This window comes from Henckelia pumila, chromosome 2 (assembly GCF_033568475.1).
Source record: "Henckelia pumila isolate YLH828 chromosome 2, ASM3356847v2, whole genome shotgun sequence".
NCBI classification, from domain to species: Eukaryota; Viridiplantae; Streptophyta; class Magnoliopsida; order Lamiales; family Gesneriaceae; genus Henckelia; species Henckelia pumila.
In genome coordinates, this window is record NC_133121.1 from 22,347,706 (window position 1) to 22,419,794 (window position 72,089).

The 72,089-nt window shown below is 32.6% G+C and overlaps 6 protein-coding genes and 1 pseudogene across 9 annotated transcripts; 3 read left to right on the forward strand and 4 right to left on the reverse strand.

Annotated features, from left to right (window-relative positions):
* The first annotated feature begins 19,506 nt into the window (after nucleotides 1–19,506).
* On the forward strand, nucleotides 19,507–22,115 carry LOC140881026 (uncharacterized; annotated as a pseudogene).
* Nucleotides 22,116–22,164: 49 nt separating this feature from the next.
* LOC140881027 (uncharacterized) lies at nucleotides 22,165–24,792 on the reverse strand. The gene is made up of 3 exons (XM_073285979.1): nucleotides 24,592–24,792; nucleotides 24,251–24,391; nucleotides 22,165–22,537 (listed from the first exon to the last, which is right to left on the reverse strand). Exons 1-3 carry the CDS (start codon nucleotides 24,775–24,777, stop codon nucleotides 22,394–22,396), a joined length of 471 nt encoding a protein of 156 aa, XP_073142080.1. The 5' UTR covers nucleotides 24,778–24,792; the 3' UTR covers nucleotides 22,165–22,393.
* Nucleotides 24,793–29,364: 4,572 nt separating this feature from the next.
* Nucleotides 29,365–31,765, forward strand: LOC140882888 (protein OCTOPUS-like). The gene has a single exon (XM_073289127.1). The coding sequence runs from the start codon at nucleotides 29,434–29,436 to the stop codon at nucleotides 31,072–31,074; it is 1,641 nt and encodes a 546-aa protein (XP_073145228.1). The 5' UTR covers nucleotides 29,365–29,433; the 3' UTR covers nucleotides 31,075–31,765.
* A 152-nt stretch (nucleotides 31,766–31,917) lies between these two features.
* Nucleotides 31,918–35,635, reverse strand: LOC140882886 (protein NRT1/ PTR FAMILY 8.1-like). 3 transcript variants are annotated; one of them, XM_073289124.1, is made up of 6 exons: nucleotides 35,525–35,635; nucleotides 34,614–34,728; nucleotides 34,086–34,221; nucleotides 33,767–33,984; nucleotides 33,082–33,635; nucleotides 31,918–32,840 (listed from the first exon to the last, which is right to left on the reverse strand). In XM_073289124.1, exons 3-6 carry the CDS (start codon nucleotides 34,189–34,191, stop codon nucleotides 32,006–32,008), a joined length of 1,713 nt encoding a protein of 570 aa, XP_073145225.1. In that variant the 5' UTR covers nucleotides 34,192–34,221; nucleotides 34,614–34,728; nucleotides 35,525–35,635; the 3' UTR covers nucleotides 31,918–32,005. The 3 variants fall into 3 exon arrangements, with proteins under 3 accessions (XP_073145225.1, XP_073145227.1, XP_073145226.1); XM_073289126.1 differs by having other exon boundaries at nucleotides 34,614–34,677; nucleotides 35,525–35,628; XM_073289125.1 differs by lacking the exon at nucleotides 34,614–34,728 and having other exon boundaries at nucleotides 35,525–35,629.
* A 5,285-nt stretch (nucleotides 35,636–40,920) lies between these two features.
* On the reverse strand, nucleotides 40,921–47,006 carry LOC140880744 (uncharacterized). Of its 2 annotated transcripts, none has more exons than XM_073285446.1 (9): nucleotides 46,533–46,695; nucleotides 46,135–46,339; nucleotides 45,956–46,046; nucleotides 45,169–45,314; nucleotides 44,520–44,763; nucleotides 43,042–43,146; nucleotides 42,746–42,928; nucleotides 42,253–42,454; nucleotides 40,921–41,609 (listed from the first exon to the last, which is right to left on the reverse strand). In XM_073285446.1, exons 1-9 carry the CDS (start codon nucleotides 46,540–46,542, stop codon nucleotides 41,116–41,118), a joined length of 1,680 nt encoding a protein of 559 aa, XP_073141547.1. In that variant the 5' UTR covers nucleotides 46,543–46,695; the 3' UTR covers nucleotides 40,921–41,115. The 2 variants fall into 2 exon arrangements, with proteins under 2 accessions (XP_073141547.1, XP_073141546.1); XM_073285445.1 differs by lacking the exon at nucleotides 46,533–46,695 and adding an exon at nucleotides 46,713–47,006 and having other exon boundaries at nucleotides 40,922–41,609.
* A 780-nt stretch (nucleotides 47,007–47,786) lies between these two features.
* On the reverse strand, nucleotides 47,787–50,460 carry LOC140880745 (pentatricopeptide repeat-containing protein At2g30100, chloroplastic). The gene is made up of 2 exons (XM_073285447.1): nucleotides 49,452–50,460; nucleotides 47,787–48,719 (listed from the first exon to the last, which is right to left on the reverse strand). The coding sequence occupies exons 1-2, from the start codon at nucleotides 50,178–50,180 to the stop codon at nucleotides 47,946–47,948; spliced, it is 1,503 nt and encodes a 500-aa protein (XP_073141548.1). The 5' UTR covers nucleotides 50,181–50,460; the 3' UTR covers nucleotides 47,787–47,945.
* An 8,655-nt stretch (nucleotides 50,461–59,115) lies between these two features.
* Nucleotides 59,116–62,001, forward strand: LOC140877356 (uncharacterized). Its single transcript, XM_073280892.1, has 4 exons — nucleotides 59,116–59,470; nucleotides 60,179–60,250; nucleotides 60,571–60,845; nucleotides 61,399–62,001. The coding sequence occupies exons 1-4, from the start codon at nucleotides 59,116–59,118 to the stop codon at nucleotides 61,999–62,001; spliced, it is 1,305 nt and encodes a 434-aa protein (XP_073136993.1).
* Nucleotides 62,002–72,089: the final 10,088 nt, after the last annotated feature.

Consider the following 72,089-nt stretch of genomic DNA (forward strand, 5'->3'; position numbering starts at 1 on the left):
TAGTGATTTCAATACTAAAGATACAATAAATATCATGTACAATGATATTTATAACAATTATATCGTGAGATTTTGCTATTTTATCGCATTATTTTGTATTCAATTTATCGTGAGATTTTGATATATTTAATTTATGTATTGTGTCGTAAAATTTGGTGTACAAAAGTTATTGTACATGTAGTATTGCTCATATTTATATTATTTGAAAAGTCAGTTCATGAAACATTATAAATTTGATATGAAATGTTTTAGAATTTTTATCGTTTTTTAATTATTATATTTTAATTTTTAAATATTTAATTTATATTATTTTATTATATTATCGAATCAAGTAGGCAGTAGCCCAAGGTCGAAAAGATTTCTGGCTACGTCCTTGATTGTTACGTTATTTCTTATGTATGCTTGTTGAGTTTTAGACTCACTGTGTTTGAATGGTGCAAGTGAGGAAGATGCAGTTAATGATTTTGAGGTTGGATTGGTGTACAAAAGTTGTTGTACATGTAGTATTGCTCATATTTATATTATTTGAAAAGTCGGTTCATGAAACATTATAAATTTGATATGAAATGTTTTAGAATTTTTATCGTTTTTGAATTATTATATTTTAATTTTTAAATATTTAATTTATATTATTTTATTATATTTTCGAATCAAGTAGGCAGTAGCCCAAGGTCGAAAAGATTTCTGTCTACGTCCCTGATTGTTACGTTATTTCTAATGTATGCTTGTTGAGTTTTACACTCACTATGTTTAAATGATGCAAGTGAGGAAGATGCAGTTAATGATTTTGAGGTTGGAAGAGACGCGGAGTAACCGAGAAGACGAGGGAGTTGCATGTCAAGACTGTTATGAACCACGTTTTAGTAATGATTTTATTTTTTCCAAACAAGTTTTCTTATTAATGGTGTTTTTAAATGGTTGTTATACATTGCAGTTATTTTTGTTTCCTTTTGAGTTTCCATATTGATAATTTGGAACGCACCATGTTTTAGTATGCAAAGTTGACACATTTGCTTTTTTGCACAAAAAATTTATTTTCACATTTTATTTTTCTTTACGTCTGTTACATCGTGAAGAACGTCACAAAGAAATTATTAAAGGAAATTTTATGGTTGGAATTTGGGTCCAATGTTAACGGAGTATTAGCTAATAAACGACTAGAGATAAATAATGGATTTATAACATAATAAAAAAAATGATAATAAACTTGTAATTTTATTGAGAACTAATAATGTGAAAGATTACAAGTTTAACTAGCCAACTCAAAAAAGTCTCAAACACACAACAAAAAAATACCAGGAAAGAACCATAAAATTTACCTACATAATGAAACACTTCATTTCGTACAAGAATAATGAAGCAATATCCAAGTCTGGTAACAAAGCATTAATCTCCGATTTATGCAGAGAATCCCTAATTGACACGTCAGCTCGTCCAGAAACTTCTGTGCGGGTATATATCTAAAGGGAGAATTACAATTTTGGTCCTATAATTTGCATATTTTCCATTTTTGGTCCTGTTAAAAATAATTTTGTAATTTTAGTCCTGTAAGTTGCATTCTTTTTTCATTTTTGGTCCTATTAACAATAATTCGCATTTTTAGTCATGTAACTTTCATTAATTTTTCACTTTAAGTCCTATTAATATTGAATTTACAATTTTAGTCATGTAACTTGCATTTGTTTTCATTTTTAGTCCTTTTTGCATTGAATTTTCTTTTTTTTTGTCTTGTAACTTCTATATATTTTTTCTTAGTCATATTATCGATGAATTTATATTTTTAATTCCATATATTTCATACTTTTTTTATATTTTTATTTATAATATATTGTGATTTACATATTTTAAGGCTTTTAAAATTTAAATGAATTAAATAACAAAAATTCAACTAAAATTATTCAAAACAATTTTATACTAAATATCATCTTATAAAATACATAATATAAATAAACGTATTAATATAATGTGAATCGTGTTTTTTTGGGTTTAGTTTTGATATATAATATGAAATCAAAATTTTTTAATTTAAATTTTATATCCGACCAAAATTTGATTTTCGTTTTGTATTTTGTTTTTTGAGTTTGGATTTATGGTCTTTTTTGTTTTAACCAAACCTTAAGTACTCACGTAATCTATGCTTATCACAAACAATTCTTGGTAGAAATATAAATAAAAAATGAAAAAAATTACAAATTACATGGTATAAAAATAAAAATTCGCCTTTAATATGACTAAAAATAAAAATTAAGTGTTAACAAGACCATTGAATTCCCCTTTAATATGATTAAAAATAAAATAAAATTATATGGTTTGATTTCATATTATATACATAAAAAATAAATCAAAAAAATGATTCATATTAAATTAATATTTTTATTTATATTTTGTATTTTATAAGATGATATTTAGAGTAAAAAATTTTTGAATAATTTTTAGTTCAATTTTTTTTGATTCATTTAAATTTTAAAAGTTTTAAAATATGTAAATCATAATATATTATGAATAAAAATCTAAAAAAATATAAAATTTATTGAATTAAAAATATAAATTCATCGATAATATAACTAAAAATAAAAATATATGAAAGTTACAAGATTAAAAAAATGAAAATTATATGTAAACTGGACTAAAAATGAAAAAGAATGCAAGTTACATGACTAAAATTGTAAATTCGGTGTTAATAAGACTTAAAATGAAAATTCATGAAAGTTACAGGACTAAAAATGTGAATTCAATGTTAATAGGACCAAAAATGAAAAATAATGCAAGTTACAGGACTAAAATTGCAAATTTACTTTTAACGGGACCAAAAATAAAAAATGTACAAATTATTACAGGACTAAAATTGCAAATTTACTTTTAATAGGACCAAAAATAAAAAATGTACAAATTAGAGGACTAAACGTGTACTTTTCCTATATATAAATTACGAAGTAGAATTCTTCCGACACGTCTGCACAATTACTGAGGGTCGATTGTGAACGTAAGAAGGAATCTAGCGAATCTATTGTGTTCTTAATCGCCTCGCACGGTGAGTTTCTTTCTTGAAACTTAATCAGTTTTTATGATATCTGGATTTTGTTTTTCAGTTTGCAACGAGACGAATTTGTATGGTGTAACCTATCGATTTATCGCATCAAAACGTGTATTTTATGGTTTGTTGCTTCATTTCGTATGTAATTTACTGGAATTTTAGGGATTGAATTATGATCCGTGGAATCTGTATTCCTTGATAACGATGGTTTTCTCGGATTTGATGTATTTTTTTTCCCGGGATTTTCTGTGTCACTAGGAGATTATGGCCATTATTTTCTCTCTTTCGTGCTTTGAAGAGTTGTGAAATTTTCTTCTTGGAGATTGGTACTCCAGGATGAGCTCCGAAGATGACATTCCAAAGAATGAAAGTTCATGTGCATGTCGGTGACGGTCGGTATGAGACAGTACGCATATCGACTTTGGCTAGTGTGTGTTATAACAAAAATTATATTCTGGTACACAACTATTTACATGATCATGGACCCAATGAATGTGCTCTAATGATTACCACAATTGTATGAATCTCATCACCCAAAAGAACAGAAGACCATGTTTTTTATGCTTTATTCACGTCTTACGCATGTCCAATATTTTATCATTGTTACCAGGGACAGAGCCACCCCAAAGGCTGGGGTGGGCTCCAGCCCTCGCTAAATTTTTTTAAATGCTCTTAATATATGTGTGTATTTTGATGTAGCCAAGTTTAATTTTTAGTGTGAGTTGGGATAATATTTTTTGTCATTGAATTATTTCTTTAGTCCATTATAATTGAAACATTTTTCCCATCTTTCTTGGGCTTCATCCTTCCCTCCACTCCTTCATTTTGCACTGATTCAATTAATTATTTGAAACTCTTGTTCAAATTAGGTAACTTTTATATCAAATTCATTAATTTAAAGTTTCATTAATATATAAATTGAACAAAATAATTGCTATTGTGCCTTGAAAATTTTCTATGTGCTCATTTAATACATGACATAAAGTACGAATAAGTTTTTTTTTTTATAGATATCAAGTAATATGACAATATGGATATGAACTCGAGAGTTTTTTATTCTAATAATGATGATGAATTTTTGTCATAAATAATTTTAATTTTAAATATTTTTTACATTAGAGGTAATAATTCAGTTTTTTTATTAGATTGCATTATATAGCTATTTGTTGTTGGTTACAGAAAAATGATAAGTTTGCACCTCAATAAGTTTTGAGTATAGTAAAACTGAAATTTTTTTCGATTATGATGTACACTTTCTCGTGATCAGATAATGGATCAATTAAGTTATTTAATGTTGAGAATGTATAAATTTTGTATAGAAATTATTCCTAGTGATTTCAATGCTAAAGATACAATAAATATAATGTACAATGATATTTACAACAATTATATCGTGAGATTTTGCTATTTTATCGCATTATTTTGTATTCAATTTATCGTGAGATTTTGATATATTTAATTTATGTACTGTTTCGTAAAATTTGGTGTACAAAAGTTGTTGTACATGTAGTATTGCTCATATTTATATTATTTGAAAAGTCAGTTCATGAAACATTATAAATTTGATATGAAATGTTTTAGAATTTTTATCGTTTTTGAATTATATATTTTAATTTTTAAATATTTAATTTATATTATTTTATTATATTTTCGAATCAAGTAGGCAGTAGCCCAAGGTTGAAAAGATTTCTGGCTACGTCCCTGATTGTTACGTTATTTCTTATGTATGCTTGTTGAGTTTTAGACTCACTGTGTTTGAATGGTGCAAGTGAGGAAGATGCAGTTAATGATTTTGAGGTTGGATTGGTGTACAAAAGTTGTTGTACATGTAGTATTGCTCATATTTATATTATTTGAAAAGTCGGTTCATGAAACATTATAAATTTGATATGAAATGTTTTAGAATTTTTATCGTTTTTGAATTATTATATTTTAATTTTTAAATATTTAATTTATATTATTTTATTATATTTTCGAATCAAGTAGGCAGCAGCCCAAGGTCGAAATGATTTCTGGCTACGTCCCTGATTGTTACGTTATTTCTTATGTATGCTTGTTGAGTTTTAGACTCACTATGTTTGAATGATGCAAGTGAGGAGGATGCAGTTAATGATTTTGAGGTTGGACAAGACGCGGAGTAACCGAGGAGACGAGGGAGTTGCATGTCAAGACTGTTATGAACCACGTTTTAGTAATGATTTTATTTTTTCCAAACAAGTTTTCTTATTAATGGTGTTTTGAAATGGTTGTTATACATTGCAGTTATTTTTGTTTCCTTTTGAGTTTCCATGTTGATAATTTGGAACGCACTATGTTTTAGTATGCAAAGCACATTTTATTTTTCTTTACGTCTGTTACATCGTGAAGAACGTCACAAAGAAATTATTAAAGGAAATTTTATGATTGGAATTTGGGTCCAATGTTAACGGAGTATTAGCTAATAAACGACTAGAGATAAATAATGGATTTATAACATAATAAAAAAAATGATAATAAACTTGTAATTTTATTGAGAACTAATAATGTGAAAGATTACAAGTTTAACTACCCAACTCAAAAAAGTCCCAAACACACAACAAAAAAATACCGGGAAAGAACCATCAAATTTACCTACAGAATGAGACACTTCATTCCGTACAAGAATAATGAAGCAATATCCAAGTCTGGTAACAAAGCATTAATCTCCGATTTATGCAGAGAATCCCTAATTGACACGTCAGCTCGTCCAGAAACTTCTGTGCGGGTATATATCTAAAGGGAGAATTACAATTTTGGTCCTATAATTTGCATATTTTCCATTTTTGGTCCTGTTAAAAATAATTTTGTAATTTTAGTCCTGTAAGTTGCATTCTTTTTTCATTTTTGGTCCTATTAACATTAATTCGCATTTTTAGTCATGTAACTTTCATTAATTTTTCACTTTAAGTCCTATTAATATTGAATTTATAATTTTAGTCATGTAACTTGCATTTTTTTTCATTTTTAGTCCTTTTTGCATTGAATTTTCATTTTTTTTGTCTTGTAACTTCTATATATTTTTTATTAGTCATATTATCGATGAATTTATATTTTTAATTCCATATATTTCATACTTTTTTTATATTTTTATTTATAATATATTATGATTTACATATTTTAAGTCTTTTAAAATTTAAATGAATTAAATAACAAAAATTCAACTAAAATTATTCAAAACAATTTTATACTAAATATCATCTTATAAAATACATAATATAAATAAACGTATTAATATAATGTGAATCATGTTTTTTTGGGTTTAGTTTTGATATATAATATGAAATCAAAATTTTTTAATTTAAATTTTATATCCGACCAAAATTCGATTTTCGTTTTGTATTTTGTTTCTTGAGTTTGGATTTATGGTCTTTTTTGTTTTAACCAAACCTTAAGTACTCACGTAATTTATGCTTGTCACAAACAATTCTTGGTAGAAATATAAATAAAAAATAAAAAAAATTACAAATTACATGGTATAAAAATAAAAATTCGCCTTTAATATGACTAAAAATAAAAATTAAGTGTTAACAAGACCATTGAATTCCCCTTTAATATGATTAAAAATAAAATAAAATTATATGATTTGATTTCATATTATATACATAAAAAATAAATCGAAAAAATGATTCATATTAAATTAATATTTTTATTTATATTTTGTATTTTATAAGATGATATTTAGAGTAAAAAAATTTTGAATAATTTTTAGTTCAATTTTTTTTGATTCATTTAAATTTTAAAAGTTTTAAAATATGTAAATCATAATATATTATGAATAAAAATATATAACAAAGTGAAATTTATTGAATTAAAAATATAAATTCATCGATAATATAACTAAAAATAAAAATATATGGAATTTACAAGATTAAAAAAATGAAAATTATATGTAAACTGGACTAAAAATAAAAAAGAATGCAAGTTACATGACTAAAATTGTAAATTCGGTGTTAACAAGACTTAAAATGAAAATTCATGAAAGTTACAGGACTAAAAATGCGAAATCAATGTTAATAGGACCAAAAATGAAAAATAATGCAAGTTACAGGACTAAAATTGCGAATTTACTTTTAACAGGACCAAAAATAGAAAATGTGCAAATTATTACAGGACTAAAATTGCAAATTTACTTTTAATAGGACCAAAAATAAAAAATGTACAAATTAGAGGACCAAACGTGTACTTTTCCTATATATAAATTACGAAGTGGAATTCTTCCGACACGTCTGCACAATTACTGAGGGTCGATTGTGAACGTAAGAAGGAATCTAGCGAATCTATTGTGTTCTTAATCGCCTCGCACGGTGAGTTTCTTTCTTGAAACCTAATTAGTTTTTATGATATCTGGATTTTGTTTTTCAGTTTGCAACCAGACGAATTTGTATGGTGTAAGCTATCGATTTATCGCATCAGAACGTGTATTTTATGGTTTGTTGCTTCATTTCGTATGTAATTTACTGGAATTTGCGGGATTGAATTATGATCCGTGGAATCTGTATTCCTTGATAACGATGGTTTTCTCGGATTCGATGTATTTTTTTTCCCGGGTTTTTCTGTGTCACTAGGAGATTATGGCCATTATTTTCTCTCTTTCGTGCTTTGAAGAGTTGTGAAATTTTCTTCTTGGAGATTGGTACCCCAGATGAGCTCCGAAGATGGCATTCCAAAGAATGAAAGTTAATGTGCATATCGGTGACGATCGGTATGAGACAGTACGCATATCGACTTTGGCTAGTGTGTGTTATAACAAAAATTATATTCTGGTACACAACTATTTACATGATCATGGACCCAATGAATGTGCTCTAATGATTACCACAATTGTATGAATCTCATCACCCAAAAGAACAGAAGACCATGTTTTTTATGCTTTATTCACGTCTTACGCATGTCCAATATTTTATCATTGTTACCAGGGACAGAGCCACCCCAAAGGCTTGGGTGGGCTCCAGCCCTCGCTAAATTTTTTTAATTGCTCTTAATATATGTGTTTATTTTGATGTAGCCAAGTTTAATTTTTAGTGTGAGTTGGGATAATATTTTTTGTCATTGAATTATTTCTTTAGTCCATTATAATTGAAATATTTTTCCCATCTTTCTTGGGCTTCATCCTTCCCTCCACTCCTTCATTTTGCACTGATTCAATTAATTATTTGAAACTCTTGTTCAAATTAGGTAACTTTTATATCAAATTCATTAATTTAAGGGTTAATTACCAATCACTCCCTAAACCACTTTATAACTTATTTATAAATCCCTACATAAATAAAACTTACTTTAAACTCCCTGGAGAGAGAAACTTTTGTTTCTAAATACCAATTTTACTCTTATCTCTTAAAATTTTAAAAAAATGAGAGAATGGATAATAAAAACAAAACTAATCCAAATAGTATATATATAAAAATTCAAATTAAAATCAAAGAACATAAACCATATCATATACATGCTTATGTTGATACATGAGCAAGTATGTGTTTAGGAAGCAAGCATATACTTCCAAATCATTATTGAAAGAAATATGATAAAGGATTAAAAGTTCGAATAGGAGATGGATCAATAATCATGCTTAATATAGTAGCAGAAAAATTAAAAATAGAAATAGAAGAAACAAAATTTGTAATACCCATTATATATCAAATAGAATCAGGAATGAACATTATAATAGGAAATAACTTTTTAAGAGAATATCTTCCCTTTACACAATTTGAAGATCACATAACTTTAAACAAAGGATCATCAATGATTTACATTCCCAAAATACGAACAGTATTTCGCGTAGGAAATGAAGGATTTACAAAGAATTTTCATAAACGAAATACAAATCCAATAAAACTAAAAATAGAAAATATTTTAACGATTAATCCTGAAAAATAAATCATGAGGAAATTTCATGATATTTGTTCTGAAAATCCTCAGGACAAAATTAAGAAAAGAAAACAATTCATTGCTTCAATAAAACTCAAAAACCCTAATATCACAATCCGTGAAGCACCAAGAAGATGTAACATGGATGATGTAAAAATATTTGAAAAAGAAGTTCAAGAATTATTAAAACTTAAGATAATCATCCCTAGTAAAAGTCCACACTCTTCACCAGCCTTTTATGTCAGTAAGAAAGATACTGATAAGAAAAGAATGGTAATTGATTATCGAAAGATGAATAAAGCAACAATTATGGATGGATATTATATCCCAAATAAGAATGATTTACTATTTTATATAGGAGAAATGAAATATTTTTCCAGTTTAGATTGTAAATCAGGATTCTGGCAAATTCAACTAGAACCACAAACACAATTACTTACAGCATTCAGTTGTCCAAAAGGACAGTATCAATGGACTGTATTACCTTTCGGACTTAAACAAGCACCAGGTATCTTTCAAAGATATATGGATGAATCTTTTAAATCATATATAGATTTTTGTTGTGTTTATATAGATGACATAATAATTTATTCAAAAACACTAGATCAACATTATAAAGATCTCATGATAGTATTAGATATTTGTCATAAATATGGAATTATACTTTCTGAAAAGAAAGCACAATTATTCAAAACAAAAATAAATTATTTAGGATTACAAATAGAAGATGGAAAACATTGTTTACAACCGCATATACTTAAGAAGATTCATGATTTTCCTAGTGAAATCAAGGATAAAAATCAATTAAGAAGATTTTTAGGATTATTAAATTATTCTGGAAATTACATTAAGAAACTTGCAGAAATCAGAAAACCTCTTCAGGTAAAACTTAAACAGGACTATAAGTGGAAATGGTCGAAAGAAGATACTAATTACATAGACACTATTAAAAAGAAAATAATTAGTAATCTTCCCGAATTATATTTTCCTTCAAATAAAGATATAATAATAATTGAAACAGACGCTTCAGATGAATACTGGGGAGCATGTTTAAAAGCTTATACTGAAGAAAGAAATTTAGAAGAACTTACTAAAACAGCTACTAGAAATAATGAAGAATTATGCAACTATACATCAGGAACTTTTCAAGGTGCACAATTAAATTATCATTCGAATGAAAAAGAATTATTAACTTTAATATTCACAATTAGAACTTATGAAATTTATCTTATTTCTAAACCGTTTTTAGTAAGAATAGATAATATGAATTTAACATATTTCAAGACAAGGAAAATATCAAGAAATGCAGGGAGAAATGCAGCAAGGCTAATTAGATGGCAATTGGAATTGAACCATTATCAGTTCGAGATCCAACATGTCAAAGGAACGGATAATTCATTACCCGACACATTAACCAGAGAACTTCATCCAAACTATATTATCCGTAGTAACGGAATAACAAAGGAGATCCTAAGTGATCCAGAAAATGACTGTGAGTCATCCGAACATGCCTCAGAAAGCATGGGGAATATAAATTGATGAAATTAGATTTATATTCAGAAACATGAATTATTTTATGACTTTCAGTCATCCGAACATGCCTCAGAAAGCATGGGGAATATAAATTAATGAAATAAGATTTATATTCAGAAACATAAATTACTCTTTGAGTAAAATAATCAATTTAAGATTGATTCAATTCTTGCAAAAGAATTTATAAATGCAATGATACGCATAATAAAACTATCCGAATTACTCACAAAAAGAGTTATTTTACTAACCATTATATATATAAATATGTTTTCTTGTGCAGAGTATAATCAAGATGGAGCAACTAAGTCAATTAAAAGAACAATTGATTGAATTGCAGGAAAAAATTCAAATTCTTCAACTAAAAGAAAGGAATTTGAGTAGAAAAATTAAAAGGACAGAAGAAAAGATGATAACTTCATCATCATCATCCTCACCAAGAACACCAATCAAAATGGCAACTCCATTTGACAAAATAATGGAGATAAAAGAGAAACAGTCAGCGGTCACAGCCAACACTGACAAAGAAAAAGAAAATAAAAAAGAACCGGTGGACACAGCCAGCACCGAAAAAAATAAAAAAGAAGAAAGGACGTTTAAAAGTGACCTTGAAAAGAAAGAAAGAAAGATGGTCAATCTGCGACCACAAAAACCAATTTTTGAAAAAACAAATTTTTCAGAAAAACTCAAGACTGAATTCTTTGAAACACTAAACTATTTGAGAATAGTCAAACCATCTGTAGAATCTTGGCTACAAACTTGTGACACACAGAGCATATCAAGAGCAAGAACACTGCAAGGTGCTCCAGCGCATGAAGTCGCAAGATTCTTTTCAAATGGATTATTAAGTGGATTGGAAGTTAGTCCCAATAATCAAGAAATAGAACTATTTTCATATCAGTTGAGAAATAGTATCATCCAGTTCAAGAAAGCAGTCTTTAAGGACGATCCAGTATTAACATTTAGTATTCACTCAACCCTTCCAGATTGGGATGATAACAAATTCTATCAACCAATGGTATATATTCAATGTCGAAAACAAAAGGACAAGTTCTTATTCGAAGGATCAAATGAAGAGAAACCAGTAATGGATATCTCAACACTTCCTGAGATAAGAATAAAGACATTGATTGATATGATCTCAAAGACAGGAAAGATTGATGGAAACTCAAAGGTTAAAATAAATTTTGCAACCAGTAAAATTTTATTAACCACTGGACACAAAGAGACAATCCAAAAGAAAGAACAAGCCATGTTAGCTCAATTCGAAGCTCCAATCTATGAAGCAAGAGTTGACATGACCCGAGAAATCCAACAAATGTTATGTCAAAGACTAAGAACAATGATTTCCACTCACAAATGTGGACATTTCCAACCCATTCAAATAGAAGAAGCCGCTGTCAAAGAGGACAAACCAGCTGTCAAAGAAGACAAACCAATAAAGAAATGGTCCGAATGCACCAGTGATTCAGAGAGTGACACAATGTAAAAACAAATGAAAGTGGACCACACCACATGTTAAAGTCATCCACTCAGATGTAAAATGAGCTGTTTCCATTATGTAGTGTCGGGTGGTCCCCCTCTTTTCTTTTATTTTTAATTATGTATGCATTTCTCCACGCCTATAAAAGGAGATGTTTTGTGCTATAAAAGAAGAAGTGAAGTTTGAGTATCTCTCTCTTCTTAAAGTTTCTTACAATCTGGTTCATACAAGACGTATGAAAACTATCAAAAACTAAGAAACATAAAATCAGAAACAAAATAAGCCTTATGGCTAATAACTAAACAAGCAGGGCGTAAGGAGGATAAGGTTGAAAACCAACCATTGAATATTTATGGTTAGAGTAAACCTGGAGATCCATAGAGCAAGTACCAGTTGATCAAGTGATCGTTAAGGGAAAGCAAGGATTTGGCCTCTGCTCAAAACCAAGATTCATTCAAACAAGGTAACCTTCCTAAACCTCCTGCATCCCTTAATTCAAAGAAATAGTCAAAATACATTAATCATGTCATCATCCTTTATAAGAAATGAAGATTAATAATAAAAAACTGGTTCGAAATAGAAGATGATCATGAATATGATACATTTCATGAATATCGTTTAAATACTTCTGATTTAACCATATTTGAATCAATTTATCAACTAAAATTTGTATTAATAACCCATGAATGGAACCAAACTAATATGAAAACATTTATCTGTTATAAATGAATCAGATCTGTAAATCCATGAATCAGATCTGTAAATCCATGAATAAGAAAATTCATAAGAATTTTAAGAATTCCGCAACCTGGTATCAGAGCTTAAATAAAGCAGATTATTAATGCCTGGATTAACTTTAGATATTGAGATTAAAAATTTATTTGATAAAATAATCTTACTAAAAGATTTACGTCAAATAGATCAATTATGGAATAAAATAAAAGATCTTCAAATCTTTTATTTCAAAAATCATAAAAAAAAAAAAACATTTTTCAAGCAACTGGAAAATGATAATTCAAATTTCTGAAAACGATGAAATTGAAGACATAACAATATGTTATGAATAAGAACTATCAAAATCCGATCAACAAAAACAAAATAATAAAAGTAACAATTTTTACTAAATGGAAAATGTATGAAAATACAAAAATGAATATCTTTAATTTATATTCTCAAAATATAAATTTTGATATAGAAAATTGTGAAAACAATTTGAAACATCTTAAAAATTGTCAATCTTCAATTGATAGTTTCGAAGATTTTCAGAATTTATTAGAACGGATAGATTCAACAAAAAGGCTTTTAATAGCCTTAAGAAAATTAAGAAGTTCTATCATCTGTTAAAATGACAGAAGTAACAATCCCAAATAAAAACAGTCAGATCGATGAATCTGAAGAAAACAAAGAGTATAATTTGAATATTATATTCAATCAAAGTAAGTTTGCTGAAATACAGAAAACAGGGTTTTCTAATTCAAAAACAAATCTAATAGACCAACCAGGAATACTAAGTAAGATTTCAAATTTTATTAATCCCAAAAAAAAATTTAATTTATTATTCGATTCGTACAAAAGAACGTTCTTGTAAAGTAAATAACGAATCAAGGTCTAATACTCTGAAGTTATTAACAACTCAAGATATTAATACCATCATGGCAAAAGCCAGTGAAAAAGAACGATCTGAACTGAAATATGTTCATATCAGAGGAATTGAAATAATAATATCAGCTCACTACCGAGAAGGAATAGATACACCAATTGAAATAACAGTTCGTGACAAAAGAATACGTAATTTCGAGGATTCTATCCTTGGAAAAATTGAAGGAAATTTATGTCACAAAAAGATGAAATTTTGTATTTATCCATAATACAATATATCTCTTTTTGATAAAAACATAAATAACGTTTTAACATTAGATTATTACTTTTATAGAAATAATCTTATGTTAACAGGAAACCATCCGATCAATTTAAACTATGTTGTCGGTTTAGCAATAAGTAATAATTCTCAAACATGAATAATTTCAACAAAACCAACTATTTCTGTTGAAAGAATGTTTGAAAATATTACAAGAATTGAACACCCTCAAAAAGCATTTATTGAAGAAATAAATCCCTATAAAAGATGGAGTTCAGATGACCTCCAAATCACAAAACAGTCTGTACCAAGAAGATCATTATCATTTGCTAGAAATGATGAAGATATTCTTGATAAGATTGGAACCATGAATCAAAATATTCTTAAAATTAAACAAGCTATTGTTAATGAGTCAACCTCATCGCAATGACGTCCTTAATAAAATTAGAAAAAGATCTAGGATATTTAGAAAATAATATTAATAAGATCAATCTATCAATACAAGAATTAGAGAAGAATTTCAAAGAATATATTGATTTAGCAACGACTAGATTAATAATTGAACAAGAAAGACATAGTAATGAAATATTAAACTATCTTAAGGAAGTTCTTCCAATAGATAAAGGAAAAAGAAAAATGGAAGAAGAACCCCCATTTAAAATTGAATCATGGTATAGAAATCCTCTTAGTTATGACAAACATAAGTATGGAGATGTTTAGTGAAACCGACTCATCTGATTTTGAACAAATAGGAGTAAATACAGAAGAATTATACCATTCACATCAGGACTCAGAACAATACAGAGATATGGATATTTCAGAATCAGAATCTGAAGATGATTCTAGACCACGATTAAATCTACGAACGAATGTAGAAGGTAGTGGTGGAAGAGATGATGAAGAATTTAAATATAACAGAGATCAATACTCTGGATCTTATAAAGATGTTAGAGATATTCTTAGAGAATCAAAAACATCAGGATTTGTGAAACAGAATATCTTAGATTTAGGTTGTTCAACAGCCAAAGAAAGAAAATCAAAGATAGATCATTGGGCAAATGAACTATCAGTAAAAATTCAATTAACACCATTATTAGACAAAAATGAGAATATTCAAGTTTTAACTCATGGGATGATAAAAATGACACTGGTAGGAGCAGTAAGAACTTGGGCTGAAAACCTAGTAATTACTAATCTATCACAAGGAATGACAGGACATCGATATTTCGAACTATTTGTTGATGCCTTGTACCAAGAATTTTTAGGAGTTTTTAATAATGATGCTAATTTGGTAGCTAAGAACATAGAACAAAATAGAGCAATCTTTATTTTAGATAATATTAAATTATGCAATTTATGTTACTTAGAAGAATTTATTTGTGATTATGAAACAAACTATTATCAATTAATAGATGCTGATAAAAAAAAAACATTATAAACTAAGTATCTTTAATAAGATACCTAATATACCTATAAATAGTAAAGATGAATTCTTAACTAGTCCTTATGCTAAAACTTTAGGAGGAGCTATTAAATTCATCAAAGACATAATAACAAAGAAATGTCATGAAGTAACACTAAATAAAAGAATCTCTAAATCCTACAAACAAAACAATAAACTTTGTTGTGACAAAATGGAATTCACAGTAAAAGAATACGATTGCAAAACAAACATGTCACACAAATATTTAAAACGACAGAAACAGAATAAATTTAATAAACCTTATAAATCTTTTAATAAAAAATTTATTTCCTATAAGAAAAAGAAATTTAAAAAGAATTTCTTCAGAAAACATTATAAAAGAAAATTTTATAAAAAGTTTGATAACAAAAAACCACCTTGCCCAAAGGGTAAAGGAAATAATTGCACATGTTGGTTGTGCAACGAAGAAGGACAATATGCGAATAAATGTCCAAAACGAAACGAAAAGAAAAATAAAATTAAACTTCTTGAAGAAATATATACTATTGGATTCTATCCCGTAGAAACAATTGAATTTTCATCCGACGATGAAAATATTTATTATCTTGATGAATCAAGTGAATCAGATTTTGAATTCGATTTCACATTTGATAATTCAAGAAATAATAATGATTAAAATAACGACAAGGGCATTTTCGGAAAGACAAATATAGGGAGTAAATTGAAAGTTATGTTTGATTTAGGGAGTTATCTACAAGTTGCCCTTAATTTAAAGTTTCATTAATATATAAATTGAACAAAATAATTGCTATTGTGCCTTGAAAATTTTCAATGTGCTCATTTAATACATGACATAAAGTACGAATAAGTTTTTTTTTATAGATATCAAGTAATATGACAATATGGATATGAACTCGAGAGTTTTTTATTCTAATAATGATGATGAATTTTTGTCATAAATAATTTAATTTTAAATATTTTTTAACATTAGAGGTAATAATTCAGTTTTTTTTATAGATTGCATTATGTAGCTATTTGTTGTTGGTTACAGAAAAATGATAAGTTTGCACCTCAATAAGTTTTGAGGATAGTAAAACTGAAATTTTTTTCGATTATGATGTACACTTTCTCGTGATCAGATAATGGATCAATTAAGTTATTTAATGTTGAGAATGTATAAATTTTGTATAGAAATTATTCCTAGTGATTTCAATCCTAAAGATACAATAAATATCATGTACAATGATATTTACAACAATTATATCGTGAGATTTTGCTATTTTATCGCATTATTTTGTATTCAATTTATCGTGAGATTTTGATATATTTAATTTATGTATTGTGTCGTAAAATTTGGTGTACAAAAGTTGTTGTACATGTAGTATTGCTCATATTTATATTATTTGAAAAGTCAGTTCATGAAACATTATAAATTTGATATGAAATGTTTTAGAATTTTTATCGTTTTTGAATTATTATATTTTAATTTTTAAATATTTAATTTATATTATTTTATTATATTTTCGAATCAAGTAGGCAGTAGCCCAAGGTCGAAAAGATTTCTGGCTACGTCCCTGATTGTTACGTTATTTCTTATGTATGCTTGTTGAGTTTTAGACTCACTGTGTTTGAATGGTGCAAGTGAGGAAGATGCAGTTAATGATTTTGAGGTTGGATTGGTGTACAAAAGTTGTTGTACATGTAGTATTGCTCATATTTATATTATTTGAAAAGTCGGTTCATGAAACATTATAAATTTGATATGAAATGTTTTAGAATTTTTATCGCTTTTGAATTATTATATTTTAATTTTTAAATATTTAATTTATATTATTTTATTATATTTTCGAATCAAGTAGGCAGTAGCCCAAGGTCGAAAAGATTTTTGGCTACGTCCCTGATTGTTACGTTATTTCTTATGTATGCTTGTTGAGTTTTAGACTCACTATGTTTGAATGATGCAAGTGAGGAAGATGCAGTTAATGATTTTGAGGTTGGACAAGACGCGGAGTAACCGAGGAGACGAGGGAGTTGCATGTCAAGACTGTTATGAACCACGTTTTAGTAATGATTTTATTTTTTCCAAACAAGTTTTCTTATTAATGGTGTTTTGAAATGGTTGTTATACATTGCAGTTATTTTTGTTTCCTTTTGAGTTTCCATGTTGATAATTTGGAACGCACCATGTTTTAGTATGCAAAGTTGACACATTTGCTTTTTTGCACAAAAAATTTATTTTCACATTTTATTTTTCTTTACGTCTGTTACATCGTGAAGAACGTCACAAAGAAATTATTAAAGGAAATTTTATGATTGGAATTTGGGTCCAATGTTAATGGAGTATTAGCTAATAAACGACTAGAGATAAATAATGGATTTATAACATAATAAAAAAAATGATAATAAACTTGTAATTTTATTGAGAACTAATAATGTGAAAGATTACAAGTTTAACTAGCCAACTCAAAAAAGTCTCAAACACATAACAAAAAAATACCGGGAAAGAACCATCAAATTTACCTACAGAATGAGACACTTCATTCCGTACAAGAATAATGAAGCAATATCCAAGTCTGGTAACAAAGCATTAATCTTCGATTTATGCAGAGAATCCCTAATTGACACGTCAGCTCGTCCAAAAACTTCTGTGCGGGTATATATCTAAAGGGAGAATTACAATTTTGGTCCTATAATTTGCATATTTTCCATTTTTGGTCCTGTTAAAAATAATTTTGTAATTTTAGTCCTGTAAGTTGCATTATTTTTTCATTTTTGGTCTTATTAACATTAATTCGCATTTTTAGTTATGTAACTTTCATTAATTTTTCACTTTAAGTCCTATTAATATTGAATTTATAATTTTAGTCATGTAACTTGCATTTTTTTTCATTTTTAGTCCTTTTTGCATTGAATTTTCATTTTTTTTGTCTTGTAACTTCTATATATTTTTTCTTAGTCATATTATCGATGAATTTATATTTTTAATTCCATATATTTCATATTTTTTTTATATTTTTATTTATAATATATTATGATTTACATATTTTAAGGCTTTTAAAATTTAAATGAATTAAATAACAAAAATTCAACTAAAATTATTCAAAACAATTTTATACTAAATATCATCTTATAAAATACATAATATAAATAAACGTATTAATATAATGTGAATCATGTTTTTTTGGGTTTAGTTTTTATATATAATATGAAATCAAAATTTTTTAATTTAAATTTTATATCCGACCAAAATTCAATTTTCGTTTTGTATTTTGTTTCTTGAGTTTGGATTTATGGTCTTTTTTGTTTTAACCAAACCTTAAGTACTCACGTAATCTATGCTTGTCACAAACAATTCTTGGTAGAAATATAAATAAAAAATGAAAAAAATTACAAATTACATGATATAAAAATAAAAATTCGCCTTTAATATGACTAAAAATAAAAATTAAGTGTTAACAAGACCATTGAATTCCCCTTTGATATGATTAAAAATAAAATAAAATTATATGGTTTGATTTCATATTATATACATAAAATATAAATCGAAAAAATGATTCATATTAAATTAATATTTTTATTTATATTTTGTATTTTATAAGATGATATTTAGAGTAAAAAAATTTTGAATAATTTTTAGTTCAATTTTTTTTGATTCATTTAAATTTTAAAAGTTTTAAAATATGTAAATCATAATATATTATGAATAAAAATATAACAAATATGAAATTTATTGAATTAAAAATATAAATTCATCGATAATATAACTAAAAATAAAAATATATGGAAGTTACAATATTAAAAAAATGAAAATTATATGTAAACTGGACTAAAAATGAAAAAGAATGCAAGTTACATAACTAAAATTGTAAATTCGATGTTAACAAGACTTAAAATGAAAATTCATGAAAGTTACAGGACTAAAAATGCGAATTCAATGTTAATAGGACCAAAAATGAAAAATAATGCAAGTTACAGGACTAAAATTGCAAATTTACTTTTAACGGGAACAAAAATGGAAAATGTACAAATTATTACAGGACTAAAATTACAAATTTATTTTTAATAGGACCAAAAATAAAAAATTTACAAATTAGAGAACCAATTGTGTACTTTTCCTAAATATAAATTACGAAGTAGAATTCTTCGACACGTGCACAATTACTGAGGGTCGATTGTCAACGTAAGAAGGAATCTAGCGAAGAATCTAGCGAATCTATTGTGTTCTTAATCGCCTCGCACGGTGAGTTTCTTTCTTGAAACCTAATCAGTTTTTATGATATCTGGATTTTGTTTTCAGTTTGCAACCAGACGAATTTGTATGGTGTAAGCTATCGATTTATCGCATCAAAACGTGTATTTTATGGTTTGTTGCTTCATTTCGTATGTAATTTACTGGAATTTGCGGGATTGAATTATGATCCGTGGAATCTGTATTCCTTGATAACGATGGTTTTCTGGGATTCGATGTATTTTTTTTCCCGGGTTTTTCTGTGTCACTAGGAGATTATGGCCATTATTTTCTCTCTTTCGTGCTTTGAAGAGTTGTGAAATTTTCTTCTTGTAATATATCGGTGTTTGAATACATGTTTGCCATTCCTATGTTGCATAGTATTTGGTCATATTTTCGCCTCTCTCCATCTCCCTCCTCTTAAGCCCTCCTTCTATATTGTTCTTATTTCTTTTGAAACACAGCATCTGTATTTCTCAGTTATAATTTCTTTCTACAGATCCATGGTTTGATATCTGTCCGTGCAGAGATGTCTTATTCCAGGAGGTCAAGGTGCGTTTTTTTGTTTACTTTCGTTATTTATTCTGGTGTTAACTGTGGTTTGATGCCATATGTTTATGTATTCTGTGCAGGTATTCTCTTTCTCCTTCCCCTTATAAGCGCACCAGCAGTAGGTCGTTCTCCCCATCGCCATCAAGGAGCAGGTCAAGGTGATCTTTTGTCATGGGCTACCTTGATTTTAACTTTGCAGATATGTCTAGAACAGGATTGTACTTGTGTAATTGAACTACTTGATGTATCTTGTCATTTGACAACAGGAGCCGTGACTCTAGTGATGCTGAAAATCCTGGAAATAATTTGTATGTGACAGGGCTGTCAACTCGGGTCTCACAGAGGGACCTTGAGAAGCATTTTTCAACTGAGGGGAAGGTACATATTTTTGCTGCTAATCTTCCTTCCTGTTGCTGAATGGAACATCTCTATGTATTGCCAACTTGTCAGCCTTTTTAATCTAATAATGATTTTGACGACTGTGCTGTTTTTAGGTGAAGGATGTTCGTCTTGTAGTTGATCCTTGGACACAGGAATCTCGTGGATTTGGTTTCGTGACGATGACTACCGTGGAGGAGGCAACTTGGACCGCTCAGTGCTTCAAGGCAGGGTGATTACCGTGGAGAAGGTAATTGTTTTTTCTGCACATTTTCTTCTCTGCCATATTCATGTAGGTGATCTTGTTACTAACGCAATTGATATTTGGATCTATTATTGTGTTTGATTTTAGATGTTATATTTGAAAGTTATTTGTTTCTTTTGGTTAAGGTTTTTCGAAAACAGGTTAGCTGCGTGCAGCAGCTCTTCTCCAAACTAACAAATCAAATCAAATACAACGAGCAAATATCAGACTGTTGTTCCAAGGGTTGTATGCCCTGCATATCTTTATTTCTTTTTGCAGTATAATCTTACTGTTATTTTACCCCTTATTTCAATTTTCAGCTTCATGCATTTCCCTTTTCGGTATTTGCTAGATTAGGACAACTCAGTTGATCGTCATCGGGGAGTCAGTATCATGGTTTACTTCCCTGTTTTCTTGCAGGCTAGAAGGCGGAGGGGTCGCACACCTACACCCGGAAGATATCTCGGGCTGAGAACTGTTCGTGGTAAGATGTTTGGCTTTTATTTATGATAATTAATTTTTTTTTTGGTGGATTTCCAAGGTTGCTAATTTTCTTGCATCATTTCTTCCTAATCTTGTCTTTTGTTGTCCAGAGCGTCGGGGATCTCCTACCTATTCAAGAAGTGTTTCTCCGTGCTATTCATCTGAAAGAGAGAGGGGTAGCGGCAGGTCGTACTCTCATTATTACAATAGTCGACGCCAATACTACAGTTCATGCCACCGACGTAGGTCATATTCTCCTCATCACAGGCGTGGAAGGTCTTATTCCCGTTCTCGTTCTCCATCCTACAGCAGTTCTCCTGTCAGAAGGGGAGATCGTTCCTACTCTCCTATCAATCACAGATATCATTCACCTGATGAGCGCTACTACCACCGAAGGCATTACCGTTCTTCTCCAGAGACTTCGGATGATTCCAAATACAGGGGAAGTAGGTCCCGATCACGTTCTCCATCCTACAGCAGGTTTCCTGTCAGAAGGCGAGATCATTCCCACTCTCCTACCTATCACAGATATCATTCACCTGATGAGCGCTACTACTACCGAAGGCATTACCGTTCTTCTCCAGAGGCAACTGATGATTACAAATATAGGAGAAGTAGGTCACGGTCTCATTCTCGAAGCATTTCACCAGTTCACAGGAGATATGAAAGAAGATACTCACGCAGCATCTCACCCAGGCGCTCCAGAAGAAGTTACACACGCAGTGTGTCTCCAGAGTACTATAGAAAGAGCTACTGTCGAAGTGTTTCCCATGGTGACAGCCGCTCTTCCCGAAGCCATTCTAGGAGTCCTAGCGCTGATTCAACCTCCCAATCGGGGTAAAAGTTTGTCACTTTTAGTATTTATAATATAATTACCATCATCTCAATGCGTCTGTAAAGAAGTTGCTCTGTAAGCATGTATGTTTTATGTTTTGGTTGAGGATGAGCTTCTGACTCTTGAAAGATTGTCTAAACTACAAGATTTGTTTCATCAGATATCCCTAGTTGCCTTGCGTTCATATGTTATGCGAGATCTGTAGAAAAATGTTCACCATCATCACGTGGGGCTATCGATTCATGTCTTTCTTAAACATATTCAAAGCAGTTGACAGGGAAAAAAATCCCGAACAGCTATCAATTGCATAGCGCAGAACAACAACAGAAATCGTCACCACATGCAATGGGTAACACACGCGTGCACTCATATGTCGTCTATACTTGTGTATATGCGTCTGCCTGTGTACACGTATAAGCAGTTCGAGCTACAGCTACTTCCAGTTCCAGGCCAGTAGTGCTGTTAGATTTTGCTTGCAGGTTTCCTAAACAATGAATGCCGGCCTTCAGCCACAACCTCTCCTGTTAATTTGTTCCGTATGACAACACTTGTACCGTAGTAACTGCCCCGATTACCTAAAAACCTCGACACAATCTCCAATTCATCCTGCAGATCAGTCATGCATAGAAACATGAGAAGCTATCTGAAATGAACTTGAAATAGAAGTTAAAGCATATACAAAACAGAATAGCCAAAAAGAGTTGTCGAACATGATCTTCGTAACAGGACATTCAATAACGTACGTTATTGCCGAGTCCTACACAACTCCTCACAATTGGCACCAATCCTAGTTGTGTCTTCTTACATGTTCAAGTCGCAACGTTGAAAATGGAATGACATATTTACGGCCAAAAGTACTTGTAGGTCTATCACACGGAGAGATCACAAGCGAAATAAATAATTACGAGCTTTGCTGACAACTAATTTGGAGTTCACATGCATCCTAACTTGAGAAAACAAAATACATGTTTCTCGAAGATTTCACTCTACCTACTTATAAATCACTTACATAGTTACATGGACTTAACAAAATATCGTCTTTTTCTTAACAAAGAACGGGGAAACGTAGAATCGCAGTGAAACCAGTTACAAATAGATGACAAAACGGCAAATGGGTAGAGTTTCCACGCTTTGATTTAGTTATATCCAAAAATAGAAATGCGTAAAACTCATGAAGTTAAAAAAATGAATCTATATGCTAGTACAAATCAGCAGCAAAGCCATTAGTTATATACAGGGCTAAACCAAGACCTTTAAGGCTGGAAAAAATGAATAAAAGGTAGGACATTGATAGGAGATATTTGAGATGGAATTTCATGAAGACAACAAAGGAAAGAAGGGGAATTATTTGCCTGAATTGACTTGAAATTTAGCAAAAAAGGAACCTTTGTTTCAGCGCTTTACAGTAAAGATAGGCAGAAAAGTACTTTTGGAAGTCCTGTTGGCAAACATGAAAATATTAATGGTGATGATGCGAAACAAGGTTTCTTGTCCAAGAAGGTGGTGTAAATTCATGAGTATGCAGCTAACGAAAAATATTCTAGTGAGAAAGTGCATATCGAGGAAGGCGAAAACATGTTGGTAAAACAACCCAAATTTTGCTAACCCAAACGGATGCCGTATGGGGCACATTGATGCAGAAAAAGATGAATTCATGGACCCAAATAAAATCGGTTGTGGAACATACAATGTGCAGAATATTTGGGAAGAGAAAGAAGGTTTAGAGGAAAATGATTCAAATATATGGTGGTTATGGTCCATCCAAAAGAAGAATCAGAACATAAAGGGTGGTCGTCCTACCATAGAGTTAATTCAAACGATATAGCGGTCGTAAACTGGTAAGAAAAAAGATGGTATCGATTCATTGAGGCAGCAGCCATCGAGAGAGGTTGGCCGGCAACGTTTGCAAGCATCTCATAGGGTTTATGTGAAGGATTAATCATATATTCGGCCTTCGAGGTGTTTCTTGGCGGGCTGGGCAGGGTAATGATACGACAAGAAATTAGAAGCCACTAATGAGTAGGCTTCTTTTGTGTGGCAGTTACAACGAAGTCAGAGGGAGTAAGTAGTTTAGCAAAGTGAATAGAGAAAATGTATAAATAACAGCAACACAATGTAACTCATTTTAGATGAATATGAACATGATTCATTCTCTTCTCTTCTTCTCTTTTCTTATTCTATACGAGATTGGTCTTCTCGAATAGCCTCCCTAGCAGATAATCTCATGATGGAGAACACAAATCCAACACCAAAACGAATACACACAAGAAAAAACAACAATTATCTGAAAAGCAGAAGATTGGGAGCAAGAGCGCTTACATTGATCTTAGCAGGTGAGAGATAAGAGATGGACATGTCCACCGACACATCCATGGCCAGACCCTCCCGATGAATAGCCGCAGCCCCGATTTCATCTACCAAAGCTGATATAGCACCCACGGCCAAGTTCCCATTTCCATCCTGCAAAAAAAAATGAAAACCTTGATCCCACTTGCCATTTGATAGAAATATAAACCAAGAAAAAGTCTGATACTCTCGATTCACGATTGCCCACGAACCAATATAGCACGTCTCCGACACCCAGCTATTTAGTTCTTCGTTTCCAAGTATTCAATCAGTCTCTAATAAGAAAAAAGAGCAGAATTCTGAACATCACATACAGTGAGGCGAGGGGGGACTTGGAAAGAGCAAGAGAAGGAATCGCGTTGGAGTTTGTGGATTTTGATGCCTCTGAGGATGAAATACTCGAAGAAGCTCGATTCTTGGTGGGGTCGGTGAGGAGGAAAGGTGAGATCGGATCCTTCGCCGTCTACCTTTGTCCTTAGAAATTCTTCCACCTTCTCCATTTTCACTCACCAACACCAAAGGAGTAGCAATGTATTATTATTCTATATAAATATACTTCTATTTATTATTATATATTATGTATTTGACAATTTTATTACTTTTCATTATACTAATATATTAATCAAGCCCAGGGATGTAAATGAGCCGAACTGTTCGCGAGCTATTTGGAGCTCGTGAAAAAGCTCGTTTGGGCTCGTTCGTTAAGCTTATCGAGCCGAGCACGAGCTTAATTTTGAGCTCGGCAATAGTCACGAGCCGAACTTGAGTTTAAGGATGTTCGGCTCGTTAGCTCGCGAACATGTTCGTTAATAAGCTAGGAAGCTCGAGCTCGGCTCGTTTAGGTGGCTCGTTTAGTGTGTTGCTTCGAAGTTATGCTTTAATAGTAAGTTCAGTCTACATGTAGTTTATTAATCGAGTTGAATAAGTTTGATTCATGCAGAATTTTAGTGTGCATTACAAACAAACTTGTTGTGTTTTGTCTTGTATTTCATTTGGCGTTGGAATAACTTAATTTGATGAACATATAGATTATATATGATTTTTCTGCTGAAACATGTCAAAACTATATTCTTTATTTAAGTTTGCGAAGATGCTTATTGTTTTTCGAAATTCTGAGCGAGTTAAGCTAGGAACTTGAAAATGTGATTAACATTAATGACAATGTGTTTATTTGAATTTTGGGATAAATCGGTTTGGAATCTCGATTTGGTGTTCAAATGAAAGTTATATAACTTTTTTCTTTAACACCAAAAAGTCAATTTTTTGAGACGTTTTTTTATTTAAATTATGTTTTTCATTTTTATTTTATTTAAAAAAAATTTAATTTTAGTTTATAATTAATTTATGAGATGTATTGTATTATATTTAGGCTTCACAAGTTCGAAAACGAGCCCAAGCCCACTTAACGAGTCAGAATACGAACCTGATAAACGAGCTAACGAGCCTAAAAACCAGCTCGTTTAACGAGCCAAACTCGAGTCAAACTCGTTTAATACGATAAATGAGCTGAGCCCGAGCTTAATACTGTTCGGCTCGACTCGGATCGTTTACATCCCTACCTGAGCCGAGCCCGAGCCTGAGCCTGAGCCTCGATATATACTTAACGAGCCGAGCCCGAGCCTAATACTGTTCGGCTCGGCTCGACTCGGCTCGTTTACATCCCTAATCAAGCCCAACTTTGAAAAAAAAAAGATTTAAATAACCCGATTGGGTGATAACAATTGGTTTTACGGAAATATCCAAAAATATAATTTTATTTCATTTGATAAAAAAAGAATAATAAAATAATTTTAGTAAATGTATAATTTATTCATTACTACATATACCATCCACTTAAAAATAAAATAAAAATTCAAACATATCAACAAATTACATATTTAATATAATTGTATCGTATTTATCCGAATACTAATTCAAACTATAACAAAGTAATCACATGTCCAAAAACAAAATTAAATATACAAATATGCAACATGTGACAAATATATATCTATTGCATCTATTATCAAATATATATCTATTGCATCTATTATTATTATTATTATTATTATTATTATTATTATTATTATTATTATTATTATTATTATTATTATTATTTATTTATTTATTTAATTTGTGAATTTACATCGCTACCCTTACCAAGATTGAGAGAACTTTGTAAAGGGCTGGGTTAGAGAAAGGCTCAGTCCGTTACAAAAAGGGCGCCCTTTTTGTAATGGTTCGGGTGCGTCCCTTCACAACTCAGGAGGCCCGCAACCATTTTCTAACTAATGGCCTTCTCCCCATCTGGGGAAAGAAGTTTTTTCCCTCCCCAGGAATCGAACTTTGTACCTCCAAACTTAAGTACAAAATCTTCTGATCCCTGGTACCATTGAGAATTACTAGATAATTAATATGTTTTTTTAAAATAAATTATTTATGTGACTATTCAACTAATATATCTATTATCTATCTATTTTATTATTATTACATATATAAATATGTTAGTTTGATTTGTGAATTTACATGGCTTATATATATAAATATGTTAGTTTGATTTGTGAATTTACATGACTATCCTTCATTATTACATAATTAATATGTTTTTTTAAATTATTTATTTATGTGACTATTCAACTAACTAATTTATTTATCATAAAGTGAAAAACTTAATGTGAATTTACATGGCTACTCTTCATTACTGCATAATTAATATGTTTTTAATTTAAAATATACTGCATTTGACAAATCAAAACCATCACATTTTAAATTCATGATTTTCAAATTATGTATTTCTATTATATTTTTTACTTGGAAGCGTGAATTTTATACATCTTTTAAATTTTATTTATTATTTATTGTTTTGCAAAATACATGCTCAACTATTTTGATCTATAAGACTATAACACCTCAATTTTTATATTCATTTTGAGCTCTTTCAAATTATATATTAGTCTACAATAATTTATTTAGTTTTTTTTTACCTTTACATTTTTGTTGCATTCAGTTTTTTAGGATCTCAATTTATTTTAACGCGTATATATTTGCTTATGTAGCTTAGAGTTAAAATGACTTTCTTTTTGTGAATTAAATGCATGGAATAATCTTTGATATTATATTGGTTTTCTTGGTTTAATAGTTAAAGTTATCAATGTTTCGTGTTTGTTTCGTTTCTTCTTCTTTCTCTTTTTTTTTTTTACTGTTAGACTGATCTATATATAGAATATAATTTTCATTTTTTAAAAATTATGAGATTATATATTAGTTCCAAGGAATTTTGATGATCATTTTGAGCTCTTTCAAATTATATATTAGATTATAATAATTTATGAGAAAACTGCAAATTTAGTCATGTATGTTTGTCACTTTGCAATTTTGGTCCTCTATATTTTCATATTTTAGTTTTAATATTGCATGTTTCAATTTTTGGCAATTTCGGTCCTTTTTATTCGAAAATGCTTACGTGGCACTATACATGTCAGCTCCACATCAGCACTGAATTAGTGCCACGTCAGCGCCACGTCAGAAAAATGACTAAAATTGCCAAAAAATAAAGATAGCGGACTAAAACTGAAATCTGAAAATATAAATGACTGAAATCGCAAAGTGACAAACATACATGACCAAAAAAGCAATTTTTTCATAATTTATTTAGTATTATTACATTTACATTTTTGATGCATTAAGTTTTTTAGGATCCCAATTTATTTTAGCGCCTATATATTTGCTTATGTAGTTTAGACCTGGAAAAGGCTCGGGTCTGGGTCGGACCCACCGGGTTTTGGTTCAGCAAAAGAATAACCCTTAACCGGCCCGCCCGTAGTCGGTTACGATCCGATTCATGGAACCGGCGGTTAACCGTTTCGGGTACAGTCCGACCCTTGTATTTTTTAAAAAAATTATTTTAAATAAATATTTAAAGAATAAAAAAGTGAATTTAAAAAATAAAACTTTGCACAATTGACATATTAAAATCTCTATCAAATATTTAATTATCTCATCTCAATAAAAAAATATATTACATTTATTCAATAAAAATATATAATATTTCAACTTTTAACATTTTATATAAAAAATATATATTTCATTTTCATTATATTAAATCACATCAGCGCACATTTCATTATATATTTAATATATATATATATATATATATATATATATATATATATATATTATTAATATATTTTTTAAAAATGGGATGACCCGTCGGTCTAATAGTCCCACCGACAGTTCGACAAGTTTGTCACCTGTAAACCATAGGCAGACCGCCTAATGGCCGGTCCGACCATGGTTTCGGGTCAAACCCATTAACTCGATTAACCAATGAGCCAGGTCCGGGTTAGAACCGGCCTTTGGCCAAGTCTAATGTAGCTTTATTTAAACACAGACGTTAAATATGCTAAAACTTAGCGGATTATATCACCATATGTAGATTTTTATTTTATAAAGAATTTTTTATATAGAAAATGTTTGAGTTGTTCTTTTCTGTGTGACTTTGTTCACTTCTATATCTGCCTTTGTTGTCTTATTTGTTCATTCTGTATATTTTTTAATATTATATCTATTAATTAATTAATTAATAATTTAATTACTAATTAATTAACTAACATATATAAATATGTGAGTTTATTTGTGAATTAAATGGTTACCCTCCATTACTACATAATTAATGTGATTTTTTAATTATTTATTTATGTAACTATTTAATTAACTAATTTACATAACTATCCTTCATTACTACATAATTAATGTGTCCATTATTACATAATTAATGTGTTTTTTATTAATTATTTATTTTTGTGACTATTCAATTAACTAATTTATTTGTTTAAAAATGTATATCATGCACTATTTCAAATAAAAAACTAGAACTTTGTGCATCTATTATTTATTATTTGCTATTTTTCTTATTTTATTTAATTTTATTATTATATATATCTAATATCTATTTCACATAAAAAGCTAGAACTTTATGCATCAAACTGATTTGTGACAATTTCACTTGCAATAATACAGATTTTTAATATGGACTACATGTGAGTTGAAAAATAGCATAGTGGTTAGCTTTCATAGGATTCCTTTGAAAACTGAATTGTCACGCACACTTGTCTTTAGTCTTTACTTTACACACAAAATCTGAGTGAGAGGTCTCCCACGGGCAAGGACAGTATCCAATGACACTCCGACCTGATTCCCAAGCTCGAGCTCGTAACCGATTTTCCCCTTGTTGCCGCCACCCGGATGAAACCCTACCCGGAATCTGCGCTTCCTGCATCCGCGAACGCCTCTCCAGCCTCGATGCTCCGGGCTCGCCGGACTTCAGGCGTTGCCGCTCGGTTTCCGTTTCGCACGCTCCAGATTCTGTCGCTAGGTGCGGTGAGCCGCATCGCAGGTCGTGCGATGTCGTCTCGGATCGGGGATCGCTTTCCCGCCTCTTCATTGCCGACGATGCGAAAAGCAGTGGATCTCGCTGCGAGGGTGGAGTCGAATCAAGTAATTTAGGGCTTTCGAGGGTCACTTACACTGTCATAGGGAATAGAAATGCCGATGAGATTAGGGTTTCTGGCGACGCATTGGTCGGACAAAATGTTGACGTGGATGAAGAACTTGATGAAGGAGAGTTCAAGACGATGAAGGAATACATAGATCTCGAATTTGGAAGCAAGAGTAAAAAATCTAAAGATTTGATTTCTGGGAATCTCTGGGGGGCAGCTTCTGTTTTTGGTAAGAAATTACGGAACTGGAGGCAAAATCACAATATGAAGAAGCTCAAAAGTATGGTAAATGGAAATGGTAATGGCAAGATGATTGTCGGTGATGCTGATGTTAGTATGTGTGATGACAGGCGAAAATCTGTAGATCATCATTTGGATCTTCTTGGCAGAAAATCTTGTGATACGGAGCCAAGATTTTCCATGGATGCTGGTCAGATTCCTTTTGACGAGCCAAGGGCTTCCTGGGATGGCTACATGATCGCGAGGAGCATCCCAAGACTTGCTCCAATGTTTTCTGTTGTCGAGAATGGTATTTTGGGTAATATTAATAATAGGTTTGAGAATCATAGGGTGTCCGTTGATGGGCCAATGCATTCTATCATTGAGGATGAGAGTAGCTCTGGGGTTTCGGGCTTGGGTTCAGGCCATTCTAATTCGGATTCTTCTTCTTCCATGAGGCGAAGTAGCTTTGATCGGTCCAGTTCAGTGAGGAGTTTCGGAAAGAAATATGTCAATCCCGACGAACAAGGACCTGCAAATGTTAAGTTGGTGATTACAGAAAGGGAATTGAATGATTGGCATTTAAATTCTAATAAAGATGATGGCTTGGAGAAATTTGGTTCGCATTCGAGAAATGGGCAGCCCAAGATGTCCGTTGGGTGGCACAAAGTTTGCAACGTGCTCGGTTTCAAGCACAATGGCAGTCAGGATAAGCTCGAAACCTTTGCTCAAAGTACTAACTCACCAACTGTTGACACCAGTGACAAGCAAGGGAAGGAGACTGGTCGAGATCTTGGCAAAGTGATAGATTGGAACCTTCCTCGTAGTCGAAGTGTTGTTGGTTCCAGAAATTCATGTGAGGTCTTAGGATCAAATTATAGCAGGAGAAGTGTTGATAGTGCACAAAAATTTGACTTGAAGGGAAGGGAAGAGTATATGCTGGAGGGAACCATCAGTCCTAAACACACCTTGAATGATCTCGACGGTGGGATAGTGCCATTCTACATGGCACCGTTGAGGAGCGTGAGAAGTAACAAGTTTGGGAAATTCAAACTACAGAACTCCCAATATGGTGCCGGGAATGTTTTCCATTTAAACTAAATGGAGAGTAGACACTGTTCTCTGTACGATTGCCAATTTGGGAACCATGATAACCGTGCCACACTGTTTTTTTGTAATGTGTCTCTATAATATGATAGTTTAAGTTTCTATGAATCAGTCTTTTCTTTTATGAAATATTGGGGACGATGTCCCGTGTCTGAGTGGTATCTGACCTTTGAAAGATTTACCTTTATTTTCTGCTTGGTCCTGTTCTGATAGAATATAATACAAATGTCAACTATAAAAACCGGGAAATAAAACGCAGGTCTTGGAATCCGAGGATCATTATGGTTTTGCATGTGAAGACCATGCTGCCAAAAAACAGAATCTTGGTTAAGAAGAAGTTCATTAGTCAATTATACGTCATATTACAACTTGATGGTTGCCACGCTTCTGCTGGGATGCCTTATGTTCTGTTTACCTTTAATAAACTCCTAGATCTGATGTCGGGCATTTGTTTGAGACTTGCCCGACTGAATTCTTTGTTCCTAATTCAAAGCAAATTTTGGAGTTCTTTGCGCATGTCAATTTGATAGTGTGATAATTGTGAACTTGGAACCATACCAAAGTTCTTTGGAAGTGTTAACAAATAGAATCAAGCTCAATATCGAGACAAATATTGAAGTTTTAATCTGCCTGAACTTGGTTATTTGAGCTCGAATCTCCTAAAATTTTGAAGTTATGATTGTGGACAACTGCCCTTCAGGCTAGAGTATTTTTTAAACAGAATATTATCTTACAGAAGAAAAAGACTCCTCATCAACGGAAAGACTGCCAATATTGTTGGAAGATTGTTGGTTTTTCACTTGTGCGCAGGTATTTTGACTGCGTAAATCACCAAAAGATGTAAAAGCATTTACTTGCAGTTCAAACAGAAAGTATCTACATGGTAAGTTTGTAGTGCAGTTTTTTTTTTTTTTTTTTGAGGTAATCAGCGGAGTGTTCCCACCGGCTTCTTATATGTATATCTTTTTGCTACGACAATGAACACTCCCAAGTTCAGCACACTCAGCACAACCAGTATCCCGAAGAAGTAATGAAGATGACCATAATTCAGGTTCTTTGCTATCCATCCAGGCTTCCCATTTCTTGTAGTAATATCCATGACAATTGTCACCAATAAAGAGCTTACGTAGTTACCCAGAGCAGTTGTGGTTAGTGACAGAGCCGCACATAAACTTCTCATCGAATCAGGAGCTTGCTCGTAGAAAAATTCCAGCTGTCCGATGTATGTGAACACTTCAGCACAGCCTATGATGAAGTACTGAGGCACCTGCCAGAATACTGATATTGGTGCTTCTTTCACGCCATAGCTGTTGTCTCTTTTCACAATACCAAGCCTCACGTACTCTAAAATTGCGGCTGAAACCATGGAAAAGATTGATATGAAGAGTCCAATTCCCATGCGCTGCAACTGAGTAAGGCCATTTCTGTGCCCAGTGAATTTTCTTGTTATTTTAATGATGTATCTGTCGTAGACCGGCACCCAGAATATGACGCTGAGAGTGTCGAATACGGAGAGTGATGCTTCTGGGATTTTGAAGTTCGATGGGCCTACTCGAGTATCCATGTACCCACCTTGTAAGACGAATAAGTTGCTCATTTGCCCGTACACTGTGCTGAAGATAATACCAGTTGCCCATACGGGGAGCAGTCGTATGATTCCTTTGAGTTCCTCAACTTGTGTTACAGTGCAAAGTCTCCATGGATTTATTCTCCCCTTGTTTTGATCTGTTTGTGTCTCCACTGCTGCCTTGTCAAAAAAACTGAGAATTCCGATTTTATGTTAGTGAAATCCAATCAGTCCAGCAGACCTTTTTCATTCGAGCATTGTCTCAAAATCAGTTTGAAACAGGCACAGTTTTGCCTAATAGTCCCAGATTAAGAAACTATTCTGTTTGGTGAAACACGTTACAAGTATTGACAATTTCATTTTGGCCTATTTTTTCCAAAGCATTGTGTTCAAGTTGATAAGCTAATGGAACAAGATTAGTCTCAGAAACATACCTCAATTCATTTGTGTGGTCAAGCTTCCGACTGCCTACAATAATAGACTCTGCATCAGTAGTCTCATATAAAAGAGCCTTGTCGACTGGTACCTCGACCTGGTATTTTCTCAACGAAGCCACCACTACCTGGGAGAGCCGTGTCAGAGGGCTGCCACCAGGTTTCTGAAACCGATACAATCGAGTTCCCAAGAAGAAAAACGACACTGCAACTGCCATTGCAATGGCAGGAATCCCGAACCCCCAACCCCAGCCGCTGTTCACTTGTACCCAGACCACAACAGAAGAGGCGATCAGTGCACCAATATTTATTGAAAAATAGAACCAGTTGAAGAAAGAACCCTTGTGTACTTTCTCAGCTTCATCAGCATCATCAAATTGATCTGCTCCATAGGAGGAGACACAAGGCTTGATGCCACCAGTTCCTAATGCCACCAAGTACAGTGCAACAAAACAGGCAGCGGCTTGAGAGCCTGTAGCACTGCAAACGTCTTTTTCGTAGCAAGTTGGCCTCAGGCCGGGCACCGATGCTGATATGGTCAACAATGTCATACCCTGCATCACCGAAATACAGATTATCACATTTCAAAGACGGTCATCCCCTAACCTTACGAGCCACACAACAATTTCTAGTAGAGTTGAGGCAGAATCGCAACAAAAGCACAAAATCTGAGCGTGAAACTTACAATGACATAGATGATGGAGAAGCTGGCAATAGTCCAGTATCGTCCAAGATATGCATCAGCAAGAAATGCACCGATCAGGGGCGTAATGTAGCAAGTTCCGGACCAATTCGACAGATTTTTGGAAGCTGTAGCATTTGGCTGATTCAGTTGATTTGTAAAGTAATCAATGAGGTTAGTACTCATTCCATAGTATGCCAGTCTTTCACAGCATTCGTTTCCTGCAATGCATATCTAATTGCATCAAATGCTTCCTTCATTTTTTATTAAACAGTTGCTCTATATAATCATCTAAACGTTGATATAATGTTTGTAAGTGTACCAAGAATAAAGGGACAGGCCTTCCAAGTTCCTGTTTTCTTCTTGTTCGCTGGTTCATTGCGGTAGTCTAACATCCCATCTTTCGTGTAGTTTTCCTCGTCGGCCATGGATCTTGTAGTCCGGGGTCTTTCGCGAGCCTGGAAATCGAAGAAGGTGTATAAAAGTAATGAAGTTCGAGTAAGCTTACATCAGGTGGTGTTGGCTTTTTCTATTCACATTTTCTTTGAGTTTTTGTGAATGAGTATCACATATATAAATGGTGTGTTGTGGGTGTAGAGACGGAATGAATATATGATATTTAATCTTTTTCGTTGAAAAAAAACTTATGGGTCAATATCATTAAAAAATTTAGGTATTAAAATAAAATATTCTAAGCAGCAAATAACATCTCATGCGATCAAATGATTCAAATAAAAGATTATAGCCATTAGAGATTATTTATTATCCACGCATTATTGCTAGAATCAAACTACTATTCAATGAATATTTTTCTTTAGTTTACTACTAAAATGCATCAAATCGCCTTTACCTGTTTACCACTTCATTGACTTCTGGCTTTTTCCAATTTTATTTTCTTGGAAAAGATTCAAAGCCTGAGCAATTTCCTAGATGATTGTTTCTGTTCTTTTGACGCATCCAAAGTTCTTAAAAAATAATATAAAAACGATAACACATGAGGATAACGCTCACACTTTATAAGATTATAAAACTAAATTCATCTTTCCTTTAATAAAAAAATATCAAATAATATATTTTAGGTAACATTTCGCCATAAAATACTTTTTTAGTTATATTTTTAAATGATCATATCAATCCGAATATTAAAAAAAATCAAATATAAAAAATCAAGCAAATTTAACTCACGCGTTAAAAAAAAAACTTGAGCACATTTACACCATTTTAAGGAGTTTAATGTTTGTTTTTTTTTTTTTATAAAAAAAAACATGGGTTTTCAATTTTATATAGGGAATTTTTTTCACGTTTTTTTTGAGTTTTTACACTGCTTATGTATTTTCCCATGTATAACATCTGCAATTGCGACAATTGCTTAAAATTATATTTCTCAAGAATTACAGACTATATTTCTAAAAAACAAATAATAATAAATTTTAAGACATTCGGCCGTCCATTAATTAATAATGCCAAACAAATACAAACCAAAAACATTCGAGAAAGCTGGCCAAGGGAACAACAACAAACAACGATGTTTGACAATAATAATTTTAGGGCCTCGTTCTTTAAAACAATTTTTTTTTTTTTTTTTTTTTGTAGTTAAACTTGTAATTTTATTACAAACTATAAAATGTCACTCATTATTTTTATTTTTTTTTACCGTAAAATGTCACTCATTGTAGGATTAACCAACCAACTCCCAAAATTCTCAAACACCTAAAGACGCGAAAAAATTTTATTACATAAAAAAATATATAAGATTCTAACCTTGAAACCTCGTGCGTAGGAGGCAAACCCTCTCACCAAACAAACTGTGAGCTTATGAAATGGAGGATCGTTCCACTGAACCTTTATATTTATATTACTTTTACATTTTTTCCTCTAAATATGTTATTTTAGGAATATGTACATATAATGTGTGTGTGTGTGTGTGAATTAAATAAGAAGAGAAACGTAATCTACCAGTCAAAATTACAACATCCCTTAATTGTTTATTAGGTAGATTTCATAATATTTTAACTTCCACGGCAAAGTGGAGGAAAAAAGAAATAGTTGAAAGATGGATGACCATTTTATCTAATATCCTGATTTTATATATAATATTTTAGCAGGTTCATATTTAACCGATTTAATTATCTAATAAGGCATTTTTTAGTTCTTACTTGATTTAAATATGCTTAAAAAAAATTTATCGGATTTTTTCTGTTTTCTGTTTTATATATTTATATTATTATTATTATTATTATTATTATTATTATTATTATTATTATTATTATTATTATTAAAGTTTAGAATTATATACTTATAAAATTTATATCATGGTCGTCTTTTTACTTTATGTAAAATTTACCTTTATTTAATTTAATATTTGTAATTTTAGGAAAAAAAATATATTATCGTAAATTTATCAACATATTATTATTATAAAAAAACCAAAATCATATAAAAACAATTTCTATCATTTTTTATTTTGATTAGTTTTAAATTTTTAAATTTTTTTTCATATGAATGTATGTGCCAAATATACTAGCATTATAGAAAGTGTATATATTTTTAAATTATTTATATAGTTGGCGACCCTTGGGCCTTGACGGGATATATAAAGACATGGTTTGAGATTAATAACAGATGTGAAATAATTAATGTCTGTTTCAAATAGTAATATACTAATATTATTGTTTTTTTTTTTCAAAGACATGAAAAAACAATTATTGTTGTTGTTGCTGTTATTATTATTGGCAAATCAAATTTAATTAAACTTACAAATGTTTAATTATAGTAAATTGAGAAAATCCCGCCACTGATTCTTCTAATTGAATGTCAGATCTTGGAAAAAGAAGCATCATTTATTGTAGAGTGGGGTGAAATTAAGTGTTTATTCCATGAATATTTATTTATCTTGAAGATAATTGTAATTAATCAATTCAAGTCCAGAGTATTAATGTTCTTGGGAAAAAAAAAATTATATCTTTACAATAAATAGAGTTAGATTTTTTTTAATAATATCACATTTACAATATATTTTTGGGTTAAAAGTGTGATTGGCCGGAGCTAATTTTATGGATCGAAAAGATTTGGAATCTCAATCATATAATAAAACTTTGATTACTATTATATAAAATGACATGTATATAGGTGTGAACAAAATATCCATTCAATCGAATTAAATTGAATAATGGATTCGGTTTGTTGGGAAGTTCAGTTTTAATCAGTGTTCTAAAAGGCGACGCCTAGGACCATTTAAGCTGTGCCTAGGCGTTAGGCAGTTTTTTACCGCTTCGATTTTTAAACAGTTGAAGCTTTTAGGAGTTATTACATTAATTGTTCATCTATGCCGCCTAATCGCCACCCAGACACCTCAAAATCCGCCTAGGCGACCGCTTAGATTAACATATAATATATTTTAATTTTAATTTTTTTAAAAAAAATTATTTGACATATTTTCCCATCAATTTGTATCGGATGAAGACGATAAATATATCATGTAATTCGAGTTTTAATTCGATGAAGAAGAATTATTGGAGAAATATTAAGATGAAAGCCGCCTAAGTGTCTAGGCGCTAGGCGGTGAGTGACCGCCCGCCTACCGCTTTTTAGAACATTGGTTTAATTTTTAAAATTATCGGCTAATTCGATTTGATTTTAATTGTTAGTATAAACTTTGATTTAAACCGAACAAGCTGAACTATTATTATCATGATATACATATTACAAGTTTTCTAGTAAATTTTATTGGAAAATAAAACTAGATTTTAAAAATATTTTTTTAATAAATAAATAAATTAAATTAATTAATTTTTACATCACGTTTTTTAATTGAAAATCGATTTTATAAAAAAACCTAAAAAATCGATTAATTTGGTTGCCGATCGAAATAAATGATTTTTTCCGGTTTCAATTGTTGTATTTTAGTAGCAAAGTCGATTCGATTTTAACTGAATGTTCACCCTTATATATATATATATAACCGATTTGGCTTAACTAGTATCTTGATTTCGTTGGAAAAATTTGGGTTTATGCTCATCAACATTTGAAAAATCAATCAAATGATTCTCGCCCGATAAAAATCAAAAGTTGACTTGAGAATTGAAATATATGTTTTAGATGGATATTTTTAGAATATTATTTTACTCGAAAATTAGAATATTATTTTACTCAAAAATCGATTTTCGAGTTAATGAAAATTAATTATTTAAAGTCGGTAACAAAGCTCATTAAGGTTGTATGGGGAAATTATGGAACTTGTACCTCATTCAAAGTAGGGATGTAAATGAGCCAAGTCGAACAGTATTAAGCTCAGGCTCGGTTACGAGTCTGCTTAACGTAACCGGCCTGGTTCTTAACGAATAGGGTTCCGGTTCGAATTGGTTCCAAGCTTTTAACCAGAACTGGTTTCTAACCGGTTTCGGAACCGGTCGATCCGAAACCGATAGGAACCGGAACCCAAGAACCCACCCTTAAACATGCCTATGTATAGTATACAGTTGTATTCATCATTCCAAAAATTTCATCACACGATCAAATAATTAATAAACTCAAAATGCAAGCTTCGTTGATCTCTTTATATTTTCAAATAAAATCTCAAGCTTCCAATTAAAAATGCTAAACTCAAGTTCCGAGCACTTACCCTTGAAGAAAATCAGCAATGTCTATGTTTAGTTCACAAGTATATATAAATTTATTGTGTGGCTTAATATTTCCCTATATATAAAGAATCTGCCCCTTAAACATCATCTTTTGTTTTATCAAAATTGTCCTTATGTAATATAGATATTACACTTTTGTATTTTTTTTAATTTCTTCATTTCAAATTACAGTTTAGTTCATCGATAATTTTTATAACTATGATATTATTTTTATTTGAATATAAATCAAATTAATTACAAAAATATTATACAAGAACGCAATGTGTGCATCAATACACTAATTATTATAATATATATTTATTTTAAATTTTCAAAAAAAAAATTACATTTATTTTAAAATATTTTTAAAAAACCACTACACTCTTATTTTTTCAATGAGATATAAGCATTACAAGTGACACGATCCGTCAGTATATGAAATATTTTATTTAATGATATTCTATAACTTAATTAAAATATTGTGCATATACATATATCGAGTTAACAAGTTTTAATTAACCCCAACAAATTTAATTTAGATAATTTCATAACTTATTTTAACTAAAATTTTGAATATCATTCATCTATCATATATCAATTAGTTAGAAATTTATTGATTGAATTGTCATTCATTAGTAATATTACACATATAAATATTTTATTTATTGTATTTTTAAGAGCACTTTAATATAATGATTTTCAAGTTAAAATCAATAATGTAAATCGTGGCTACGTCCTATGTGTTGTAAATTCATATTTCTTTCAACAAATTGTTGTGTTTCAATCATATCATTTGCATTAGTATTAATATTTTTATTTGTCCACTTAACATATGAGCCGAGCATGAGCTTTTTCACAAGCCATATAGCATATTCAGAATATATATAAGAATCAAACTCAAACTAGATAAAAGAACTGAATTTGGGCTTGCAAGCCATATAAATTAAATAAACATATTCGCGAGCCGAGCCCTAGCCCGAGCTCGCGAGCCTCCTAAATGAGCCAAGCCCGAGTTTGAGTTTCCGAGCCTATTAAATAACAAACACGTTCGCGAGCTTACGAGCCGAACATCCTTTAGCTCAAGCTCAGCTCGTGAAAATTATCGAGCTTAAAATCAAGCTCGGGCTCGGCTCGATAAACTTAACAAATGAGCTCGAACGAGCTTTTTACCAAACCGAGCTCTGAATAACTCGCGAACCGTTCGGTTCGTTTACATCCCTAATTGAAAGTTTACGACTTTCATTTTGTTCTTATATAGTATTTTGTATATTGAGTTCTTGTTAATTTAAGTCAATCGAGAGTGTGGAAAGATGCAATGCGCCGATGATTCAAGCAAATTGATAGTACACTGCACTTTGTATGCATCTTCGCGGTGATTATTAAGGAGCCTTTCATTATACAGCTCGAAAATGAGGCTCCATGATATATTAGTAATACAATCAACGCATACATTACATTAGATCGAGATTCGAGAATGACGATTTGTTAGATCTAGGTTTGCATCTAAAAGATGTGATCATCCTAAAAAGATGCGATCTGGATCATTCAATTCAAAATAGATGCATTGAATCGAAATTGATAAAGAGATGTGATCCAATGGTTGTGATTTACCAAATGAAATGTGATCTATACCATTAGATCCAAATATGATAGATCAGATAGAATTTAAAACCAAGAGATACATCTAATTGTGAAAAATCATTCATGGTGAGTTGTCTTCCGTTTTGAGTACTTAAATACTAAAATATGATTAAAAAATAATTTATTAAACAACATGAGTATTTAGGCATCGAGTAGTTTGGAATCACCGAAGGTCAAGATCTGACTTTTGGATCAGTTTAGATCATCCCAACCCATAAAACCAGCAAGATAACGTATGTAAAAAATACATCGATGATTAGAAATTTGAAATCTGAACTGCTGAACTAGAGTCCAGACCTTCCTATTTCATGCTTACTAAAATTTTATTAATTGTACGTTTATCTATGAGGCAAAGAATGATATCCCATGAACAAAGTCATATGTGCCATTCATAAATCTCCAAAATTCAATATTACTTCAATTAATATGAATTAAGCGACTTTAATTTTTTTTATTTTTTTTTCAAACCTAGATACATCTAATCACAAAAGGTTATTCGAGTTTCCAACTGTAGTTACTAGAGTTCCATTTTGAGTACTTAAATATATTAGAGTTGAGATTTTGAGTACTTAAATATTAGAATTAAAAGACCAATAATTAAGCAAATGAATATTAGGCATCAGACTAGTTCTGAATCAGTGATGGTCAAGATCAGGGGTCGGTCTGTGTTGGTAGACGGGTACTACCCTGTCTACCAGCATCAACGAACCCGATCATCTTTGCAGATAAAATCAATCGATCTGCAAGAGATCGGATCCGTTCGAGGTTCCAAGATCAGACCTTCCGATCAATTTAGACCATCCGAAGTGAGTTTGAACCATCCAAACCCGCAGTACCAAGTCAACTCATGCGTCAAAAGTGCACCGAAACGTATTCCTATTCACGCTTAATAAAATTTTATTTATTTATCGTACGTTTAGTTTTGAAGCGAAGAATGAAATCTCATGAACAAAATCCATGCCATCCTCTCCAAAATTCAATATTATTTCAATCAATACGAATTAAGCTACTTTAATTTTTTTATTTCAAAAAGAGCACAATCAAGAAGAAGAAAATAGTTACTCTACTTGGGAAGACTAGAACAAGACCATACTAACACACGAGGACCTCATTTTTGCTCGTTAAACCGAAACCAACAGGAAACAGAGGATCATATGATTCATCTTCGACGTGATTAGGAATTTGTTCGACATTCTTAAACCAGGTGACCGGGAGTCGTCCTTGGAACTCATAATCTCCGAAGATGACATCAGCAATCCCGGCTGCTTCACTTCCTGGTAACCATGCAGCAACAAGGGCAGTCATCTTTTCCAAAAGCCAAGGTTCTAAAGCCAAAGGCCTACCGGATATCAAGATTGTTAGCGTGGGAATGGCTTCAGAAACAAGGCTTATTAGTTCAGACCCATCGAAATGAATTCTGAGATCTTTACTGTCGCCACCAGATTCAACATATGGACCTTCGCCCACAACCACGATCGCGAAAGAGTAATCCTTGTCATGTAAGGTGGAGGCAGATGGACTTTGTTCGTATATCACTTCTGTTTCGGGCCCAACGGTGTTTTTTATAGCATCCAAAATGGTAGTCCCTGTCATGAACATAGTGAACTATAAATATGTGGTCCTGAAGTTTGAATTTCAGGGCATAATTTGATTAAAAAAAACAAACCAAAAATTGAATCTAGATGAATACGCATGATCTATATCTCACCGGTACAAGTATTAATTACTCTTCCATATCAGACACAGATATTCTCCTACATGCACAAAAACTCACTAGGACGGCACATAACCATGCAAAGAATGTTGATGTTGCTAATAATTTCCGTTCAAGTTGAGCCAAAATAAAAAAAAAAAAACTAGCTCGATTCTTCTGCATACCTAACACTAAGTGAGAACCATGTTCCCAGGAAAATCACTATGAATGACAAATCTTTGATATAGACACCAAATTTCAAACTGTTCTTGATTATTTATTTGAAAAGCAAATGGATTCCAAATCAAATCATATACCGTGAATAAGAAAAAAGTTAAAATGCTTTTCATGATCTGCCCACATGGAAGAGAAATTCAATTTATACTCGAAGGATTTAATATAAAAGAATGCAGGTACTATTAAAGCAGAACAACATGCAAATTGTTGAATGGTATCATGACCAATATAATGGGCAATAGTAGTTTGTGTCCCTTGTGCTTTATTTGGAGATGAATGAATCCCCCAAAATGACTTACCAGTTGTAATTCTACCGCTTTTCCCCTCCCATGTTCCAGTCCATCCCCCACATTGATATCCCAGATCATCAGCATGCTGTCCAACTACAAGAATTTGTTTGGCATTTCGGTCCAGTGGAAGAAATGGTTTCTTCAGATCCTTTCCATTCTTTAATAGAACTAATGACTTTCGAACTGCTTCACGTGCTATTACCTTGTGTGACTGACAAAATAATGAAAATGTATTAAGTCTTGCAAGCAACGATTGTTGATGTTTTTCCTACTCAAGTCCCTTTCAAGGTTTTTTTTTAAGTAAAAGTTCAACCACAGACAAGTTTATTTTATAGCTTTTTTTCAAGAGAAAAAAACATTATTCTAAAACAATTTTCAACTTTAAATGCATGCGAAGAAGCAAAGACCTGTACGGAGTCCATGAGTGAAGAATTCCTTACTTTAATCATGTCTGCATGTATCAGAACAGGACATATAAGAGAAAAAAAATTGTTGAGCTCACCTCACAATTAACTGAATCCAGCAAAGATCCATCACTCGTGGGATGTTCAAAGAGGCCAGAAACGAACTTTACTCTGAGAATTCTTTCAACTGCATCATTGATTCTAGCAATTGGGATCTCACCTGAATTCACTAGATGCATCAAATCTTCTAGAAATAATTGAAATCGATAAGGCACCATCACCTGATGAAACACACAAAATCGTTGCAATGTTTATTGCTATACATTGGCTTAGTACAATGGGTGGTGGTGGTGGGGGGTGGGGGTGGCGGGGGCGGTTGTGTGTGATCCTTTACCATATCAACTCCTGCACTGACTGCGGACAGAATGCTCTGTCTGTAGTTGGATCCATGAGGACTTGAAAGCCGGTCCAGCCCTTCGGAGTCAGAAATGACAAACCCCTGCAAGAAAGTCTTGCTGTTTAGTGTTTGTTGAAATTCAACTAACCGGAGAGAATTTACCAAGAGCCATGTTGAAAAGAGTCATTAAGTATTGAGGTAAATCATAGCAAGCCGAAAAGGGAATAGTGAGGATGTATTAAGATATTGCAACCATTGTATACTTGACAAACCCCTGCAGAAAGTCTCGTTGTTTAGTGTTTGTTGAAATTCAACTAACCGGAGAGAATTTACCAAGAGCCATGTTGAAAAGAGTCATTAAGTATTGAGGTAAATCATAGCAAGCCGAAAAGGGAATAGTGAGGATGTATTAAGATATTGCAACCATTGTATACTCTCCTCGTCTCATATATAAAGGTCACATTTCCTTTTTCACCAGTCCCAAAAAATATACTCCAAATTCCATTTTGTATTACTAGGAAAGTGCACGTGCGTTGCACGTGAGTAATTAACCATTGAAAACATGGCTAAACAAATTAGATAATATATTTAAATTAAAGATAGATTAACACAGATAGATTAACACAGAAGAAGACGAGGGGGTTTCATTAACACATAATGTGAAGAAAACGAGGGGGTACAAGAGGAAATTCACAATAAAAGCTACATATTTATAAATAGATAGATAGATAGATAGATAGATAGAAGAATAGAAATAGATTTTATATATTATTTTACAACTCTACCATCATTATTAAATACATTAACAACTTCCAACAATTTTTAATCCTATTAAAATATTCACTGAACAAGGGTAAAATGTGAAATTCTTTTGTAAAATTTGTTTTTCCAATAACTTTCTTAATTTGTGTAAAAAACACACACAAGCCTAAATATATGGGACAGACGGAATATGTGCTTTCCTTGTAACTTCTCTCTTTAAATCCAAATTCGTGCTATTACTTGCACTTTGTAAATCACAAATGTTTAGTATTGTGTTTTATACCCTCGACATCTCATTGTCGACCACATGAAATTTTATAATGTCTCAAATGCATTGAGTAACAAAAATGGTTACAAGCATCAATTCAACCGAGACACGTGAACAGAATTATTGTCCCGCCCATATTTTCCTTAAAAGTTTTCAAAAAATATTTTGCATCATGTCGTGTCCATCCGTCAGTGTCTCATTCTGACAATCATGGGCTTACGCTTAGGGTGTTAAATTGAGCGACAAGCATTTATTTCACACTCCTCTTCATGGCAAAAGTTCTGAAAAAGAATGGTGGTGGTTATGGTAAAACAAAGATCAAAGAGAGAGACCATTCAGAAATTTATAATCAAAACCAGTCACCAGACTTGAAACAAATCGACCTGGTTTCCACAAACTGTAAAGGGGGCTTAGCTTGGGATACTCGTAGAAACAATCAGCCTACCTTAAATCCAAGCTTCTCTTTCAAGATCCGAGTAAGAAGAAAATGGTTACTATGTAATTTTTCTCCGTTCCAGCTAGAGTAGGATGCCATGATAGTACATACTCCCTGAGAAAGAGAATCAAGGTAAGGAGCCATGTGGATCCTCTCTAGTTCATCATATGATACTATGGTATCTCCCTCGTTTATACCATTCTTGGTGCCACCATCTCCTACAAAATGCTTTGCACATGCAACAACATTTTTTCTGGAGTTTAACACACTAATCAGTCAAGCCATGAGATAAAAGAAGCAATGGCAAAACAACTTCAAGGGAAACAGGATGTAGATGAAGCAATACAACAGAATTCTTAACAAATTTAAAGAAGAGAATTTAGTGATATCTCAAGTATCCATCTGCTCTTTACAAATCGTACAAGATCTATTGGATTTCACTACCAGATTGAGACAGCATTGAGAAGGACTATCTCTCTAGTAAGATATCACCATTTTCCACATCAAATTTGTATACCTTCCAAGATTGAACTTCTTATGAAATAAAGACCCAATATTAGAAAGAGTATTCTAAACGAGAAAATCCAAAATAATTTTGACATCATGTGATACTATTTACAACACAGCAAGGTACGTGCATAAATCGATGTTCTTTTACCTCCCAGCCATAAATGGGTAACCGCTCAGATGTCCTTGAGGTGGTTCTCCTTGCAAACCTGTGATGATCGAGGTCATGTTTTTAACAATTTGAGTGTCTTCACCATAACTTTCATAGGATCGTCCCCATCTAGGATCCCTACACACCTGTAAAAATAATCTTAAAACGTGAAGAAAAACTAATAGCGAACAACCAACTAAATAAGGGAAAGGAAAATATTCCCATGAATGACCAGAAAATAAATATCACTTGTGATCATTATAAGTGCTATGATATTCTACTTTTCCACATTTCAAAAATTTTAGAAAGTTAATTGAGTTTCATGATTACAGTAAAATTAGAAAAGTTGGGACAAAAATAGAATCCAAAACATGATTATGGTTTTGTTTAGATCTTAGATTGACAAATACAAATGCCCAAAAAAATATTTTCTTTGGTGATTAAAAAACATGAGGCAAAAAATTAAAACATGAAATTTATGATATCACGCTTTCCGCATTTCTTTGATTGTCCCCATGATATCCATACATTTGAAAGGTTCTAAAAGAGTACAACTTCAGATGGTGAAAATTTGATTTTACTCATTTTTTTAGTTTTCTCCATGATCTACGCAAGTCAAAGAGTTCCAAATCAAGAATAGCAAAAGCCCATTGGTCACCAAACCAAAATAAATGCAGTGTAATGCATTGGTGAGGACCAAATTTACCGATAAATATAATTACGAATGCAAAAAGAACATTGACAAGGAAAGTAAGACTCATAAAAAATTGAAACTACAGAAGCTTACAGCAACGCATGGAGCAAAAGTATAGTGAAGCCCACTTGCCCTTACTTCAATGGCTGTCGCAGTTCCGATCCTCCGAGCCAAATCAGCATCTCTACGTGAGTATCGTAACATTCTTAGGCTATGCGGACATCATTAAGAATATAAATGGTTTCATAATTCAATTATCAATAGTAATTGACCTGGTGGCTCCAAGGCCTATGTTGTGAGGAAAAATGGTTGCACCATACACATTGTTATTACCATGAACAGCATCAGTCCCATACAACAAAGGAATCCCGAGCCGAGATTCCAATGCCAACTTCTGGAAATTATTTGCCATTTCTGCCCAGTCTAAAGATTTCGCATTCTCGAATGGTCCACTTCCACCAACACTCAGTACACTACCTGCACAGACCCGTACAAATGCAATCAAACTCGAGCATAAAGTAACTGATATTGGAAGTCCTAAAAAATCTACCATATTTGATCACAAATTCTTGGTATACGCAGAAACAAAATCGAACGACCCCTTAGTGTACAAGATAAAAACAACATGCACCAACCCAAAAACAAAATGTAATCAAAGTCAAAACTTTACCTGCAAACATAGTGATTGAACCATCTACACACGCACAAACACTTAGATTCTCTATACTCCGATGATTAATCAGCTAGGAAACTAAAACAAATGAAACCCAATTGAAAACAAGATATATTCCAAGCCCATTTGCCATGATTCATCAGCAATACAAGAAAAGCGTAAAAAGGTATTTCAGACCTATAGAGAGGTCTTTGATGGCATAAGGGGAGGCTACACTTCGTTCGATCTGCGTCATTTGGCCAAGTTTTTCAGGCAGAGTCATCCGAGAGAGAAGGTCTTTGACTCTAACTTCAACGGGAGCATTGGGGTCCTTGTAAATGCAGCCCATGGACGCGGATAAGCTGATATCCATAGGACCAAAAGGTTTGATTCAGCTGGTACAAGGAGGGAGGCGACGATATGATTAACATACGAGGTTGCTTCTTTCTCAACGGCTTTATATCGAAACTCAAAGTAGAGTAGGTAGGCAGTTTTGCATTTCTCGCTAGTTTGTTGCTAAGCTAAAGTGGTTTTCTTTTCTTTTTTTTGTCTCCTTTTTCCGGTTAAAGTCGTTTTTTTGTCCAACTTTAGTTATAAGAATTTTTTTGATTAACAAACCTCAAGATTATGCAATCAAATTGTGTTGAGTTATGTTTTAGTTTTAGTCCGTCATATTTTGCTAAAGTTGTTTCAGATTATGCAATTAAATTGCTTGTTTCTCAACGGTTTTATATGGAAACTCAACAAGTAGAGTAGGTAGGCAGTGTCGCTTTTGCCGCTAAGCTAAAGTCGTTTTCTTTTTTTTTCCTTTCTTTCGGCTAAAGTCGTTTCTCTGGTCCAAGTTTAGCTAAAAGGATCTTTTTGATTAACAAACCTCAAGATTATGCAATCAAATTGGGTCTGAGTTATGTTTCAGTTTTAGTCCGTTATATTTGGCTAAAGTTGTTTCAGATTATGCAATCAAATTGTTTGTTTCTCAACGGCTTTATATTGAAACTCAACGAGTAGAGTAGAGTAGGCAATGTCGTGTTTGCCGCCAAGCTAAAGTCGTTTTCTTTCTTTTCCTTTCTTTCGGCTAAAGTCGTTTATCTGTTCCAACTTTAGCTAAAAGGATCTTTTTGATTGACAAACCTCAAGATTATGCAATCAAATTGGGTCTGAGTTACGTTTCTGTCATAGTTACGGAAACTAAGTGGATCACCGAAAAGATCAGCATTTAGCTGTTTAAAAACTCTTGACAAAACATATCTAAGAAGATAATGCAGCGTGGTGTATGAAATGTACAACCTTATTATACTCACATATTAACATATACAAGGTGTTACAAAATCTACTCTATACAGCGTTTGCAGATTTTAAAATCCACACAAGTCACAGCTCTATGCTCTAACTTCACCAGATTTGCAGTTTTTCAAGCTTTTCCATTGTTTTTCAAAGCATTTTTACAATCCAGAGCTTATATCTTCGTATGTGGATATAAACGAGACATGGGCCGATCAGATTAGCGTCCGAAAGACGCTTACAGAGTGTAAGGTAAGTATCCACATTTCCTGGCTGTTGAATCCCTCTGCTTAATCCTTGAAGCACAGCTGCTCTGTCCAAGAATTCTGGATACAAACCTTGGTCGAGCATTTTCATTATCGTATCAGCAGCATTCTTGAAATGAGCACCTTTAATGTAACCTCTCAACAACCAAGATAACGTTTTTTTTCTCCTCAAAGAACTGCCAACCTCCATACGAGTAAGCAACCGACTTACAGAACAGGCCTCTTTTTGCGAAGCACAGATAGCCAACACAATGTCGTAAATGTCAGCATCAGCCTCCTTTCCGATAAGCTTCATTTCCCACAACTGTTGTTCTGCCTCACCTCCACGTCCAGCACAGACGTACATAGCCAGAAGTCTCTCATGGACCGTTCCAAGAATCGAGGGGCCTCCCTCTTCAATAACCCAATTAGACAAAAGGAGCCCGTAAGTCAACAGGTCTTCTTGATACTTCTCGATAAGGCTAACATGTTCTGAATCTAGTTGAGCAATCAGACTGGCCTTGGTGTAGCCCTTTAACTTGCGTAATGCTTTAGCAAATTCGTTCAGCTCTTTGACCACAGCTGTCATTGCTATCAAATAACTATATACCTCTGGCTTCAAACCAGATTCTCTAAGATGAATCACGAATTTGGCCGCATCCACATATTTACCTTCCTCCTAAAAGACAAAGGCATCTCGATAGTGTAAAGAAAAGACCATCATAGATAGATGAACAACATGCAAAGAAACTATGAGAATATCCATGAATTACAGCATACACGAGATGGAAGAGATGGCAATCACGTCATCCAACATCCACAGACGTACATTACATCATTAGAGGAGAGAGTTTTTTAACAACAGGTTTAAAATCACAGGAAGTCTTACACATGCCTTTCTCCGGCCAAAAGCAATTCATCCAAAAATGGAGACACTGATGGATTCCTAGGCAAAAGGTAATTGTTGGCAATGCATATTTAGCAGTATGGGATACATATAATCATTTTACATACTTTGGGATACATTAGTGATGCACAAGGAATCGATATAGATGACCCAAACAACTAGTCAGCGCTTTTTTTCAACTCATTCAACCATAAAATGAATTTCCTCAGATGTATTCAACAATTACATGAACAAAAAATCCAGCCCACCGAGCAACACTACAGTCCACAAACAAGGCAACAACTATAAGGCACAGAAGAAGAAAAGTACAGCCGAGTCACAACTATCCATCCATTTGAATTCAATAACATAAAACAAGGAAACAAGAACTTTGGGAATAACATAGTGATGCAAACTAAAAACATTAATCATAAACGATAGATAACATATAAAACAACACGAGAGTGTGATTGCTGATCCAAAACAGTAAAACAAGAACATAGTTATCAAGGTATAAGCAATTACCATCATCTTCCAAGCAAGGTATCCTGCCGGGCCGCTCTTATTCCCCTCCGATTCTCCATCCGGAATCGAGGAAATCCCTCTTCTCAACACCTCTTTAACAAACAAAACTGCGCCTTTCTTCTCCCCAGCTTCCCAATACAATGAAATAACCTTCTCAATCATACTAAAATTGGTCTTTAAACCAACGCAATCCATATCCACCAAGAGATCAACCACATCCTCAACCTTGTTCTTCCCCTCTATCAACTTCTTCACCCAAGTACACATTATTGACACCATCAACTCCAGGGTCTCCTTATCAACTTTATTCTCCTTTTTCAGCCACTCAAACACCTCCAACGCACACCAAGAATCCCTCCCCTCCTGCGCAAAGTACACCAAGACAAGCTGCAACTCACGTGCCGACAACTTATCGTTCAATTCCTCAAGAACATCCGATGGTTCCCGCACCATTCGCTCCAGTTCCTCGATTGCCTCGAAAAACCCTTCACTCATTCCCTCCTCGCCATCGCTCGTGACAAACATGTCCAACTGAACCGACTTCAAGATTCCAAGATCTTGAATCTTGTTTCTTCTCGTGAATATAGAACCAGCCTTCTCGGAGCTTGCAAAAGATCGAAATTTGAGCTTGCTGGGCTTCAGGGTGGCAAGAGAAACGCAACGACTCGACGATGAACAAAAAGCCAGACCCAAGTCGCTGATGGCAGCAATCCCACTAACAGACGACATGTTTTTTACCTTAAAAATCGATTACAAGAAATGGTTGGCGGTGGCAGAGCCAAATTTGGAATTGGTGCTCAAAACTCTCCAAGAAATGATTTCGCGAAATTCAGATTATTGCAAGCTTTAACAATCGAATAGAGGGAGATGAAACTCGGGAACCATCCTACCAAACCATCGGTGTATGCGAAGGAGTAAACAAACAGAAAGCGACTTCTTATATATATATATATATTCAAAAAAAAAATCAAGAAACAAGAAAAGAGAAGAATTCCTCAGCTCTAATCTTTCGAGCCACAAAAGAATATATGCTGACCGCTGAAGCTTACAGATAATGGACACTACTTTTTAATTAATCAACTGAATATTTTCTCTAAAATAATATTTTATTTTGGTTATGAGTTGCGAGTTGCGACTTGTATCCTTGTGCTAAATTATTATTTTCGATCTATCAATAAAATAATCACTTTTCGAAAGAATCTCGTACGAAATTATAGTTATTTCGTTATCATTAACTAATGATCTTCTAAAATTTAAAACATAATTAGAACAATTTAGGTAGTGTTTGAAGTAGTTTCAAGGAAGTATTTAGTTTTGAAGGAAAAGTTGAGGAAGTATTTCCTGAAAGTTAACTCAAATACTACTTTAATATAGTATGATTCTGCTTTTTGTTTGATTTTCATGAAATTTTATTCTGTTGTTGGTTTGTTTATAGGATGAATGAATTTTATTTTATTATCAACAAAATGAATATTATTTTATTATAAATAAAAAAACAAAGAGTATGAATTACTTATTTGATAATATATATGTATAACGAAATTATATATATATATAGAGTTTTTTTCAAGTGCCCACCTACGATGCCCATCAATGATGTGACACTATTCTATTGGACCTACAATTTATCACATCTTTATCACATCCAATAAAATAGTATCACATCATTGGTGGACATGATGGTGGGCACTTGAAAGAAACTCTATATATATTAATTCGAAAAATATGTTACACGCATGGATGAAACACAATGACTTTTATATAATTCTTTTTTGAGTTGGGGAAGGGGTTGAATGACTTTTATATAAGTAAAATTATGTTTGTTGAATAAAAAATTAGTTTTTAAAATAATAATTTACTTATTTTATCGGAAATTAATATATATCAAAATTAATAAAATTTTAACGGTTTTAACATTATTAAATTAATGTATTGTGGTGTAAAGGGTACGTAATAATAACATATAGTCCAATTAACTAAAATTTGGAAAATTTGCCTATTAAAAATATGGAAAATTTGCAACAATTTTTGTATGAAATAAAAAAGAATAAAACATCTCAAGTCAGTATTTTTGTATTAAATTTTATCTTTTTAATAGTATTTTTAATTTGTGGGGAAAAAACAAACAAGTCAGTATACTTGGAAGTAGGGCTCATCAAATTTAATGAAAAACATCTCAAACCGACCTAATCGAACCGTACCACACTGCTATATTCAATTTTTTGACCAAAATTGCGGTTGAAAAAAAAAATAGCAAGCCACACCATATTAGGTAACAATTTTGGTGGAAAACCGCATCTGTCGCACTACATAAAAAAAATAAATACTTTTAAAATACCACACCGCATCGGTCTTCCGTACACTGAAATTCTGCAGCAACCGTCTCGTACTCAGAATGAACTATTGCAGCAGAGAACAATGACATGGCGCATACAAACCATGCAACGGGAAGAATTTAGAGATTTCAGATAATATTTAAAATTATGACCGTTGGCACCCAAGCCTATAAATAGGCGCATCGATCAGTTGAGGAAAGCTCTCTCACAAGTATTATATACGAACTCGCATTCTAAGCAGTTTACCAAAAAACTTTCAAAGTTCTTCAAGAGAAACTGATCAAAACTCGAAGCACACATTCACAGATTTTATCTGATCACTGAAGGATCAATTTGCGCACTTGTAATCAAGTTGTAATCTCTTTGTATTGAATTCAGTTGAGAATTGTATGTGTCGTTGTTGTTACTGGGAGTTCTGAGATAGGCGATTGTGTATAAGTCCTAGTCTTGGAGTGGGGTTTTGCAAAGTGTTATAAAATTCAAAATCTTCTAGTGTTATCCTTCCGATGAAGAAGAAGGGGTGACGTATGAGTATTGAAATCTCCGAACATCCAAAATCATTCGATTGTGTCTTTCATTTCAGTTTACTTCGTTCATTCAGTTTCACATTCACTTTTATACCCGGTGTTCAGAATCTGTTCATTGGCATTTTTCGCACATTGTATTTGTTTGTCAACTTACATAGACATCAAGAAAGCAAGAGCTAATCCAATTGAGTTCTAATCTTTTAGAGTTGAGAAATTTTTTAGGTGTATTCACCTCACCTCACCCCTCCTAATCCTCCTCCTCTACACCCAACCGATCCTATCATTATTTATGATATATTAATATGATCATGGATATCGTTTATAATATTTATTTTAAATTCAATAGATTTATTCAAATTAAAAATTATTATGTCTATATCTAATTAAAATACCATAATAATGATAGAAATTTGAAATTTATGAACAAAAAAAAGAGATTATATAATATATCATATGAATTAAAATTAACTTTAATTAATCATATATGTTATCTCTAAATTAAATCATGCACATTTAGGAAAGTTGTAAGCAAAAAAAATCATCTCTACTTTGTAAAATATTTCTATAGGTTTAAAATAAATATTTAACCTAAATTAACTACTATATAAAATCATAAAATCTAATTTCAGTGTATTTTCTCACGGGTCGTCTCTTAATTCTGTCAGATAATTTTATTCCCTTGTTTCAACTTTTTTTTTATTAATTCTCAACCATTATTCTATATTCTTTTGGAAAATTTGTCAAGACTTCAAGTCCACTGAAAAAGAGGTAATTCAACGTATTGATTAATATTCTAAATATGACTTTATAAAATTTGTTTCTCTAAAATTTTATTTTTTTAAAAAAGTTTTATTTTGCCTTTCTTATACTTTTTTTTTAAAAAAATCTTGCATGTTGAAAAAATATGAGGATATTTTTATACATTTCTTTCAGAATCTTTTTTTTTTTTTTGCATGTGTTATACCTTGAAACTCGAAATTAATTTTTAATGGAGAATTCATTTTGAATTATGACATTCCATGATTAAAAAATTGGATTTTGTTTTATGTCATTTATGTTAGGATCGGTTTGGTACCAATACTCAAGATTCTAAAAAGCGTGTCGAAGTGTGGGAGTCAAGCTTAAAGCTTTCTAAACTTAAGCGCGATTACTACGTATGCTTAAGCTTAAAAAAGTATTTTTAATTTAAAGTATAATTTTAGTCATCTAAAACAAATTAACTGAGTAAATAATGAATAAATATAATAAGTTCAAGTGTAATGCATTAATTCTTTGTGAGATTCTAATTCATTTTATTTCATCATTCATTTCATATCCCTTGTCATCGAACATAAACTAAATTAATTGGTTTAATTTAAAATATTAGCTGTAAAATCCCTCAATATGTACTGCATTAACATCATCGCTACGCTTAACCATACAATATTATATATTTCTAACATTGCTAACAATCACTCACTAATAAAAAAGCCAATTTATGATATATTTTTGTCTTATTAATCAATTTTGGTGTTTAGAAAAGTCACATTTAAGCGTATTTAACGACACTTGACATGGTCAACTTATGTCTGACCGCTTTTGGCCGAAGCGAAGCATTTTTGTGAAGCTTCAAGCTTAAGCGAGGCTTAATCAAACTTTTTAGAACACTGTCTATACTGCTTGATAATATGACGTCTCAAACTACTGTAGTAGTTGATCTCCAAAATACTTAGCTTGGTTCAGTTGAGGTTTGTTAACTGAATCTTTTCCTCCTCGCGTGTCGATGTTGATTTGCAAACAAGTTTGTTGTGCGGAATAATGCAAACCAACATATTGAACTTATGAATTGATGGACTGACAGATGTAGTGAGTGCGTGAGAGTAATAAACTGAAAGTAAGAATACAGATGTTTGTTTAAGGATGTTCGGAGATTTCAAAAACTCCTACGTCACCCCTTCTTCCACCTCAAAAGGATTCACTCTAGAAGACTTTGATTATTACAATCAACTTGCAACAGCCCACTCTAAGACTAGGACTTACACTATCGTCTATCCCAGAACTTCTAGAAACTCAAGAACATAGTTCACGACTACTTCTTATTACAACAAGGTTTGTAGCACGTCAACTGATATATCACTAATACAACACTTGTTGTTACAACACTTAGCACTATTCGATACTTACTATATGCTATGTTTGAAAATTTTTGCTAGTATTCTTCGACTCTTTGATGATAAGCTTCAAGATGCTTTATGCTGATTTTCTCGATTGAATTGGTAAACTGACCTCTGATAACTTGAATATGTATGCAAGATTTCTTAGCGAGTTGGATGTCATTTCTGATGCCCTTGAAGGGTATTTATACTAGGCGGACAACGACTCTTTTGAATTCAAATCAGTGGCCGTTAACTTGTCTTTTTCGCAGACATTCCCTGTCATTCATAGTACACTGTCATACTCTGATTATGCAGCATATTGTCTTGTACGGCAATGTCTATCCATAAGAGTTACATTGAGTCAGTCTGGGTCGTGCGTACTCTTGGATTTTTGAGTTCACTGTCGTAAGATCAGTTTACTTTTGGGGGAACTGATTCAGTTTATCGCCTGAGACTGAATGTAGTTTAGTTATTTTACTCAACTGCTTTACACCACTTCATAGCTTAATTGTCTTCAGTTTAGCTCGTCATTTTTGTCCAGTTTATGTCTTTTGTGCTCGATTATGGACAGAATCGGTTGACCTGTGAGGTAGACTGAATTTTGTCAATATCAAAATTCTGTGAGTTCCAACAATTTATTTTTAAATGATTTGGATTTTGGAATTTTCGATTGCATTTTTATAATTGAAAATTAATCTTTATGATTTCATGCCGCAGTGAACAAAAAATACTAAGTTCATTAAATATTTTGGTATCAACTTATATTTTTTGGTATTATAGTATTCATAATGTATTTTTTGTCTACTTGATGATCATTCTTATTTATTAAAAAACCGCTCGAAACCGCCTCACAATCAGATTGTACTATTGCGGTAGAGAATGATGACGTGGTGCATACAAACAGCGCAACGGGAAGAATTTAGATTTTATAGATTTCAGATAATATTTAAAATTATGACCTTTGGTACCTGTAACGCCCCGAAAAATACCCAATTAAATAATTTATGAGAATTGGAATTAAATTTCTATGTTTCATAAATTAAAGGACTGAAATTGAAGTTTGGAAATAATCATGGACTAGATTGGAATTTTGGGAAAGATCAAGGACTAAACTGTAAATATGGGTTGACTCATTAATTGCATCAATTATTGAGATTATATGCATGTGTTGTATGCATATCCACTCCCTCATCACCTTCACGAGAGAGAAGAAGCCATAACCGACACCTTCCAAGCTTTTCAAGCCCCGATCCAAGGAGATCCAACCGGTAGAATTTTGATTTGAGCACAGTTTTGCGATCCTCGCAACAAGATCTACGTTTTTACGTAAGTATGATTAAATTCTACCAAGTTCTAATTTTGAGATGTTGTTGGATTCTAATTTTAGTTGGATAAATATGTTCTTGAGATAATAGAGATGGTATATCTAAGACGGTTTGAGAAAATACCATCGTTTGAACATGTTTTTTTATTTTCGAAGAATTTTCAGAATTTTTGGAATTTTTGGATGATGATTTTCAAAAATTATAGATGATATTGATGATGATATTGTGTTGGAATTGTAAAAATATTGGTGTTGAGAATTTTTGGAAATACCGATTTTTAGACGTTATGCCGTCGGATTGAATTTTGAAGAAATTGTTGAATATTCGGCTTGACGGGAATTATAAGGAATGATATCGAGAAATAATGTTGTCCTATTCAGATTTTGAATTGGAATTTATTGAATTGGAATCTCAAGAAATTGAGTTGTTTAGGGTTCGGTCAAGATTGAGACTGATTATTGTTTGAAATTCGATTTTTGGATCAAACAAGAAATTGATATGAATTTCATATGAATGTAGCTTTCAAGACTTGAGCATTCCGGACTTGTAATTGAGGTATGGATAGACAATGAAGATCTTGGGATTGAATCCTCGAGAAGATTTTGAGATTCTCGAGCCCAATAAAATCACACACTTATTTGTTATATTATTTGAATTATATGAATTGATTGAATAATATGAAATTATGAATTTGATCTTATTCGATGATTATCGATATATGATTCATGCTAATGATTTGATATATGAGATGAGATGCTCAGATTGAGTAGAGATTTTGATATATTGAATTGCATCATCTCATTTATATTGAGCCAGACTTTGTTCAGATTTGATGGCAGACTTGCCTAGATTGCAGCGGACGTTTGGGTCTATATTTGAGTGACATGGAATGTAGAGCAACTTCCATGACTAGAATACTCTATATAGGAGTGCCGAAGTCCGGGGTTGAGAAGCTCAACGCCCACCCCGATTGGGAGAGTAGGTGGTGACGTTGTGTTTTCTTTTCCCTTGGGATCCCTAAGATCAAGATTCAGACTGAATCAGAGAATTGATAACCCCAGATTCTTGAGCATGCATTTCTTCCATGCATTATCTATTTGAGATTACTTATGGATTTATATTGATATCATTGAAATGTTTAAATGCTCATTTGGTTCTGTCATTCATACTGAGTTTTTATACTCACCGGTTTTCCAGCTGTTGCTTTGTCTTGTGTGTGTGCATTGCAACAGGTGGTTCGGGGTCAAGCTTTAGAGAACCTTAAAGATTTGAAATGAGAGTAGAAGTTGAGCTCGGGTCTAGCAGACGAATAATTTTAAATACATTTTGAAAACATGTTGAATTTTGGATTATTCAAACTTGTTGCATTTTACACTCGTTTGAATGATTTTCATACATCTCTTTATTGTATGTTGTGATCTAGACTTTGAGAGGTCACCATTCCGGGTCTTTGGAGCAAGAAAAGAAGAGAAAAATAGAGATTTTCGAGGTCCCAGAGCATCCGCGCATCCCAGGGGCGCGGCCGCGCATCCGGTGCGCTATTTTGCGCAACGGAGGCACGCCCGTGCCGGTGGGAGGCGCGCCCACGCCTCCTACTAAAAAAAAACAAATTCCTTTCCGTGATGCGTTTTTGCGTCGCCAAATGTAAGACATGCGTCGCCAAATGTCATATTGATTTTTTTAAAAATATTTGCACCCGAGGTCTCCACATTAGGTGGTATCAGAGCGATAAAGATGCCTTGAGTTGACATTAGAAGATTGAGAACGGGGTAGATCGAGTCCTCTTGATTTAATTTTCGCATGAGATTGATTTCATTGCATTACTACTTGAATTCCATGCGATCATGCTTTACTGCTTTAAGATTATGTGACTACTTGATTCTTTGAATAAATTGTAAAGCATGTCATGATTGAACAGTGAATCAGAACGATTCCCTTTTTGAGAATTTCACGAATGAATCAGAATGATTCTTGATAAGAAATTGAGCATGATTGAATTGAAAGAGCAGAGAATGAACGATATGAAAATGATCCTTTGATATATTAACTGTTTATGCATTGGTCTTGTATTATCAGAAAATGGCTCCTCGTAGGACAAGAAACAATCCTAGAGAAGAGGAAGCACCTTAGACTAAGAAAGTGCCTCGAGCAGTAGAAATACCTCAAGATTAGGAGGGCAGAAAATTATTGAAAATGAGATGACTTGAATCATGATTATAAGATGAATATTTTGATTACTTATTGAATAATCATGATGGTTTTGATATCTGCATGAGATTTTAATGCAGGGTTCAGTATGAGATAAATAGGAGAGCCATATCAAGAGTTAATGATCTTGGCTATTGATGTCATGAGATTGAAATGACAACTATGAAATCTATTCTCGAGTAGGATGAATTATAATCCCCTAAAACCTGATAGGCCGGGACTAAACGAGGTAAGATCTAATGTTTTGATGCATTTGAACTAAATGTGTCAGATAACCTCGAGCAGAACAAAGATAAACCCTTGAGCCTGAGGATTTTGGAAGAATACAGAATTAATACAGTAAGAATTCTTGAGATTATAATTCTATTGTTTCTAACTCGTTAATTTCAAGAACGGGTTGTAGGCTTTGTGATAGTGTTACAAACACTTTGAGACCAAAGCTAGAATTACAGATACCCATCCTGGAAGATGAATCGACTTAACAGTGATGCTAAGATTGATATGTTGATACCAAGGGATCGAGCATAAATTATTTGAGATCCGAATGTACCCAGTAAGATGATTGAGTTTATTATGCTTTTGGGTTATGAGTATGAGAAATGAATAAATTATATCATGCTGCTTAGAGTTACCGTGTTGAGATTTTGATGATATATTGATTTATCGAGAATTGATCTAAGCATGCACTATAATTGAAATTTACTATTGCATTTTTAAATATCAGTACTCATACGCTAAGGATTGGGAAGAGCTAATTAATAGGATGTCCTGAGAATCCTATTAGAGCTCAATCGATTGTATCGAAGATTGATTATTAAGTTATTCGATACTAAGTTACGAGAATAATGTTATGATCGAGTCTTACATAAATGATATATATTGGGTTTTATTATTAAAATGACTGGATGAGATATTATGAACTAAATCGTTTAGATGATACGATTTGAGAAATGTTCGAGGAGAACCTTTGATTCCTCTAGAACAAGAGGATGGAATTGATGTTTTTGGAAAATATGATTGAGTTTTTCATGGTACTTGGTACCTTATTGGGATTGTATTTTGGAATTGATGTACTGACCAAGTACAGGGCTATAATGGATTGTTTCCACAAATTTTTCAGATTTAGACCAAGGATGGCAAACGACTGGAAATTCTATTGTAAGAGTTCTAGAGTTAAGATCCCTTTGATTTCTATATTAGCTATGACACATTTACTGCGGAGAGGTGCCGAGGGATTCTTGGTCTATGCAGTAGATGTATTGAAATCTAGCCCAGAATTATCCAACATCCCAGTTGTGAAAGAATTTGCACATGTGTTTCCAGATGAAGTTCCGGGTTTTCCTCCAACCCGTGACATTGAATTCAGTATTGAATTGATGCCTGGTAATTTACCTATTTCAAAGGCTCCCTACAAAATGGAACCACTTGAACTTAAAGAACTCAAAGAGCAACTTGAATATCTATTAGCCAAGGGATACATTAGACCGAGTGTGTCACCTTGGGGTGCTCCAGTGCTATTTTTAAGAAAGAAAGATGGGTCGATGAGATTATGTATAGACTATCGACAATTGAATAAAGCCACGATAAAGAATAAGTAACTTTTTCCCCGAATAGATGATTTATTTGATCAATTATAGAGTTCTTCCATCTATTCGAAGATTGACTTACGATCTGGATATCATCAATTGAGGGTCAAAGAGGCAGATGTGCCCAAGACCGCATTTAGAACCAGGTATGGGCATTTTGAATTCCTGGTTATGCCTTTTGGAGTGACGAATGCTCCTGATGTGTTTATGGATTTAATGAACAGAAATTTTCAAAAGTATGTTGACGAGTTCGTGGTGATATTTATTGATGATATTCTGATATATTCTAATAATGAAATTGAACATGCAGAGCACTTGAGAATTATCTTGCAGATTTTGAGACAAGAACAGTTATACGCCAAGCTGTCCAAGTGCAATTTTTGGTTGGACCGAGTTTTATTTCTTGGTCATGTGGTTTCGGGAGAAGAGATTTCAGTCGATCCCAGTAAAGTCGAGGAAGTGATTAACTGGCCTAGACCTACTTCTGTTCCTAAAATACGGAGTTTTATGGGTTTAGCAAGGTATTATCGCAGATTTATTGAGGGATTTTCCAGCATTGCGAAGCCGATTACACAATTAACCCAGAAGAATGCTCCGTATGTTTGGACAGATGCCTGTGAGAAAAGCTTTGTTGAGTTGAAGAGGAGACTGACCAGTGCTCCTGTATTGACTATTCCATCAGGTACAGATGGTTTTGTCTTTTATTGTGATGCGTCTCACAGAGGTTTGGGCTGTGTGATTACGCAAAGAGGCCATGTGACAGCCTATGCATCAAGACAATTGAAGTCACACGAGACCCGATATCCCGTACATGATCTTGAACTGGCAGCCATTGTTTCTGCCTTGAAGATTTGGCGCCATTAATTGTACGGTGAGACCTTTGAAATATTTTCTGATCATAAGAGTTTGAAATATCTATTTTCTCAGGCTGAACTGAACATGAGACAGAGGCGTTGGTTAGACTTGTTGAAAGATTTTGACTGTGAGATTAAGATTATCCAGGAAAGTCTAACGCAGTTGCCGATGGCCTGAGTAGAAAGGTATGCAATTTGTCTCTGTCTACGATGGGTGTGTCTATATTGATTGAGAATTGTTGTGCTTCTGGCTTGGATTTTGAGGCAGATATGCAATCGATCAAAATTTTTGCAATCCAAGCAAAACCAGAATTATTGATGAGAATTAAAAAGGCACGGAATTCTGATCAAAACATCCATAGTTCAGTTGAGAAAGTTAGATCTGGACATCAGTCAGAATACCAGGTCAATGATGATGGACTTGTTTGTGAATAACCGTATTGTTTTGTCAGCTGTTTCAGAATTGAGACAACAGATTCTACGAGAGGAACATTGAAGTAAATTCAGTGTACACCCAGGTAGGAGAAAAATGTATAACGACTTGAAAAGTCAATATTGGTGGAAAAAGATGAAAGCAGATGTGACAGAATTTGTATCCCGATGCCTAAACTGTCAGCAAATGAAAGCAGAAATAAAACGACCAGGTGGTCTATTGCACAGTTTAGCAATTCCAGAGTGGAAATGGGATCACATCAATATGGATTTCGTCACAAAACTACCGAAATCCTCGAGGGGATGCGATGCAATCTGGGTAGTTGTTGACAGACTGACTAAGTCTGCATGCTTTACTCCTTATCAGATAACATACCGACATGATCAGATGGCCAGCATTTACATCTGATAAGTAGTGAGATTACACGGTGTGCCAAAATCTATCGTTTCAGATTGAGACCCTAGATTCGCTTCACACTTTTGGCACAGTTTGCAAGAAGATATTGGTACTCATTTGCATTTGAGTACAACTTATCACCATTAGACAGATGGACAGTCAGAGTGGACTATCCGAACTTTAGAAGATATTTTGAGGGCTGTGGTACTAGATTTTGGTACCAGCAGGCAAGATTCGTTGCCACTTGTTGAATTTTCCTATAATAACAGCTATCAAGCAAGCATTGAGATGACTCCTTTTGAGGCGTTATATGGTAAGAAATGTAGATCTCCATTGTTTTTGGATGATCTTTCAAAAGTACCAGTGACTGGTCCAGATATGATTAGAGATATGTCAGATAAGATAAAGTTGATTCAGTCAAGAATGAGAGCAGCACAGGACAGACAAGCCAAGTATTCTAATGTCAGATGCAGGCCCTTGAGTTTTGAACAAGGTGACCGTGTATTCTTGAAGATATATCCTTTCCGAGGTACAACCCGTTTTGGAAAGAGAAGTAAGTTATCACCAAGATATATTGGGCCATATGAGATTCTAGACAGAATTGATGACCTAGCATACATATTAGCTCTCCCTCCAGCTCTATCAGATATTCTTGACGTATTCCATGTGTCTATGTTGAAGAAGTATCAACCAGATCCCTCCCACGTACTTCAACCAGATGAGGCAGAACTGAATGAGACTTTGAACTAGTTTGAACGACCGATAAAGATTATGGACAGAAAAGATAAAAAGCTCAGAAATAAGTCGATTCCTTTGGTTTAAGTACAGTAGAGCAGACACGACGTTGAAGAAGCAACTTGGGAATTAGAGCACGATATGAGACAAAAGTACCTTGAACTTTTTGTATGAGATTTGCTGCATTGTAATTCAGTCCAATATAATTTCTTGGGATGTACTTGAGATTCCGAGGACGAAATCTTTTATTAGAGGGGAGGAATTGTAACGCCCCGAAAAATATCCAATTAAATAATTTATGAGAATTGGAATTAAATTTCTATGTTTCATAAATTAAAGGACTGAAATTGAAGTTTGAAAATAATCATGGACTAGATTGCAATTTTGGGAAAGATCAAGGACTAAACTGTAAATATGGGTTGACTCATTAATTGCATAAATTATTGAGATTATATGCATGTGTTGTATTCATATCCACTCCCTCATCACCTTCACGAGAGAGAAGAAGCCATAACCGACACCTTCCAAGCTTTTCAAGCCCCGATCCAAGGAGATCCAACCGGCAGAATTTTGATTTGAGCACAGTTTTGCGATCCTCGCAACAAGAGCTACGTTTTTACGTAAGTATGATTAAATTCTACCAAGTTCTAATTTTGAGATGTTGTTGGATTCTAATTTTAGTTGGATAAATATGTTCTTGAGATAATAGAGATGGTATATCTAAGACGGTTTGAGAAAATACCATCGTTTGAACATGTTTTTTATTTTCGAAGAATTTTCAGAATTTCTGAAATTTTTGGATGATGATTTTCGAAAATTATGGATGATATTGATGATATTGTGTTGGAATTGTAAAAATATTGGTGTTGAGAATTTTTGGAAATACCGATTTTTAGACGTTATGCCGTCGGATTGAATTTTGAAGAAATTGTTGAATATTCGGCTTGACAGGAATTATAAGGAATGATATCGAGAAATAATGTTGTCCATTTCAGATTTTGAATTGGAATTTATTGAATTGAAATCCCAAGAAATTGAGTTGTTTAGAGTTCGGTCAAGATTGAGATTGATTATTGTTTGAAATGCGATTTTTGGATCGAACAAGAAATTGATATGAATTTCATATGAATGTAGCTTTCAAGACTTGAGCATTCCGGACTTGGAATTGAGGTATGGATAGACAATGAAGAGCTTGGGATTGAATCCTCGAGAAGATTTTGAGATTCTCGAGCCCAATAAAATCACACACTTATTTGTTATATTATTTGAATTATATGAATTGATTGAATAATATGAAATAATGAATTTGATCTTATTCGATGATTATCGATATATGATTAATGCTAATGATTTGATATATGAGATGAGATGCTCAGATTGAGCAGAGATTTTGATATATTGAATTGCATCATCTCATTCATATTGAGCCAGACTTTGTTCAGATTTGATGGCAGACTTGCCTAGATTGCAGCGGACATTTGGGTCTATATTTGAGTGGCATGGAATGTAGAGCAACTTCCATGACTAGAATACTTTATATAGGGGTGCCGAAGTCCGAGGTTGAGAAGCTCAACGCCCACCCCGATTGGGAGAGTAGGTGGTGACGTTGTGTTTTCTTTTCCCTTGGGATCCCTAAGATCAAGATTCAGACTGAATCAGAGAATTGATAACCCCAGATTCTTGAGCATGCATTTCTTCCATGCATTATCCATTTGAGATTATTTATGGATTTATATTGATATCATTGAAATGTTTAAATGCTCATTTGGTTCTGTCATTCATACTAAGTTTTTATACTCATCGGTTTTCCGGCTGTTGCTTTGTCTTGTGTGTGTGCATTCCAACAGGTGGTTCGGGGTCAAGCTTTAGAGAACCTTAAAGATTTGAAATGAGAGTAGAAGTGGAGCTCGGGTCTAGCAGACGAATAATTTTAAATACATTTTGAAAACATGTTGAATTTTGGATTATTCAAACTTGTTGCATTTTACACTCGTTTGAATGATTTTCATACATCTCTTTATTGTATGTTGTGATCTAGACTTTGAGAGGTCACCATTCCGGGTCTTTGAAGCAAGAAAAGAAGAGAAAAATAGAGATTTTCGAGGTCCCAGAGTGCCCGCGCAGCCCAGGGGCGCGGCCGCGCATCCGATGCGCTATTTTGCGCAACGGAGGCGCGCCCGCGCCTCCTACTAAAAAAAAAACAAATTTCCTTTCCGCGATGCGTTTTTGCGTCGCCAAATGTAAGACACGTGTCACCAAATGTCATATTGATTTTTTTAAAAATATTTGCACCCGAGGTCTGCATAGTAACCAAGACTGTAAATAGGTGCATCGATAAGATGAGGAAAGCTCTCTCGCAAGTATTATATAAGAACTCGCATTCTAAGCAGTTTACCAAAAAAGCTTTCAAAGTTCTTCAAGCGAAACTGATCAAAACTCGAAGCAGACATTCACAGATTTTATCTAATCGTTGAAGGATCAATTTATGCACTTGTAATCGAGTTGTAATCTCTTTGTATTGAATTCAGTTGAGAACTGTATTTGTTGTTGTTGTTACTAGGAGTTCTGAGATAGACGATTGAGTATAAGTCCTAGCCTTGGAGTAGGATTTTGCAAAGTGTTGTAAAATTCAAAGTCTTCTAGTGTTATCTTTTTGAGGAGGAAAAAGGGATGACGCAGGAGTATTGAAATTTTCGAACATCCAGAAACATTTGATTGTGTCTTTCATTTCAGTTTACTTCGTTCATTCAGTTTCGCATTCACTTGTATACCCAGTGTTCAGAATCTGTTAGTTGGCATTTTCCACACATTGTATTTATTTGTCAACTTACATAGACACCAAGAAAGCAAGAAGTTAGTCGCTAACCCGATTGAGTTCTAATCATTTAGAGTTGAGAAATTTTTTAGGTGTATTCACCCCCTATAAATTCAACCGATCTTATCATTATTTATGATATATTAATATGATCATGGTTTTCGTTTATAATATTTATTTTAAATTCAATAGAGCTATTTAAATTTTAAAAAAAACTATTTCTATATCTAATTAAAATGTCATAATAATGATAGAAATTCAAAATTTATGTGCAAAAAAAATAGATTATATAATATATCATAGGAATTAAAATTAACTTTATTTCATCATATATGTTATCTTCAAATTAAATCATGCACATTTAGGGAGGTTGTAAGCAAAAAAATCATCCTTACTTTGCAAAATATTTCTATAGGTTTAAAATAAATATTTAACCTAAATTAACTACTATATAAAATCATAAAACCTAATTTCAGTGTATTCCCTCACGGGTCGTCTCTTAATTCCGTCAGATAATTGTATTCCTTTGTCTCAACCTTTTTTTTTTTTTATTAATTCTCAATCTCTATTCTATATTCTTTTGGAAAATTTGTCAAGACTTCATTTCTATTGGAAAAGAGGGTAATTCAATGTATTGATTCATAAAACTTGTTTCTCTTAAAAAATTTTAAAAAAAAATTTATTTTGCCTTTCTTATACTTTTTTTTAAAAATCTTGCATGTTGAAAAAATATGAGGATATTTTTAAACATTTATTTGAGAATTTCTTTTCTTTTTTGCATATATTATACCTTGAAACTCGAAATTAATTTTCGATGGATACTTCAATTTGAATTATGACATTACATGATTAAAAAATTGATTATTATTTTATGTCATTTATTTTTTAATGATTTGAAATTTTTGATTGCATTTTATAATTGAAAATTAACCTTTATGATTTCATGCCGCAGTGAACAAAAAATACTAAGTTCATTACATATTTTTGTATCAACTTATATTTTTTTGGTATTATTATATTCATAATGTATTTTTTGTATACTTTTTTTTTTCCAAAAGCCGCCTTTTTTTGGCGGGGGGTTAGGCGGACCCTATCTGTTTATTAAAAATTGGAAAATTAAGAGAGGGGGGACTAGACCAAAACCTCTCCAAATTACAAGAAATCCATTAAATAAAGTCTTAGAAAAAAACCTAAATACAAGGAATTAAATAGAATTAATCCTAATATAAGGAAGACCCAATATTTCTAATCTCCATATTCCTTTGAGACGGCCCTTGATATCATGAGGATGCAAAATTGCCGCACCATTAACCAATCCTAGATTAGCCAATTCGTCTGCAGCCGCATTAGCTTCTCGAAAAACATGAGATTTCCTAATCATGGAAAAAAGCAAAGTTCTCTGAATTTGGGTCTGAACGATGAGAAAATCCCAACTGATATTATCCGCGTCAATAATGGATAACGCAACCATTGATCCACTTCAAGCCATAATGAAAACAAATTATAAAGTACACAAAGCTGCAATCCCTTTTGAATAACACTAAGTTCGGCTCTAGTATTAGTTCCAACCCCAATGTCATCATGAAACGCAAGGATTGGTCTGCCAGCATGGTCTCTGATAATACCACCAATCCTCGACTGCCCTCAAACTTTCGAACAACCATACATGTTTAATTTGAAATGACCAACTGACAGACGCACACATCGAATTACTCGTATGTGAGAGGTAAGAGTAATGCGAGCATGCAGCCCCAGTCTCGCTGCAACCTCCACATAACCCACCCAATGCGTCGGACGCAAAACACCTGCACGACTAAGAGAAATAATAACTCATGAATAAGCGCAATCATTTTTATTTATTAAAAAACCGCTAATTAAACAGCTTGAAACCGCCTGAAACCTTCCCAAACCTCATATCTACATTTACATGAAAAACCGCAATGAGAAACTATCTTTGAAACCGAACCGTACGCATAGCAATTCAGTTTGAATTTTATGAAAATATCTCCCAAACCGCACCGTGATCACCCCTAGTTGTAAGAGGTTGAATAATAAGTAATGATCAATTGATAATAATGAAGTAGTTTTATAAAAAAAAAATATGGCGATCAAGTGAATTATATCTTGTCATTGTTTAAACTGATTTAAAGTCAACATTAAATAATTCTTAACAAAAAAGATATTTTTCTGGCTGTACAAAAATACTATTAAATATATAATTGTTGCATATACGAGATAAAACTCAATTTCGTCCCTCTTGTTTTTTACGTATTCCCAAATAGTCCCTTGAATTTTCGGGTCGCCAAAATTATCCATCGTGTTTCATTATTACTCCCGTTAAATGCAAGTTTAATTTATTAAAAAAAAATTTCATTATTACTACTATCATTATCCTTATCCCATATCATTTAATTTATTGCTATCATTATAATAAATATTATTATGTTTTTTTATTTTAAAAAATAATTATTTTAAATAAAGTATGAAAAAATTGAAAGTTTTTAACAAACCTAGGGGAAATAGTATACTTAATACTTTAGTCAAAGCATTAATAAATTATGCTCCTGAAAAGTAGGGCACTGTAATTCAAAAAAAAAATTCAATTTATTGTAATTTTTTTTAAAAAATATTATGAGATATTGGTAAATAATAATAATTTTTTGCGTATATTATTATTATTATTAATTAAAAAAATAAAAAAACTCAAGAATCTTGAGGAAGTGAGCTAGCTTCCGCCGGATGAGACTGAAATGGATGCACTGTTGCATTCAGCTCCTCGCCTCCAAATTCCCATGGTCAAATATTTTCCCCCTTCTTTTGTTCGAAGTTGCAATTCTTTGGCAAATTCAACGTCGGAGTATGTGAAAATTCTTTTCCTCTGTCGATTTTTGTTTATTATGAATATTGTGTAACGTAGGCAAATGGGGAGGTTGCAGATTGATTGATGTCTCCCTTTACCGCAAGAGTAATAAGAAGGAAACTCGATTTCTGAACCATTTTTTTCTGCCAAAGCAACATGTGCTGACTACTCGGGAAAGAAGCAAGTGTGGGTATGGACAGAGAGAAAGAAGCTATGATCGTCTCCATATAGAGGGACTGGAATACTTTCATCTTTCATTCTCACCGCCGTGAACTCGCCGCTGAATGGTCCTGTGGCTACCAGAAGTTACCTTCGTGTGCTTCGACTTTGGGTGCTTCGAATTTGTGTCATGTGTTCTAGGGTTTTGCTTTGGGGGAAAACATGAAGGAGAAGGGTTCCAATTTGGAGAAAATGACAGAGAAATCAGCTGCAATGCAATAAATAGATATGTGCGCTTTTTTCATCGTAAATTTTTAACGTGCATTTAACGGGAGGGATCAATTGCGGAAAAAAATTGAAACACGAGGGATCATTTTTGTTGGATCCTTCAGTTTTGATGATAACAAAATAATATATCATTGTTATAGTACTTGCTGCCTTATTCATTGCACATCAGATATCGACCAATTGCAAAGAAGACTCGCATCAATCGCTTATGTTCAAACAGATTATCAACTGCACAAGACTATAAACAGCCAGTTTACATCTACCAGTCAAGTGCTAAAGATACTGTCTACTACTCATTTGTCTACCGATCTCAGTAAAGCATCAACCGCTTAAAGGCGTGTCTACCAATGATCACATCTCGCAGACTCTACTCAACGACAGTCTGAAAAAAAATCTTTAAATGCAGAAGTCATGAAGCATTTAATGAAGTCGTCTGAAGCATTTATGATCAAGCAAAGAATGACGGAAAGTTACTCTAAATGATCACCAAGACATTCCATCTTAGAGTCTAACTGCAGCCGTCACCCATCAAATATGGAAATAGGGCAAATCGCATTTATTGTAGGTACTACTTTCGAGTGAGAGAGAAACAAATATAGTACCAACGCATTTAAAATGATTGAGACATTATACACTATCTGTTCCAGACAAAGGGCAACAACATCGATTGAAGAAATAAAGACTGTTGGGGATCGAATATGTGTGTAGAGGGGGGGTGAATACACACTTATAAATTTTTAATTTAAAATTGACATTGATTGAGCAAATGTTAATCCACTCAACCGATTTTTCTTTTAGATTCCTAAATAAATAAGAACTACTATAATAGTGCGAAAACAGTTCTCACTAAGCTAGGTGATGAATATGAAAAGTAGTGTAATGCAGTAACGTAAATAAATATATATATGTTTATGGATGTTCGGAGATCAATCTCCTACGTCACTCCTTCTTCCTTACGGGAGGATATACTAGAAGACTTTGGTTATTACAACGTCTTGTAATACACGTGATCCAAGTCAGGACTTATCAATCGCCTAAGATGGAACTCCTAGATTTACACTGATAAGATCTCAATGTCTTATCAAACTTTTCTTCAGTTGAACGTCTAAGCTGCTTGAGAGCTTAGAATCTCAAATCCTTGTAACGATGAATGTTCTTCAAACAAAATCTTGGATCTGAGTAACGTAACCTTGAGTAGATCTCTTGATAGATCAGATGTGATTTTGAATGAGAAGGGTTAAGTGAGCGGTCGAGTATTCAGAGTAGTGTCAAGTGCTCAAGTATGCAAATCTTTGTGAAGACGTCGTTTTTTTCTTCTTGGTGAGATCTGATATTTATATCAGTTTCTCCAACGTCTTTTTCTTTCTCTCAACGGTAGGAAACGTCTTGAGTGTCAGATATCATTCCTTGATTTGTGAAATATGACTTTATCTTCTGAAGTATCTGTACTCGGAATGCCTTAAATTGTCTATTCAATGTGTCTCGGCATTAAATGTTATTTATGACTTTTCTCACTTTATCAGACGGCTCCTTAAATGTTTCGTCCTTTGCATTTAAGTTGTCTTTTCAACTATTCGATACTGGGGATTCGTGACTTTTTGAATTCGGCAGATATTATAGCAACTTATGAACTCGGCCCAGATCAGTGGAGCAATAGTCGGTTGATGTGATTAGCTCAGTTGACAGATAACGGTTGACATGCTTAGACCAGCTGATACTTCATATTCCAATCGATATCTTCCATTGTCAGCTGATATGTTGAAGTCGGTAGAATTTGCTTTGTCACCTGTTATACACATAAACGACGACCGAACTATAACAATGAAGTATTGTTTTGTTATCACTAAAAGTTAGGATTCAACAAAGACGTTGGGATCATTGAACTATAAATAAGAGAGAAGACTCAAAGAAGAAGGATACCAAAGCATTATCTGAGCTATCTTCTTGAGCACTCATACTCGTCCAAATATTACTTTCTCGCTACAACCCTCACTTAACAGATATCATATTTGATCTTCTAAGGATCTTTCAAGAGTTACTCAAATTCAATCATCAATTGAAGAATATGAGTTGAATTAAAGAATTTGAGAAGAATATGAGTTTAAAGAACTCAGCTACTATCATTAAGAGCTCGAAAGAAATTTGATAAGAACTAAGAATCTTATCCTTGGAGTTCCATATTGGGCAGTGTTTAAGTCCTGATATTAGAGTGGGTGAATTACAAGACGTTGTAATTACCGAAGTCTTCTAGTGAATTCCTTCCTGTGTGGAAGAAGGGGAGACGTAGAAGGATATTGCCTTCGAACTTCCATAAACTCTGTGTTATTTACTTTACAAGCACTGCACTTTATTTCCGATCGATATCACCTAAGTTTGTGAGCTCTTTCCGCACTTACTTTCAAGTTTCTCACACAACTCAGGAAGTTGAGAAAAAACGGTTGAGTGGACTAATATTCACTCAACACTTTGTATTTCAAACGAAAGATTTTAAAAGTGTGTATTCACACCCTCTCTACACACACACCCGATCCCCAACAAGTGGTTTCAGAGCGGGGTTTTTTCTCAACTGCTGATATCTACTCTTTAATCATGACTTCTTTCAACAAAATTTTTATGTTTTCAAAAAAAAGAATATGATGATTGGAAGATTCGCATGTAGACACATCTGGCTGCTCAAGATGACGATATGTGGTATGTCATTACTGATGGACCAATGAAGATTCTTAAAGCCATGAGTTAGAAATCACAAATGAATTTAGGTAAGTTTCACAATTTTTTTTAAAATTGAATTATAAAATTTCAAATAGGGCTGGAAATTTTATAAAAATCCTGATCCTTCCCGAATCTCATCTCATTCCCGTCCCGAACAAATCCCGATCCGACGTTTTCCCGATCCGAATTTTCGGGATTTTTCCCATCCCGATTAATTTCAGTAGAGGGATCGAGAATAAATCCTCTTTTCGACGGGATTCTCGACCCGACCCGGAGTAATTTTTAAAATAAATTTTATTAATAATTTTATTAACATATTGGGCTATATGTTTATTGGGCTTCATCCCAAACAGAGATTAATTTTTGACTTATTTCACATAATTATGTATCGTTGAAATGATTGAATATTAGAATTCCGAAATAACATTATATTTTTTTCTATACATATTTTTAAAAATTATTAATAATTTGATTAATTCATATTTATAATTATTTAATTATAACAAATATATAATAAGAGATGCAACTTTTGCTTTATCTATTTAACAAAATTTAATAGTTAACCCGTATTTTTTAATGTAATGTGTACCCAAAACATTTTATCAATAATAATTATCTGATGCACAGTTGATGTTCTCATTTGACAAAAATGTGAAAATACAATATTTTCATATTTTAATCACAAATTTTGCTGTTAAATTGAGTTGTACATGAAAATATTTCGTGAAAAAATTACTTGATTTTAGTTCTTGCGTACAATATTTTGAGTTTTATAATTATCAAATTTAATAATAAATATATATAATGATCTTGATATTCACTAATATGTTTCTTGTTGAAAGTATGGTTCTTATAAGTTTTTAGAGAGTTTTGTTTTAAAAAAATTATTAAAAAAATAGTAACAATTTTTTTTAGTTTTCTGAAAAAATCTTGAACTATTATCCTTAATATTTCAATATTATATGTTTTTAATTGAACATTTCTTTTTTCTTTAGACAAATAAAATTCTAAATAGTATTTAAAAAAACCATAAAAATATTTTTGGACTAAAATTTGAACATGAAAAAATTATTGGGATATTCTCTCCTTATCCGAAGGATCTCGAACATTCGGGTCCCGACAAGTATCGAGTACAGGATTGGAAGAAAAAACAACTTTTCGATTCTTATCGGAACGGGAATTGAGTATAGGAATTACAGAACGGGTCCCTGCCCAATTCCACCCCTAATTTCAAATACATATGAAATATTTGTCACAAAATTATAGATT

What these genes read in the sequence shown, in the direction of transcription:
- LOC140882886 (XM_073289124.1), bottom strand. Translation starts at nt 34,191, where the DNA reads ATGGCCGACGAGGAAAACTACACGAAAGATGGGATGTTAGACTACCGC. An exon ending in GGCCTGTCCCTTTATTCTTG is followed by an intron (nt 33,985 to 34,085) that starts GTACACTTACAA and finishes TATGCATTGCAG; the next exon opens with GAAACGAATGCTGTGAAAGA. An exon ending in GACCACACAAATGAATTGAG is followed by an intron (nt 32,841 to 33,081) that starts GTATGTTTCTGA and finishes CGGAATTCTCAG; the next exon opens with TTTTTTTGACAAGGCAGCAG.
- LOC140880745 (XM_073285447.1), bottom strand. Translation starts at nt 50,180, where the DNA reads ATGTCGTCTGTTAGTGGGATTGCTGCCATCAGCGACTTGGGTCTGGCT. An exon ending in ACCTTGCTTGGAAGATGATG is followed by an intron (nt 48,720 to 49,451) that starts GTAATTGCTTAT and finishes TTTGTCTTTTAG; the next exon opens with GAGGAAGGTAAATATGTGGA.
- LOC140881027 (XM_073285979.1), bottom strand. Translation starts at nt 24,777, where the DNA reads ATGGAGAAGGTGGAAGAATTTCTAAGGACAAAGGTAGACGGCGAAGGA. An exon ending in AAGTCCCCCCTCGCCTCACT is followed by an intron (nt 24,392 to 24,591) that starts GTATGTGATGTT and finishes TTTTTTTTGCAG; the next exon opens with GATGGAAATGGGAACTTGGC. An exon ending in TCTCACCTGCTAAGATCAAT is followed by an intron (nt 22,538 to 24,250) that starts GTAAGCGCTCTT and finishes ACTGATCTGCAG; the next exon opens with GATGAATTGGAGATTGTGTC.
- LOC140877356 (XM_073280892.1), top strand. Translation starts at nt 59,116, where the DNA reads ATGGCAAACGACTGGAAATTCTATTGTAAGAGTTCTAGAGTTAAGATC. An exon ending in TGTATTGACTATTCCATCAG is followed by an intron (nt 60,251 to 60,570) that starts GTACAGATGGTT and finishes AAGATTATCCAG; the next exon opens with GAAAGTCTAACGCAGTTGCC. An exon ending in AGGTCAATGATGATGGACTT is followed by an intron (nt 60,846 to 61,398) that starts GTTTGTGAATAA and finishes TATCACCATTAG; the next exon opens with ACAGATGGACAGTCAGAGTG.
- LOC140882888 (XM_073289127.1), top strand. Translation starts at nt 29,434, where the DNA reads ATGACACTCCGACCTGATTCCCAAGCTCGAGCTCGTAACCGATTTTCC.
- LOC140880744 (XM_073285445.1), bottom strand. Translation starts at nt 46,887, where the DNA reads ATGGATATCAGCTTATCCGCGTCCATGGGCTGCATTTACAAGGACCCC. An exon ending in CTTTTGCTCCATGCGTTGCT is followed by an intron (nt 45,315 to 45,955) that starts GTAAGCTTCTGT and finishes TTATTTTTACAG; the next exon opens with GTGTGTAGGGATCCTAGATG. An exon ending in AAGCGGTAGAATTACAACTG is followed by an intron (nt 41,610 to 42,252) that starts GTAAGTCATTTT and finishes TGTTCATGACAG; the next exon opens with GGACTACCATTTTGGATGCT.